The following is a 72,089-nucleotide window of genomic DNA, read 5'->3' as shown; positions in this document are numbered from 1 at the left end:
AGAATGACCTGCACGGAATTCAATTTCTTTCCCTTGAAAGGAGGCAGAATTGAGTCAACCCTGCCAGAATTTGAACCTGTGGCTCAAGGGAGTCTAAGTAATTCAACCCTTAGGCGTGACTTTTAAGCCATCACCCTTCAGCGTATGATAAAAGGTATTGTATAAAGAAAGGAAACAGAATTGTAATGAGGAAAGTTTTGGGTGAATCATAAAGTGAGATGGGTTTCAGATGTTTTTGGAGGGGGGCATAGAATCACATTTTTTTCAGGTTATGGAGATAAGAACAGGAAACAGCACTTGGGTTAAAAACATTTTCCAAATACCAAAGTGAATTCAAGATTTTATGCTATTTAAGAAAGTTTAAGAAAGTTTTTGGTGTGTGTGTTTTGTTTGCTGGTTACTTCTTCCTGACTTTCTGCTGTCATCTGCTCCTGAAAAAGAACTTGACAGGATGTAATGTTTGCAGCTATATTTCTAACACCTCTGAAACTGAAAATAATGGAAACCATATGAGAAAGTTCAATCTCTCTTTTTTCCTGTTGCAAAACAAAGAACTGAAAGTTTGAAAGAATGTTTGTGAAAATATTACTAGTAACAATTTTGTGGATATTTTGCTGCTAGGGCTTTCTCTCTCTCCCTCCATTTATATATAAAATTCGTAGTGAACATGACCTTAGTTGTTGTGTTGCTTTTGCTTTTGAAGTAAAATCAGGTTTGAAAAAGTCAATTTTACATTTTCTTGGAAATACTAAAACTTTGTCCCTGTGGGGGCAAGTTTCACTAATTTCAAACAGGTAGAGTTTGGATTTTGCTCAAAATCAAGATAACTCCTATATAATACTCTTTAATATAACTGCAGATATTTATATGACCCCTACAAAAATGTTTGCACCAAATTGTATCTGGTGGAAATGAGTTCCATATTTTTTTAAATGAGCTGCCTTTGAATTTTGCTGAATATTTCCATATGTTTCCATTAAAAGAAATCAAAATAAGAGCACTTTACTCATTTCTATACAACATTCCTTTAAAAATACACAGTTATTTTGGAGAGGAAAGCTTTTTTTATATTCCTTTAGTTTAAAGACATTTTCTTTCCACAATATCATGTGTTTGTCTCGCCGGGTAACCAAAATGGAATACATTACTCCAGGTGAAATTTTCTTTCCTGTTCTTGTATGGCTTCTACAGCTGAGGTCTTTCTGAGCACTTCTTTCTGTTGAGCCATTCACCCAAATAGGCAGGATTCTTCTCTTCTCCCATCTTTAGACCCTAGCAGAGTACAGGAACAATTCAGTTTGCTCCTTCCATTCTGCATTATTTCCTTTTTATCAAAAAATAACCATTAGTCCTTTCACCTAATTTTGTTAAATCACTTTGGGATTCTTTGTGTTATCTTATCATTCTAAATGAGCTGCACAATTTTTGGACACAGTTGATAATTTTTGTGCAGAACAGTTCCTTAACTAAAAAAAAATTTGGTTCATTCAAAACCAGAAATTTCCACGGGAAGATATTTTTAGGTATAAATAATTAAACAGTAATAGGTTTTATAAAGAAAAAAATATTTTTTTATTATTTGGATCAATAATTCAAACTGGAGTATCTATTTTTAAATATAAAATATGTTATTTGAGTTCAGGTAAAATTTATTCAGAAGATTCTTCTCAAAATAGAAATTCAAAAGAAAAAAAATTCTATAGAATTTCTTTGAAAATTGTTTCAAGAATGAAAGAACAAGAAAACATTCAGATTCAGAAAAAAAGATCCAAAAAAATTCCATTGTCTTTTAAAAGGAACCGTTTAAACTAAAAAAACCAACCAAACAAACTAAACCAAAACAAAATTCTATTCTCCTGTAGTTTTCACAGGCTACACAGGTTGTTAGTTTGCCTTTATATATTCTAGTTTTATCCTGGTGACTTAACTTAGATCACAGCATTAAATTCAATTCATACTGTGCTGTGAGCAAATACTGGGAGAAATCAAGATGTTACAAATATCTAAATGCTATGAAATATCAAGTAGTATGACCAGATGTTCTCAGTAGGTCATCATTGACCATAGCAAGGAGAAAAGCCAAAAACATCCCAATGTTTCTGTTGATCTGTCCAAGTCAGAGACAGGGACTGGGGTGCAGTACGAAGTTGAGCACATGAGCAAGTCCTGTAATAAAGGGATCTGATTGACACTGCACAGCGCAGGTGCCTGTCTTCTATATCATGGGCCATTTCTGATGCTTCAAAAAAATATATAGCAGAAAAACAACACTGATTTCCTTTCTTTTCAGGGGTGGAAGTACCCTAAAGATTCTCCTTTTAGAATTCCAGTTCATTTTTTTTAAATCTGGGACTTGATTTTCTTCTCACGTTCATGAAAGGGACTTGGCCATCACTGATAGAAATATAATAGTGGTAAACTAGAATGTTTTATGTTACCCCTCTAAAATCACCATGGTGTTATGGATTACCAGAGTAATCAATCCCAGTTCTGGGAATTTAGGAGAAGATGGGTTTGGGCTTTTTGTTTGTTTGGGGTTTTTTTTATTGCATTAAACCCACTGCAATTCTCCTACTATACATATACAAAATCTGTTATTCTCATGAGGATATATTAGAAATATTATATTATGTTAAATAAGGGCACTATTAAATACTCTTCCAATGAGTCTTCCTCTGGTTTAATAGAGAGTTGTTGTGAGTACGATAGAAAAGGCCTACTTGGTAGAGCTGAGAATGTACCTGTTCAACCCAGTTGTGACCCTCAAAACAATGGGGTTCACTCATCATTTTTTGCTACGGGTAACTAATTTGTTGCTGTGCCATGGCAGCTTGATTTAACTAGCACATACGAACAATGGCAACACAAGCCTGATTCCTGAACATTTAAAACTAGCTGTTGAAGGCAGATGGCATTCTCCAGTTCTCACACTGCTCTACTGCGGAGAACTAAAGTTTAAACTATCAGCTACCTGCCATTTTTGAAATTGCTGCAGATAAAAACTCTTTGATGATTTCAGATTTCTGCTGCTTGCTTGCAGGCTTACAGAGAATAATTGCTACCATAAGAAAACCACTGAAATAGACAATAAACTGATTTTGGCTGGAAGTACATTGTAATTCTGTTCTATATTGGTATGTGCTGCACCACAGAGACAAGTGTTTGTTTTAAACAACAACAAAAAAATAGCTAAACTGAGGTGGAAGAAAAACAACCCACCGGTTTAATAGTTCTGATATAATAATCTGTGAACCAGCTAAGATAGAAACTTAATTGTTACTGAAAAGATTAAATAGACTATGTCTGGTATAAAACACGTAGGGCCATATGCCATCCTGCAAGGCTGCAGAACAAAGGAATGAGGCACAACATAATCCAGAACAAAGACCCCATCTGTAAGGGGAAGCCATTAATGTGATGTGGCTCACTCATTCTTCTTCAAGGTCTTATCCTTATGGTTTGCTAAATGTGAAGATCATCTAACCCTTGTCCTCCTTCTCAAGATCTTCCTGTTTATCTGGGCTAGTTCTTATATTGGTTCTCTTTACCACTGGTCCCTACGATGGTACCGAGATTTATTTTCATTGTTTAGCCACCAGTACCCTCAAATTTTTTCAGAGTTATTTCTTTCTGAGACAGGGAATTATGACCTACTTTGCTTATCCTTTGATGCCAATTTTTGACTGAATATTAAAGCAATTATATTTATTTTTGCCTAGTTGATCAAGTTCTGTAGCACTGACTTATCTTTGTCTTATCATCAGACTTGATTAAGACTTTGCAGAATCACAAAATAGCTGAGGTTTGAAAGCATGTCTGGAGGTCACCTAGGCCAACCGCCCTGCTCGAAGCCTGGTCAAATAGAACAGGTTTCTCAGGACATTGTCCAGCTGGGTTTTTAATATTTCCAGCAATGGAGACTCCACACATTCTCTGGAAACCTGGGGAATCTGTTCCAGTGCTTGATTAACATAAAATCCGTATTTTTCTTATGTTTAAAGGAAATTTCTTGGTTTTTTTCACTTTGTGCCCAGTGGTTCCTGTCCTGTCACTGGGTACCACTGACCGGAGTTAGACTCTGTCTTCTTTATGCCCTTCCATCAGGTATTCATACACATGGATAAGATCACCCCTGAGCTTCTCAGCGCTACTTGAAGCTACTCAACTTTTCTCGAATTGAAGTCTCGAGGCTTCAGCTCTGTCACTCATGATAAACATTATCAATGGCATAGGATCTGACTGCAAACAAAACTATTTACAGTAAAATACATCTGTGCATTCTTTTAAACCTATTTATTGTATTGATTCTAACTGTTTAAATTATTTAATCAAATGTTGTATAGCCTCAAATCAAAAGCCTCACTGACATCTAAGATCACTGTACCAGCACTGCTGTATTTATTAATTTAACATATGCTCCTCTCAAATGAAGATGTTACGTTAGTTAGATGGAATCCACTTTACATAAAGTAAGTAAGAGTGAATCTTTCCTAAATATATAGAGTTATTCAGGTTTCCTGTTTACCATGGTGAAAACATCAGCACTTTTGTATCCAGTTTTCCGAATTATATCCAGTGTTCCAAAATGTTGTGAAAATTGACATAGAGAGCTCAGAGATGGTGTCAGACAGTTCTTTTAAAGTTCTTTGGTATAAACTATCAGTTATGTTAATGCAAATACATCAAACTTAGTAGCAGTGGTTTAACATGCTGCTTAGCCAACTCTTGGAGCTGAAAGCATATCATCATATGATGTGACTACATTTTTCAGCTTTTCCCAAACACAGAAGGGAAATATGCACTGAAAAGGTTTGCCTTTGTTGTATTATTTAGTGGACATGGTGTGTTGGGTTGACGGTTGGACATGATGATCTTAGAGGTCTTTTCCAACCTCTATGATTCTATGATTCTATGATTCTATGATTCTATGATTATTATTGACAATTCTACCATTCCTATCTCTTAAGTAATTGATACAATTTCTATTACTGTTACAAATGTTTTTGGTCAGTGAGAGATATCAGCTACCACTTCTTTTGTTTGATCTGCTAGACCATGAAGTTGAACTAGATTTACTTTAGAGGCCCCTTCCAACCTACATGCCTCTAACATCACACTCAGTGATTCAAAACAATTTTCTTCCAAAATGTTGATGATTCAGAAAAAAGTACACCTCTTCTCCCTTTTTGTCAACCGTGTTCTTCCTAAGTTTAGTTATAAACGTTGGTTTAAAATTCCAATTTTGCAATCTTGCAATCAGTTTTCATCAAGCAAAGCTAAGACAGAAAAATTCCAGTTTCTTGTGTTTCTTATGCAAGATCCTACCACTGCTGTGTCTTTTGCTGTCCTGATTAGAGAATCAAAAATCTTAGAATAATTAAATTGGAAAGGACCTCTGGATGTTTCCGGTCCAACCTCCCCACACCCCTAAAGCAGGTCCATCTAAATCAAGTTGCTGAGGGCCTTGTCCAGTTGAGTTCTGAATAACTCCAAAGATGGAAAATCCACAGCTTTTCTGTTCCTATGTTTGATCATCTTCACTATGACACTTTTCTCCTGATTTCTAACCAGAGTTTCCAATATTCCAACCTGAATTCAGTCCACTGAAATGTTCCCTCTCTTCCCATCCCAATGCAGACTGAGGTAGCAGAAGACAGCAATCAGGTTAATAATATTCCCTGTGTTCCCTCTATTTTGATTTTGTGCTAAATGGATAAGAATTTCTGGGTTCTTTGTTATTTACACTCCTCTTTTGCATTAGTACATTGATTCCTGAGTAATCTAGCTGACCTCTCTGACAACTTGCCAACTTTTAAAATGCCAGGACTTAACAGAGCTTCACAGATTCTCCTTCTCACCCACACCTACTCCCCAGGGCAAGTCACCAAACCTTTTACAAGTGCAGCATCCCAATCACTGTATCATACACAACTTACCAAACCAGAAGTTTATTTCTAAAATTTCCTTACATTATTTTCTTTCTTCACCTGATCATTTTTCTTCTGAATCATAACTTACTAAGGAACACATAGTACCATTTTTGACAGAGATTGCCAGTGTTTATTTTCTTTTGCTAAACTAGTCCTTTCTAAATGGTTCACACCTATGGATTTTAATATTTTAGCCTTACAAGTCTTCTACCCTTCTATCTACAGTGTTTATATTCCATAATTATTATGATTAACACTTTTAGATTAGGACTGTTTAGTGTTGGGGCCCAGCAGCCATCCAAAAGTGCATTCTAAACTAATTTTCCATTTGACCAGATGAGTCTGCAGAGATATCCTTCACATATTCCACCCTTAGTCTCTAGGAATAGCAGAAATTTCTATTTGCAGAATTCTTCAATTCCTTTCTCCCTTGTTGCTTACTACCCCCTTTTCCGTCTCCCTACTCATCTGTCACTAGCTGCTTGACCTGCTAATGCAACTTGGTTCTGAACCATTTGTTTTCCAGGTCCTTTTTGCTGTGTAAGTGGGTGTGATGCCATCTACCAAATTCAGTTGCTTAGAAACTCGACTTCTTCAAGCTCTGGAGTTACCCATTCAATCTAACAGTTGATACTTCTAGTCCATTTACCTAATGGTCTTTGTAGAAGTACTTGCACTCCTTTTATCCTTCCACAGGAGAAGCTAATAATAACAAAAACACATTTCCATGTCATATTGATCAATTATTGTTCATTATGGTACAGAGAAGGGTACTTCTTGCTAACAGAAAGTCCTCACACTAGCTCTCCAAATGTCCTACAAAGCTTAAGAGCCATTAAGCCACCCAACTCAATTCCGTCTCTTCACAAATACTCAAGAAACTTAAATATTGGCACTATTCAATGAACAGTGAATCACACTCCTTAGCTGAATAGAAACCAGGTCTATCCAACTGTTCCATTTAGTTGTTCGTGGTCAAATTATATAACTTCCACTTAGAATAAACAATCAACAAAAAAATTAAACAAAATGCTCATAAATTTTTTTACCTGTCCATAGCTTTCCACTTCAAAACTCTGATTTTATGGTCACATCCTCCTTTAATCAAAAGTTTCTAATATTCACCTTTCTCAAATTGGAATAAGATGTTAACACAGCTGAAAGACAATAAAAACAAGGCAGGAGGGAGGGGGAAGAGAGAAAAAGGAATGTAAAACCTCACGGAGTAAAAAACACAGGCAGGTGAAGAGACAGATATTTTCCTATTGTTTTAAAGTCAGCTTTGCTGCACATTTAAATACATGTTTATCTGATATATCCAGGTTCTCATAAAGCTGAGATTACTATGTTATGTGAGTATACGCACACACACACCCCCACACCCCTCTTGATATTTCCTTACTGAACAAGTATTGATTTCTTCCCTAGACCTCATTTCATATTGTGCCCTGAAAATTAAATGATCTATTTAGTTTCAATATGGCCCAGGATTCTAATTGGATTTTGAGGCAGTAATTTATGTAATATTAATGGATACTTTCAGAAAACCACTAATTAACAGCTGACCTTTATTTTTCCTGTGATGAAAGAAAGAAAGAAAGAGAGAGAGAGGGAAAGAAAGAAAGAGAGAAAGAGAAACAAAAAAATGAAGCATTAAAAAAGCACATCAGGCTCTTTTTCTTTTTTTTTTCTTTTTTTTTTCCTCCCCTCTAGAAGTGGCCTGAATTTAATTAGCAAAAGCCAGCACACATCAGGGACATTTTGGGGAGCATCAAAATACATTATGTATTTGATCACCTTATGCCTATAAAAATGGCTAAATAATTTAAATGCAATTCAATAAAATGTGTTTTCAATGAGAAGCTTCGGCTCTGGGTGATGGATTAAAAGCTTCACATAACCCAGAGATTTTATAAGCTACTGCCAAACAAATTCAAAGTAAAAGATTATATTTTGTTTCCTACTCTTATGTAGCAAGACTTCTTCATTTTCTGTTTTTTTTTTTTCTTAACAGCAGTGCAATAAATATATACAGCATCATTTAAATGCTTTATGAAAAGAAAAAGACGAAGATTCAGAGCTATCACCTCATCATTAAAAGAAGAAATCCACTTGCTTGTTCAGCAGGTGTTTTATTTCCTACTTATTGTCATATAGCCCCCTAAAAATCAAGGATTTAGGAAGATGTAACCTGGGACACCCAGAACAATACTGAACCTCACTGTAAATTGATACTTTCACTAGAGTTTCAAGATTTAAACATGTTAATCTTTTGAGAAAGTTTCTTTTAAAAAAATCTTTTATGTATTAACAGTTACAAATCTATTGAACAAATTATTATCATGTATAAAAGTGAGAATAATTGTAACAAATACATGCTTGATTCTCTGTTTATCACGGCTTTGTACTGCCTTTTACGCTCGTGTCATTGTTATTTAATGGTATGTTATGCTCTTGTACTTTAATGTAAGTTACTAGATGCAAAAGAAGATGAGTAATCACGGCCATAAATATACAGCCACATATACTCTACATCTAGGGATACATCAGCTCTAGGTCTGGTCTGTTCAGACTAGTTCAAATGACTGACATGTGAGTATTTACTAACAAAAGCTAAGCCTCTTGAAACCTGCTTAAAATCATTAAAAAATGAATAAATAAGTCTTTAAAAAGAAAAATTCCTGCTGTGAGTAAACCAGTCCAGTGCAGTTCTTAAGTGTTAATGCAAAATTGGATTTAGGGACTTCAAAGCTAAGCATTGCAACAGCCAATTATTTTTCAGTCCTTTACTCTTATCATGGGATCCATGATCTCCAATTAGGCAGTGGGGTGTCTGATGACTTACACAGAAAAAAATGGTCCTTTAGCATGAGATTCAGGAAAACTACAGAACAGAGATTTTCACAAAAGATGGCCGTATAATTTTTGGATGCTAATGGTAGTTAGACATGAGGTCTAAACAACTTCTTTCTGTCAGTATGGGAACAATAACAGACAGGTTTACATGAGGACCACAAGTGTCAGAATTACAGACGGGCATTTAGATGGGCATAAATTTCAATAAATGAAATTTAGGTTTGTACATGCCATATTTTCAACGCAAAGAAACAATTTCTAGTGCTTTTTTGGCTTTGGGCCCTTGTAGTAATTTGGACCTGACTTGACCAGTCTGTAAAAGATGGTTGCTCACTGAAAGCTGAACTGTCCTAATTTCTATCGTCTGTGTCAAAAATACCCTGCATGAGTCAAAGTATGTTAAAACCATCTCAGAGCGAAACTTTTTGAAACCTAAGAAGAAGTCTGACCTGACCCTTTAAAGTCTACCGTGACCCTCCTTTTGTTTTCAGCAGACACCACTGGCAGCTTTCAGGGAGGGGGAAGGAGCGGCATATATACAGCCCGGCACAGTAACTGGATGGTGTACAGACATAAGTGAGAACTTTTTGGCTCGGAAAGAATCCCACACTTCTAAACTGAAGTTTTTCTGAATTATCCTAATTGCTTGTTGTCTACTAGTTCACCTTACCACAAGGTTAGATTTTCTATGACATTCCTTGTGTATTTGTAGCAAGTCCCATTAGTCCCATTATTAAACAAATAGTTTAACATTGGTTTTTTGGTCCATAAAGAAGGATTTAATTCAGTAATGTCAATTTTTTTTTTTTTTTTTGCATACTCCCCTCCACCAGTGATAAAGTCCAGCTTACAGTAATTATATCTGCTTACACAACATCCTGGAGGCTGAGGAAAAATTCATCCTTTTCCATAAGAACAACTGATAGGAGAATGGATTCTTTAAAGCTTTCTAATCACAGAAGTATAGTTTTATTTTATTTTCAAGCACAGATGTGCTCGAAAGCATCAGCTGATACTGTCCCCAAATGCTTATTCCTGCTGCCTGAATACACTGGAAGCAACAATCAATGGTACCAAAACTTATTTTTCAATGAAATAAAAGATGAGTAGAAAACAGATGAACTGAGAAGTGAGGTTATTTGATCAATGTCAGATTGCAGGTCAGTGGTGAAGCCGGGAACAAGAGTTGTGTTTCACAGTTGCTGGTTAATGTCCTAATCGTTATTTAGCACCACCTTCCTTACCAAGAAACTATAGATTGGACTTACAATGTCTCATCAGGTTGTTAAGACAGGATTTTTCCTTATAGGTTCTGCAGTGACTTGCCGAATTTACATTTAAATGACTGAAGCCAGCCTGTTTACTTCCACTATTTCCATTAAAGATGGATGAGGGTTTACTTTTAGGAAGCAGTTCCAGATAGGCTTGCATTTTCCTTAACTTTTTCCCTTTCTTCTTTGAAGTTAAGCACTGACAGGAGTGAATTGAATCTCTCTGCCCGGTATTTTCGCCGGGTGCTTTCACATTTTCTTAACATCCCTTTGTTTATGGGCCAGTGACTGTTCAGGGAGCAGAAGCCACGTTCAGAAACCTCCGTATCAGTACATCAGAAATGTCACTTGAGGAACAGATCAACACAATTATCGCCATTATTCTTCTCTCCTCTAAGGACTGTTTCCAGGTCGTAGATACCTATTGTGGATGCTTTGGGAATAATGAAAACCATTAACAGATTGTTAATGTGACTTGGTAAGAGACCAAGCAGAGACTTATAAAACAATAAAGCTTTACAATCAATCTGATGTGTAACTAGGCACTGATGGAAGCAGGTATAACATCAGTTCGGGCCAAATTTTAACTCTTCTTAGCACCCCAGTGGTGCAGAGCCACTGGAAGCTATCTGGATCAGATGCTAAGTGTTTTGAGGCTCATAAACCTTGGGGAGTTTTTGTCAGATGACTGGCTGAAGCTGATATGGCACCACTGAACTAAGCCAATAAGCATCCTCTGGAACTGGGAGAGGAGTGTTTGCATCCCTCCAGGCAGCAGAACTGAGAGAGGTTTTAACTTTTTTCTTATCTTTTCCTTTTTTTTTTCATTTTATTCTTTCTTAAAGCTAACACAATAAAAGAGTAAGTAAGAGCTGCCATGCCACAACAGATCTGCAACTGTGTGCTGTGGAAATGGTCAGTAAGAGAAAGCAGAAAAATCAAATTACAAATTTATTTCAGAAACCAGATTTGCTTTACTCTAGTACGGATCTGTTCTGCTGCCTGGGCAAGTTACATTGTCTGTCTGGGACTGAGTTTCCTCACTTACCCCGTGTCTGACTTGACTTTATTGTAAACTCTGTGTATTTCATAGGAAATTTTTTCTCTTTCTTTCTTTCTTTCTCTTTCTTTCTTTCCTTCTTTCTTTCTTTCATTCTTCTCCTCTTCTCTTTTCTCTTCTCTTCTTCTCTTCTCTTCTCTTCTCTTCTCTTCTCTTCTCTTCTCTTCTCTTCTCTTCTCTTCTCTTCTCTTCTCTTCTCTTCTCTCTCTCTTTGTTTTCTTTCTGTCTCTATCTTTCCACCTTTTTCTCTCCTTCCTTAAAGATGCTGACCATCTTTATATTACCCTTTGTTTAACAATACTGACATTTTCTGTATCAATGTGTGGTTTTGGCATTCTCCATTTCTGGATCTTCAGGCTGAACTACATTTACAGTCTGCAAAAGCACAGCACTGACTATGTTAATCCAGGAGTTAAGGTTTAGAGCATCATAGCTGGTGATAACAAGATATTTACAGCCCAAGCAGACTCAGATTGAGCTGTGCGCTCTGTCATTTTCATTTTATGAGCCTGCTCTATAAAACTGTTCCCATATGGTTAAAGTTAGGGATAAACAAACAGGTTCTGATCAAATAAGAAACCACTCAAATCTTTGCCCAAGGTTCATAACGAACTTTTTTTTTTTAGTCTCTGAAAATATTGCTTATGTAAATTTTTAAATCTTCTCTTGTTTTTGTCTGCTGGATCTTTATTTTTTAATTTAACCTGAGACTTAAAACCAGAAGGAAACGCTGTTTTATATTAGTTCTGCTTTAATTGAAAGAAGTAGAAGTAGCAGTTTTACAAGCTGCTGTGGTGCAAAGCCAGAAAAGGTTAAATGAAGCCCCCAACCAGAGTCCAATACACCCTATTTACAGGGTTGATTTCGAGGAAGAAAAGGAGATAAAGCAAGCAACTCAGAATATCTCCATCTCACACAGTCCTGAGGTACAGACAACCTCAAACTGTCAAAATGAGCTAAATCATGCTGCCCCGTCATTTGAATGTACCAGTTCAGTTCCAGAAGCAAATTAGCCATGTTTGCATGACACTTAGCAGGGCTTGTTTATTTAGACACTTTGTGGTGCAAATATGACTGCACACTGATTGTGTGGCTGTACTTGTGTTTCTGTACTGCTATAATGCGCTTGTATTCCTAGAGCACTGGCTAAAAACAATTAACTTTTTTTCTGGTGTGTTAAAAAGGAGGAAAGATAATACATTTTCCCTTTTTTAGCTTAGCCCAGTCACGTTTCTGACAGGCAAACTGTCTTGTCTATTCATGTACAAACAATGCTGATCCCTGGGTATAAGAGAGCCAAGATGGGAAGAAGGGAAGAGACATCAGTTTTAGACTGACTGCTCTATCTGGAAAAACACATAAGCTTTGTGCTAGTTTTGGCTGGGATAGAGTTAATTTTCTTCACAGTAGCTAGCACGGGGATATGTTTTGGATTTGTGCTGGAATCAGTGTTGATAACACAGGGATGTTTTCATTATTGCTGAGCAGTGCTTACACAGAGTCAAGGCCTTTTCTGCTTCTCACCTCACCCCACCAGCGAGCAGGCTGGGGGTGCACAAGGTATTGGGAGGGGACACAGCTGGGACAGCTGACCCCAACTGACCAAAGGGATATTCCATACCATATGATGTCATGCTCAGCATATAAAGCTGGGGGAAGAAGAAGGAAGCAGAGAACGTTCGGAGTGATGGCGCTTGTCTTCCCAAGTCACCGTTGTGCGTGATGGAGCCCTGCTTTCCTGGAGATGGCTGAACACCTGCCTGCCGATGGGAAGTGTTGAATTCCTTGCTTTGCTTTGCTTGTGTGCGCAGCTTTTGCTTTACCTATTAACCTGTCTTTATCTCAACCCACGAGTTTTCTCACTTTTACTCTTCTGATTCTCTCCCTCTTTCCACCAGTGGGGAGTGAGCGAGCAGTTGTGTGGGGCTCAGTTGCTGGCTGGGGTTAAACCACGACAGTTCTTTGGGCACAGAAATAATTTTTCAAAGAGAAGCTTCTGTATTTGATAGCTTTTCCACTTCCTACTTGCCTTGCTTATATATTGCTGTGTGATACCATTCAAATCACTGGATCTAAATATAAAACCAGATGTAGTCTAACTTGTCTCGTGTTGCAGTACAATGAGCCTGGGATGTCTTAATTTAAATGCTGAGTCCTAAGAAATGTGTACGTACCTAAACAAACCCGTTCTGAGTTAACAATCCTGGAGCCGAAGGACTTTGAGGCAAGCAGAAGGAAGTCAGAGAAACTTTCTTATAAAGGAATTTGGGCTATTGTCTTCAAATAGGACACTGGAGTAGAGGAGATGAATATATGAGAGGTTTGACTAGTGTATTTGGATAGTATATAAACAAGAGCACTCCTGGGTGCCTGTCTGAAATACACTTCTGAATCTCTTGGGATTTGTGCATCCTTAATCACCCATTTAGCTTCTGGCTGCTGTAACAGAGATACTGGACAAAATGCACCTGCAGTGCTGCCAAATGTTCCTACTTCATAAAAAAAGAACTGCTGTATTTTCTGTGGAAGACTGCTAGGGGGAGATAAATAAAGAGCCCACATCATGCCTCAGTCTAGGAAGTGGAGTGTGAAGGCCCAGCAATTAGGGGTTTAAGAGCAGCTGAAACCTTGGCTGAGATGAAAGAAAGTCACTTTTCTCTGACCAGGCTTTTAATCTTGCTTGATGATCCATTTCTGCCTGCTGTAAAGAAGGTGCTTGTTTGAAAGGCATTATATAAGTATAGCTGGATCATGACAAGGAGAGGACACAGACCTGCTCAGTCTTTGGGCAGCTCCGCCCAGGTGACATAAAACTCAAAGATTTTATAAGCAAAGGCAGGAAGCGACGTGGTGTGCTTCTGCTTAAGTGGAAATTGCACATCACTTAAGGGGCTTGGATATCTAATGGACAGAGGATCTCTTCCCAGAACTCAAGAGGTGAAAATACTACGTTAGGTATCAACTTTGAATTACTCTTTGGAGGAACTTTGCATGGTAGACCTCTAAGTACAGGTCCCTCTGTGCTCCAGAGGTGAACACAGGCCATGCCTTGGCTCGTAATGAAGGCCTTGCTCTCCAGTAGGTCTGGGGTAGCCTTAACTCAAAACCTAGTCTTCTGCACTGAGTGTAGTTCCATGGTCTGTGGGACAACTCTGGCTTCATTCTAGCAGTTAATCAAAGTCTATCCTCAAACTGATGAGTTTGTTTCTTTTCTCTCCATTTCCCGTGCCCGTCCCCATCCCCCAATCTTTCCATATCATTAAATCAAAAGTAGAGAAGGTGAATCCCAAGAATAATGCCAGTGAAAAGGCACAGAGACCAATTACAGTACTGAAGGGAGAACAATTATTTGTGTTTTCTAACTCCTACTGGTATGATCCTGTCCCTTCTTTTGAGCTGTCTGGCATGTGCCTTACCTCTCCCAGCTCTTATGAGCCAATTCAGTTACCTAAGCAAGTAGAAAATTATCTGAATTTTTTTCAATTATTATTTTGATTCCTTCATTTTCTGCTGAGTTGGTGAGTTGAATTGTACCCCACAAACCAGTGCTGGAGCAGAGAAAAGTATAGGGCTGCATATCTGGGGCAGAGAAAGGGAGGCATCCCAGCAAGCTACTTAGGCAGGCACAGTCATCTTGGCTGCAAGGATATTTTTCCACATTAAACTAATAAGATTGAAAAAAGAAACAAAAAACCCTTAGTTTTTCTCCTCCCAGAGCCATCTTTGTGCACATAAACACCTGTGTTAGCACATGAGAAGGGGCAAGGACACAGCCAGAAGTCCCTGGCAGACTCCGATGAGCAGAAGCTGACATGCAGTAGCTATTCAAGCTGCTAAGATTCCTTTAAAGTGTGAGGTCTAGTATTTCTGTCCAGATCTAGTCTGAATTTGTTCTTGATCAACCTTGTGTAAAGATTGCATTCCTGGACGATCCTCATGTGGAAAGAGACGAAGCAAATATTAAAACCATTGTGATTTTCTTGCCCCTCAGTAGATATTTCATTAGGCTTTCATTGAGTTAATTGATCCTCCTAATTGCTTTTAGTCCTTAAACTGTTACAAAGTGTAGAGAGTACTTGGGCTGAGCCCTTTGTGATGCCACAAAATACATGTTTGCCCTATAGGCCAGAGAGCTGGTAGAAGGATTACACCTCATGAAGCTCAGTCTCTTCCAACTATTGCCCTGGGAGAGCTCCAGATTTGTCCTTCCCTTGACCCAGAGCCATGCACCATCTGGCTGGTTGTATTTTACTCATGACACGTTTCCTCTAACAATCTCTTCTTTTCCTTTGGAGAATTAGGTTTGTTCCTGAAAAGTGGGAATAAAGCATTTCAACCACACTAGGGCATGCACTAAAAATGATGAGGAGACCTGTTGAGCAGATCAGAGCAGACAGTGCATTGACCTGTCATAGAGTTCAGGTGTAATATTTTTCATGCCGTTTTGAGCTTGCATCCTATCCTTACACAAATTATGGGATTTTTTTTGGAGCTGAAATCTAGCTGCCTGTAGTGGACACCAGCAAGTGATTTGTTTCAATGCCAAAAGGAGGATTTTGGCTAAAGCTGTGATGTAATTGCTATTGTAATTGACCCCATGCTGGAAAGCCAAGAAACCTGTCCCACAAAAGCATCTGTAGCTTCTGTGCTCCAGGTTGCTGCTTTCAAGCCTGACTTGACTTATAGCTGTCTCCCAGGGTATAAATGAGATACCCTTCTGCCCTTCCTTCCCTAAAAGGAAGAGTAGCAGCACTGCTATGGCAGTGCATAAAGCATTGGGACTTACATAAAAAGCCACGAATGTAGCAAGTTATAATTATGAAACTCAGAGGCAGAACAAGAGCTCAGATTAACTTTAGTCTTCTCTGGAGACTTTTAATTACTAACACCAGTGGGAAATGTGGAGTAACATGAAAAAAAAAAAAAATCCCCAAGTCTAAAATGGACGTGTAAGGGTATTAGTAAAAGAATTTACAATGCAGAAGAGATGAGAAGTAGAATGGTATTGCCATCTGCAGTCATTAGAGTACAGATTTGTTCTTGCTTGCTTTCACTGTTAGCCTGAGTGATCACAGGAATATTTGCTTCTCAGTTAAGTAAACTAGCTAATTGCGGTACTAAAATGTCTGTTTCTCTGAAAAGGACAATTGGAAACGACTCCTTCTTGATTGAGCGTAGGAAATTTAGAATTTGTACTCTTTTAAATTCCTATGAATTTAAATTCTTCAAAGCCTGAAAATAAAATTCTTCACCAACACTCTGAAGTATAGCGAGTCCTTGGATACTTGTGCAACTAAAGTGTCACTAACAGAGTGAAGGTACTGTTTTGCCATCCATTTTTAATGTCGTGTTACAGAAGTCCTTTATCCTCTGTAATTATGGATATTAACGTTAAAACAAGAAAACATAGTTAAAAGGTGGTGGTTTTTTTTTTTTCTCTCTGATGACACTGATGAATGATTTTTTCGAAGAAAAGGTCAATCTTTTGAACTCAGGAGTGCACTAGAAGAAAAAAAAATTGTGTGCATAAGGTAAAGCATTTATTATTATATTTATCTTATAAATTCCCTGGATTTTTAATCACAGTTAAATGATGACATGATTTTCTCAAGAATCTTACTGCCATTCAAACTTGTTTTAAAAAATCAAGATACGCCTCTCTAAGACACACTTTTTTTTTTTTTTTAATAAATTTCTTACTTATTCTGTATGTCTGAACATTTATGTTTTATCTAAGGTTAAAAATAGAGCTGTGAAAAAGATTTCAGCCTGGTCTTCAATAATGAAACGATTTGGTGAAGTCTGAGGTGTTCATATTTGACCTTTCATAGTCACTAAAGAACCTCCTGGACATCACACACCTACATCAGATGTTCTTGTTACGGGGAACAAAGAATCTTTTGGAAACTTTGAGGGTAATTTCCAGCAAGAATTTCAGATAGTCTGCATGAATCACCTCTACAGATAACTTTCTATCTCTGATTATAATAAGTCACCAAAGTCTTTAGGGGATAAAAATAGCTTGTATGAATATCTTTCACCATTTATTATCTCCAAGCCTAAGTTCAGAACCGATAAAAGAATAATTCAGTGATTCTAATGGTGTTGTTAACATCATGACTCCAATGTTCATATTTACTGAAAACCACCAGACAATATTTTCCATTGATAAAACATGGGGAATACTAACTTTTCATTTCCTCACAGAAATTAGAACTGTGGAGGAGGACATTTTCTCCATGGGTCAGTTCTGCAATCAGATTGAGTGTTCATGTTATCTAGTTTACTACCAGTCTACATTAAACAGTCTCAGTCCTGGTAAGGATGAAGGCTCCACAGCCTTCCTAGGCAATCTATTCCAGTGCATCTTTGCTAGACCTCAAAGATTTTAAACTTAATTTTGCTATACTATTTCATCTCTTAGTGTAGCTTCTGTTGTGCACATAATTTTAGGCACTTTGACAAAAACGAAAGGATTGAAGACATGCAAATTTGCAGAAGCTGCAGGCTGATGAAAAGTATTTTTGTTTCATATTGAATAATGCCACTGGCTAGGTCATCTGTGAACATCTGTGATCCATCGATCTACTCACATAAATATCAATGTTTTGAGATAAAAGTCTAAGTCAATAAACTTTATGGCTGTGGCAAACTTGTTACACTGTGCATGTTATTCTGTCACAAGAAGTCACGAAAACAATATTGAAAAATTAAGAGCTAGACTTGAAGATGAGATTTAATCCTGAAGTCTTCCACAAAACAAATGGTTTCTGAGTGGCATTCTAGTTAAGATACCAGCTATTGTTTGAATTTTATCTTTAATGAATTAGAAAAAAAGAGAAGGAATGAGGTAGTCTTCATGTTTCATCTTAGATTAATATGAATTGCTGATGCCCAAAAGTGGGGCTCCTAAACCTTTCATAGAATGCAGAACAAATCAGAGTTGGGGGAAAACATAAATATACACAGGAGATAACATGGAAGTTTCAAAACTTGACTGGAATAAACTCTGCACAAACTGAGCTGACTTGCAGGTTGCCCCTGCTTTGAGGAGGAAGTTGTTCCAGATGAACTGCAGCGTTCCTTTTCAAACTTTTCTCTGATTTTCTGATTTTATAACAGCACCAAGTTAGAACTTTTGAAGCCTATATCTAACAGAAAAAAGAACAAAAAAAAGAAAAAGGAAAAAACCACATTCATAGTAATGGGATATTACACAACTGAACATCATTTCACAAAAGAAAGTATGAAAATGCCCATGTTTCTGTTATTTTTTACTGACCATGACCAAGAAACTGGAGAAGGCCAGTAAGGATGGACTAGGTCTCTGACTAGTCTCCTTCTCTAATTATTAATATGATCATGAAACAAAGTACAATACCTGTCTTTGAAAAGGGATTTCCTGAGACTTTGATTTACTAGAAGACATTGTATGTGATGAGAATGAGAGTTGGGTTTACTGCACACAGAGTTAGAGTTTCATGTTGGCCATAAATATGTATTTAACAACAGTAGGTGTTACCAAGCCAGCAAAGTTAGTTGTTTGCTTTAAATCATGTTACAAGGCAAATTTCACCTGCATTTCACAGAATTTAGGCACACCAAATTGTCCTTTGTGACACATATTTCTTCATTGCCCTTCATCAGGAAGGTGCAGTTATCTCATGTTCAGAGGTGCTAATGGACAGTCACTGAAGAGACCAGCTGCTGTCCAAAGGTAATAATACATAGGGAGACTGGTAAAATTAGATTAGGCCGGGACAGGTATAAGTAGAGTAATTCATTCTAGTTTAAAGTTAATGTAGCAAAAGGCCAATCTGACGTGACACATTTAAAACTGATTGCTTAAGATCTACTGCAGGAGGATTTGGATCTTTAACTGACTAAAACAGATTATGATTTTATAATGGCAGGGAAAAAAGGTGGTAGTGTCTCTGCCGTTAGTCTGGTTAAGACTGTATCATGTGGATTAACATTAGTAGCAAAGAGTACATTTCATAAAAGATTCAGTTGGAAATAAGAAAAGTTAAGGTTTTTTTTCTTTTCTTTCTTTTCCTTCATAGAGAGGCAGGTACTTCTAGCTAAAAAACCCAAACCAACCAAACAAAAGAACCACCTTGGCTATTTCTAGACAAAGAGTTTTACAAAGTTGCTGAACAATTTACTCAAACTTCTCATTTATGTGATAAGCCTGGTTCTAAGATCAGCATAAACACTTTGCTTTAAATACAGTTTAAAAGGAAATCGGAAATTGTTATTAAATTTGAAAACGAAAGAGATTCCTGTGCGTAATAGCTAATATCTTTAGGTGAAATTGTGCTCTAAATGTTTATGATCATCTACTAATCTACTAATCTATCTACTAATCTACTAAGAATCATAAAATGGACATAGCACAAAGGTTGTGGAATAATTGCACCAAATTGCTTTGGTTTAAAGGAAGACATTGAGTTCCTAACAGAAGAAGAATAAAGAAACTGAGTAAGCTCCAATGACGATTACAGACCTAAGAAGTTCAGATTGGGAGGAAGACATAGCAAGTCCTGAAAAAGCACGCTGAAAAAACCAGTTTGGCAGAAGAAATTGAGGAAGTGAAATTTAAGATGGCCAAGTGACTACTCAATTTCTCATTGTTGAAAAATTGATAAATATTTCTGGTAAAATTATTAAGAAAAAAAGATTCTTCTTTCAAAATGTCTTATCTTATTGATTTCTGAAAATAGGAAATTGCGTTTTTATTCGTTCTGTGTGTTTTTTACATGAGCTTGCTTGCCTTTCTTCCTCCATTTGTATAGTTTGTATGGTTCATTTTCAAAATTTCTATTTTATTACTCTGAGGCTTTGATAATGAGAAATTCCTGGTAAAACGACCTTTTATAGTGTCTCTTTGAGCTTCCTAAAAAAGTTCTTAAGCATTAGAGTAGGCTTTTGTTCTTCTCTTTGTGAATGGGACTCCAGAAGAGATTCTGAGAAAGGATTGTCCTTATGTCAAAATATCTTGACCTTAAAATACATATATACACACACATATATTTTTCTCCTATTGGTTGATAATGTGCTATTGAGAGTTCTTCACGTGCATTAGGCTGTATTGCTAGGGACCAGGGATTCAGTGATGCCAGTTCTTTCTTTTTTTTTGCTTGTCTGCAGAAAGTTCTGGGAAGAGATCTTTTCCTTTGCCCAGCAAGCCTGCAGCAGAGACCTGTAGGACGTATGAGCAAGTCTTGATCCCAGTCACACAGAGTGGAAATACATTTAAATACATATTTTTATCCCATTGACCTCAATAGCACCTAAGGGCTTTTTCCAGTGCTTTATCAAACAGTGACTGCTCAGAACATGACAAAGATGAAGGTTTGCATGTTCTTAGCCCATTAGCAGATATTAAAATCTGGATTTTTGGATTGCTGAAGGAAGAAAAATGATGTAGTGGGTGGCTGCCTAGATTCCCAGGTGAGTTCTTCTTCTTTTTTTTCCCCCTCTCTTACCATGCAAGAAAGATGATTTTTGAGTCTGAAGGATTGGATTAGCAACAGGAGCTGCATGCCAAACTCCTGTAAAAAGCTTTTCATTACAGATTAAAAACCCTGTTTAGAATGTATACAGGCAAACTCAGGTATAAGCAAAGGTGCCATCTGTAAGATAGATGTGCCAGGTCACAAGTCTGACTGTAAGGTATTAGTGCTCTGTGCCTGACAGGCACCATTAATGCAGAATGACAAAGGACACTCCCATGATATTACATACCACAGATGTGAAACACCAGAAAAACCTGTAACAAAGAGGGATTTTTCTCAAGTGACAGACTTTTGAAGTACTCAGCACCCATTGCCTGCTTTCAAAACACCTCATTTTCGATTTGGGTATGTAAAAGATCAGCTTCAGGATCAAATAACAACATCTGATGACATTAACATTTTTCACCCCAGCTTCAGATTGCATGAGTGCTCATAACCCTGTGCAGACACAAGGAAAAAAATATACTTTAACTTAAACTTATTCCATTGAGGAAAGTTTCTGGGTTTTTTTAGTTTTGTTTTGTGTTGGTTTGCTTTGTTTTGTTTTTCAAAAAACCCTAACATACCTGGCATGTTGTTTATAAAAGGCTAAGAGTGAGGCCCTTAGTGATGTTACCTCTGCTCTGTGATGAATGGTAACAAAGTGCAGCACTTCAGCTCTGTGTTTGATCTCTACCCACAGAGGCCAGATGGTAACATTTTCTTTCCCTAAAAAATGATAAGTATTTCTGAAAAATCTGAGCAGTTATGAATTTTTATGTTCTTCTCTTATCTGCATATTTCTGGTGGAAGCATAAACCATCCATTTTATGAAAAGGGTAATTATAGCTTTTGACGCTGACTTCCTAGGTACGGTGGGTCAGAGCTGAATATCAAGTAATTTGATTTTTTTAATAATTTATTACTCGTTCTTTAGTTATTTTGACCATTAATCATTTCATTGTGTCCCTCTGTAGAGAGCTACCTAAGATCTTGGACTTGCCAATCAATGACATGGAATGTTATAACTTACTTGATCAATATGGGTACAACAATCCTGGAACAGAGACAGTCAAAAAGTATGCTGACACTTCTTGTACCTAACCACCAGTTATCCAGTTCCCAGAACTAACTTTGCCATAAAAGTTGAATAAAAGAAGATAGTAAACTCTCCTGATACCTATAGAGCTTCCAACATATAGTGTTAATAATACTGTAAAATATGTTTCTGGATAAATCCTTTCTGTGCATTCCAGGAAAAAGAATTTGGAAGACTGTCTATAAATGCATCATCTGGTGACATTTACCCTAATAGTATAATTAAGACAGAACTAAATTAAGAGCACTCCTAATGGGCTTTTTCCATGTCACTTATTATTTATATATCACTGCCAGCTCCGTCTTTCTTCATATTTCATATTTATATTTTGGAAGCATTGAAACACACTCTGCAAGGCATTGTACACATATATCATGATAAAAATATCTTTCACAAGTAATTTGTAATCTAAAAGAAAACATTTTCTCTTACTCTCTCCTCACGGTCCCCAGATTAAGGACACAGTCCTGCTGCCCTTAAAAACGTGCTTGTGCCACTGACTTCACTGTATCAAAGGAAGAGTAGAATGTAGATACGTACTGATAAGGGACCTGGAAATGCTTCTGCAGATAAACAATGTCAGTAGTCCAAGCCTCAGCCAGCTCTGGTTAATCTCTCGTGATGCCAGATGAATTACAGATGGGAGTAAGGACTAGGGGAACCGAGACCTAAATAGTTCCAGGGTTTTTAATCTCTCCTCATCTGGAAACCTTAGTCATTTTCATTGCTTTTCTCAAGACTTTTCTATTCCTGCCATGTCGGGTTGACCAAAATGGAACATAGTATTCAAGGTGAGAGTGCACCATGCCACTGATTTATCATTCTTCCCGTTATGGTGCCTAGTGCAAATCAAAAAGTTACAATCATGAAGTAAAGTTGCAGCTTTCAGGTCCTGGACTACGCTCCCTACAAATACTGTCTGTGAGAATCCAAATAAGAAAAGAAAAAAAGAACACGATACATAATGGATATTTAGTAGATCGGGGGGTATTTTGAATTATCTTTGGACAGTTTCTTTCAGCAGGTAAATCAATATTCAGCCTCTTCTTTTGTCAGGTTGTGATGGTGGTATGAAAAAATAAGCTTTTGTTTACATCTGAAGATTAAAAGCGGCACAGTGTTAGAATATTCAGTGGAAGCACCGTGATAGATAAGATGTCAAGGAGAGCTCCAGGAACTATAACAATGCTTTAAAAAGATAAATACATATACAGTGTTATCTTCTAAGTTGAAGCCTCATACAACTGCACTTTTAAATATGTATGACCAGAACCTTTTTTGTTCTATCCACATCTTCACACATTTGTAAATGTTCTCTTACAAGGCAAACAAATAGACAATGGAATAGATTACCTACAGAAGTGGCCAACACACTACAGGGATATTCCAGAGCCAGGTGGCGAAAACAACCATGAGAATGGGCTGCAAAAAATAACTTTGTGGCAGTCAGGACTTGGTGAACTTCAGGTTTTCTGGCTTTGCTGTTTCCCAAATGACTCCTGATTCAGACTGCAAGAAAATTTTTACTAGATCTCATCAGCATCTGAGGAAAAAAATATCTTCTGCATGTTTGAGGAAGGTCTCATATTTCTTGCTGTCTGTCCAGTGTCATAAAATCATAGAATAGTTTGGATTGGAAGGGACCTTTAAAGGTCATCTAGTCCAACCCCCCTGCCATGGGCAGGGACATCTTCAGCTAGATCAGGTTGCTCAGAGCCCTGTCCAACCTGACCTTGGATGTTTCCAGGGATGGGGCATCTACCACCTCTCTGGGCAACCTGTCCCAGTGTTTCACCACCCTCATTGTAAAAAATTTCTCCCTTATATCTAGTCTAAACCTACCCTCTGTTAGTTTAAAACCCTTACTCCTTGTCCTGTAGCAACAGGCCCTGCTAAAAAGTTTGCTACCATCTTTCTTATAAGCCCCCTTTAAGTACTGAAAGGCTGCAATAAGGTCTCCCCAGAGCCTTCTCTTCTCCAGGCTGAATAACCCCAACTCTCTCAGCCTTTCCTCATAGGAGAGGTGTTCCATCCCCCTGACCATTTTGGTGGCCTCCTCTGGACCCGCTTCAATAGGTCCATGTCCTTCTGGTGCTGAGGACTCCAGAGCTGGAGGCAGTACTGCGGTGGGGTCTCACCAGAGCAGAGCCGAGGGGCAGAATCACCTCCCTCGACCCGCTGGCCACGCTTTTTTTGATGCAGCCCAGGATACGGTTGGTCTTCTGGGCTGCTGGGTGTCTTGGGAAGATGTTCAGTGCGTTTCATGTAGTTGGTCCCTAGACCTGGGTAGTCCAGCAGAGCTGGAGGCCATGCACTGCTTTTTGTGAACCAACAAACATGGACAAGAATTTGGCCTGGGAGAATATTGTAGGGATTATTTCTATACACACCCTATTCTTACTCCACACTTCTGCTTTTGGCTATTGTCAGATGAAACATGCTGGGCTAAATTAACTTAGGTCTAAATTAGCACAACTACATTTCTGTGTAGGCCTGGTCTGAAAACATGATGAAAAAACAGTGAATAAATTTCCAGTTCTTTCTTCTTGTGGGCATATTATGAGTAAATTCGAACATAGGCTGCATTCTCAGAACACCTTTCCGCGCCTCTCTCCTCCCCCCCCCCCCCCCCCAAAAAGAAAAAAAAACAACAAAAAACGCCTAAGGTGCTTAAGCACACAAATTCCATTGGAAAACTGATGTACTTTATGAACACCGTTATCTCTTATCTTGTAGGAATTAAAGATCTCGGCGGTATCACACTAGAGCAATTTCCCATGCATCAGTGACACACTAACATAATTCCTCTATATTGACAGGATATCTCAAACCTGAGACATGTCAAAGTGTTAGGCAGCCGATCAGTTTAAATACAGCTGCCATTAGAAAACATTTTCATATCATGCAAATTTACATAAACAGACTATCAGAGATGTGCACAGATTAATGAAATGGGGAAATGCTCTAACAAGCCACAGTGGACACGGAGGGAATCCTCCAGGACATGTTCATCCTTTTGCTGTGGATTGGGAGACCAAACAGCATTTAGCTCCTTCCTGCTTGTTGGGCTTGTTCTGAACCAGTCCTGTAGGATCCAGATCATTCTTTGGGACAGACCACTTCCACCAATGTGCTGATAATAAGAAGGTATAGCCATGTCTACTGGATCAAATTAAAAGTCACTCAAACCTTGCTTGACTTCTATACAGACAATAAAAAGCCAGTTCATGTCCCAAAGCATTTATAATATAAGTGGCATATGAGAGTCAGCAAACGTAATGCAAAGGGAAAACTGGGAAATGGTGCTGGTTACCATAGAGTCACAGGAGCTGCCTAACACTTTGCCATGTCTCAGGTTTTGAAAGTGGTAGTATTTTTATATCAAAATAAAGGAATTAAATAACTGTATCACGATGCAAAATCCTCTTACAGAGAAAATGCTGTGTTTCTCAGTGAAAAACAGATTTCCTCCACCCTCCTCTACATTTGCTTTAAAAGTATTCAAAGAAATCATGGTTAACACATCCTTATTATTTAATCAAAACTCCTTCCTATGATTTTTATTGAAATAAACAACTGATTTTGTTATCTATGTGACCTCCAAGACATATATTACAGCTTGCCCTATGCCCATGTTTATGGTATAAGCAGAAATGAATAATTCAGACATTTGTCCCAGCCACTGTATTTTTATCACCACTTAAGTCATCTTTGGCTATGTTTTCATCTCTGTCTCATTCAGAATCTTGTCCTTTCTTACTGGTTGCTTTCTATAGCCAGAAAGCAAATCATCCAAGAATAGAGTATTCAGAATTAGCATCAGTGTTAAACATTAGAATGTAGGCTCTCTTCTTTTTCTTTTCTTTTTTGTCCAAGCAAGTAATTGCTTCTTTGTCCATTTAAATGCAAAATTAGAAAAAAAAGACAAAGTGGATAATTTGGATAGTATAGCACGCAAAATACACGTTTATGGGAAGTATGTTGCATATATAAAAGTGTCAGACACATTTGACATTTGGCAATGTGAAAAGCACTATTAAATGTAACTGGCTTCAAACATATCACATTTATTTCTCAATCACCATAATGTTTATTTTACAAAGTGCTTAAGTATTTGGTCAAATCAGAGCACAGGAAGCTCTCTATGGGCACACAGCTAAGTCTGTACTTCAGTACAACATAGCAAAACACAGAGCCAGTCATTTGGGAAGGAAAAAAAAAAAAAAAGAAAAAGACTCTCACACCACACTGGGCTTACTCCCTAAAATATGTTTTGCACTCTGATCAAATTTAGAGGACTTGAGTCACTTGAACGGATGTATTTGTTTCTGGATGATTTGTTGTTGTTGTTTTTGTTCTTTCCATTGCACTCTGGATTTGGGAAGGGATAATAAGAAATGCTAGCTTACTCCATTCAGAGGAGTCACAGACTGAGTGGCCTTAGAAGGTCTTTGAAATCTGAGGCAAAAACTTTATATTGTGAAATTGTTCCCTGCATTTTTCAGCATGAATATATATGTGCATGGTAAGAAACATACATGTTTGGTTGACCATTCAAGTTTAACTGAACTCATTTAAGGTTTCAAAGTAAATCTATATTCATATTAGTAATAAGGAAATAAAATTATGCTTCAAATTGAAGAAACAACATCAAATGGTTCATTGCTAAAATGACTCTTTCCTCCTCTTTTTTTTTTACTTTTCTAAAAATTACAGAAAATCATACCTAAAATAAGTTCAAAGAAGAATAGAGACTGCACAAACCAGCACTGTTGCCCAGACTTTCAATAATTTAGTAACCCAGAAGAAATCTTATCTAAATCACATTCTCTCTTTTCGTTTCAGTTTGGTCAGTTGGCTCAAACAATTTGTGGACAAGTGAAACAGGAGAGAGATATGGGTGCTACCTCAATGCAACTGATCCTTATATGGTACACGAGGAGATAAAATATCTTTCCTGTTTTCTTTCCCTTCTAAGTTAAAACACAATAGAGATAAAGAGAGATATAACCCACATGCTTGAACCTTTGATAGAAACCACAAGGGAAGCAGAAAAAGACAAATATCCCCCTAATGACAGACTCCCTGATAGCACAAATCCAACTAATTTATTTTCCAATATACCCAGCAAAAAAGACTGAGTTTGTGGAGAGGCTGGAGGGAAGGAAAGGAGGCAGGCAGCAGAAAAGAAATTGGGAGAAGTAAAGAATACTTAATTATGGATTTTTTTCAAGGTCACTCTGTATTTTGACCTAATGATGTACTGGTTTCAGATATGCTTTGTACTTCACTACACAAACTTTTTCTTTACTGTCATGGTAGGACCAAGAAACTGGGCTTAGAGAATATTTTGGGTTCTTTTTATGAAACCTATGGAGTATTCTGGAGAGGTTATTTATGCATTTTATTTAGAAGCCTACTCAAATGTCTCATATTCAGCTCTCTAAATGAATATTTTGGTATCATATCCACTTGGACAACATATTAGTAATGCCATGAATCACCTGGGTACCTTCTTTATGTACTCTGTGAAAGGAACAAAGCAAGAAGCAAAGAAGCAGAGAGGAGGTTTCAAGCTTTGAAATGGTAAAACTCATACCTTAGTAACAAAACGTCACTTGATGAAAAAATATTCAGAACAGACACTATCTGTTTTCCAAATATATATGGGGCTGAGCTGGGCAGATTGTCCATCCAGCTGCTAGGAGTATCTAATGGCTGAGGGTTTGGTTTTATTTTCAGTTTAGCCCCTTTACAGCTGAATAATTCACTTAATGACTTTCCTGTAAAACAATATTATTGACTTCCACAGAAAAGTTCCGAGATCTCCTAATGAAACACACTTTATCAGAGATGAGTATTATCCCTTTTTGGTAAGTGAAACACAAAGGATCTCAGGCACCGTAGTGCTCATTATTGTAGCACCTATCATTTAAGCCCTGGGCCATCGCAGCCGTGCTGGGGCACCACTGTCATGGCATCTGGGGAGGAGTGTGGGCTTCAGGCAAGGAACAACAAAGTAGAGAAAAAGACGAGTGTCCTAGTGATGAGGCACTCATATGATACACAGATGGTCTTCATTCTAGTCCTGTCTCCTTTTAGAATTATGAGTTTAAAATAGAGGTAAAAACATTGCAATTTAGAGCTCTGCACCTTCGCTTAAATGCTCAAGTAATAAACTTCAGAATAACGTTCATACAATTTCTCTTAGCAATGGAATGCAAAATGGACAGTTTTAATATAGATAATTTAGACTACACCCATACCCACCTCCAGCATCAAAAAACCTGTAACAAAGAAGCAGGTTTTAAGCTGGAAAAAGGTGGAAATCAATCTCAAATCTCCTGTTTCCTGAACCAGTAGGCAAACTATGGATTCGAAAAGGATTCTCGTCAGCGTACTTCCCTTTAGTTAAGTCTTCTGAAGTGCCTGATCTGTCAGGCATACTCTGAACGTGTCCATCAGACCAAGTCCTGTAGTGACCTAGAATGAGGAATGTCTACTCTGTAAATCCCAGAAGAGTTTATAAGCGATAGAGAAGCCAAAAAGTTTAAATAGGACTGAAACAAGTTTGGGAATCATGTATGTGACTGGAGGAAGCTGAGAGTTAGGCAGCAACTGGAGTGGAGTACAAATATTTTTGTATATCTGGCATTGTGAAGAAAGTGACAATGTTCTGTAATATTTTACGTTCATTGTGTCTAAATCAGTTTCACCACCTCTCTGTGTGCTGTTTATATGCAGAGGAATGGGTGAAAGCCTTTTCCACAGAGAAGAAATGAGATGATATAAACAGTTGTCTGAATGGCCTATCAAAAATTGAATGGAACAACTATGTGAGTAAAAACTACTGGGTAAGACAGTTTAAAAGCAAGTTTTTAGGAACATTGGTGAACAGAAAATGTTAAAAAAAAAAATGAAAGCACATCAGAAGAAAGACAAGTCAGCAAAGGCTTCTTCTGCTGTGTGATTTAGGTTACTGGGTTAAAGGACTTATGCCTTCTGTTTTTTTCTGTATAAAAAGATTTAATGTGTTTTATATTCTCCTGACCCAAAAATGCTAGTTTGTTTTAGAGTTCCTGGCTGTTTCTTACCTGGACTGTTTTCAGCACAGAGTATGTTTCAAGCCCATTTAAGGAAGCCACACAGTTGAACAAGGGTGCTGTGACTTTACAGCTTCAAAGCTGAAGGAATCAGGGATGTTCTCCCCTGTGTAGTAGCTGTGCCAGAGGCAAGATTTGAGGAGTGCTTAAGGATGTAACAGAAAAGAAAAAAAAAAAAAAAAAGGACAAAAATAAAAGCCTTCAAAGAATTTTCAGGGAACGAGCTGATAAATATTTTGCTGTTTTCTCTTGCAAGCCCCTATTTGCTGCTGGTTTAGCTAGTTCTGAGTTCAAACCTTTTCAATACCAGTGACCCTGGATGTTGCCATAGGTGTCTTCCAAATGGAATTTCTCAACTGATTCTAGTGATAATCTACCATTGCGTAAATTCCTGCTAAGTGTGTGGCAAACTTTAGCTTCTGCACATTCCAGATTGATAATGTCACCCAACTTCTTGCTGAATAGCACTTATCTGGGAGTAGAACATAAGCAAAAAAAAAAAAAATAGTTCCCTGCTGCTCACAAAGCATGGTCTTGTGATTAAGACACTGCTTTCAGTCTTAGAAATTATACATTTAATTGCCAGATCTTCCACAAATTTACTTATATGCAAATCACTTCCCCTCTCTCTGCTGCACTTTCCTGGCTGTGAGTTCAGGATTTACAGCTACCTCTGCTGTAAGTAACGCTATTTAAATCAAAATCTGTGTAGTCAAGTACTGATCAGAACATTAGCCTGGGTTCATATCCTGGTCTGCCACAAAATACTGGTGAGACCCCGGGCATGTCACTTAGCCTGTATTTTAACTTGATTTTCATCTCCCTTATGTGAACCATAAGCCATATTGTCTCTCTGGGGTGTACGTTCAGTAATATTTTCAGTGAGCTTCTGTGATGGTTTTTCAAACCATATTATTACCCAGGTAGATTTTGGATGGAACTGGAGCAGCACAGGAGGTATCTCTATTGTTTAGAAAAGTTATCTTTGTCAAGATGAAAGAAAAGAAGACGACGAGAGAGAAAATGAAACCTGCACCTCACTAAATAACGGGCATTAAGGATTTTATAGTTTTGTGTTTCTTCTCTAAGAATGATTGGGATGTTGGTCTTATAATCCTTCACGTAATTTTCATGATAAGTGCTTGACTTTTCTAGTTAGCTTGAGTCTGCCTCGAGTGAGAGATGTGCATCATCTGGGGATTAATATCTTTTTGGTTTATGCATATTGCTGGTTGAATACTGGTGCTGAATGCTTCTCACATTTCCTGTATGATTTGAAGGCTCTATCTGAATCCTGACCTGCCATTGTTACTTTTGTCTTTTATTTCTCCTTTTAGTAGCATTCATTGTTTTTATTTAATTTTTTTGTTTGGCTGTTTTTTGTTTTCCTTTCTCTTTTTTTCCTGCTTTTATTACAGCTGTAAAAGTGAAAAATTATTTTATTGTATATATACACAATTTCTTTTGAAACTTTCTCACTCATGACTGACTAATCACTACTAGGGGATATGGGAACCACTCTCAATAATGTGGTTTAAGAAGGGTATAAAACTAGAGCAGAACAAAGAAAGAAATATTCACCACAGTACAATATGGTGCTAAGGTTTTTGTAGTATCTTAGTACTGGCAATATTTTCTTTGCTGGCATGCTTATAAGTGTATTACATGCACACACACACGCAAACGCAGTCACATTTTAGCACCTCATATTTCTCAGGAATATGATCCCACTAATCTTTAAGTATTTACCTATGTCAATGGAGGTAAGGCTTTTTAGCCAGTGGCTGTCCAAGCACCTCCATATCATATGCTTTTGGGGACCACCTCAGTGTGGTCCTACAGACTTTACACCTATGGGCATCTGGAGGGCATTGGTGGTCTTTGGGAGTGCATCATCTGATTTAAGTATACCTGGAACGGGAACATGAGAAGTTTCACTGGAAAGGTGCACTCCTAATCTGAACGGAAATGTTAATGTAGACAAGCCTTCAGTTCATCCTGGAATACATCTGTTTGCTTTTAGATAAGTAGTCTGGATTTACAATGGTATTTTAACGTTATACTTCTATTTGGATCCCAAATACCCATCAATTTCCATGGGAGTTAAACCAGGTTTTTAGTGGCTCTAAGATAAAGGCCATTATTTCCCCTTGCCTTATTTTCTTCTCCTTCTTGTCATGTTTAAGTTCAAATCCTCTCTTTTCTCCACAGGGATAAAGAATGTCCCTCCTCCTGGAAATTCTGACATTTTTGAAATTCAGTTTTCTGCCAAGCTTTGACTTGCACTTTGTTCACATACAGACATACAGAGAAATATGTTACACATTTTTTCTGGGAAAAAAAATGAAATCTGAATCCCCAACACTGCTTTATATTGTCACATTTCTTAATTTTGTTAAAGAGAAAGCTTTCTAACAGAAAATGTCCAATGTTAACCATTACATTATATCAAATTTATGTATGTATTGGCATTTAAATATATATTATAATGTACCCTAACAGCCAGAAAAACATGAATCAAAACAATAAAACTAAATGAATATTTTCTTTCCTTTTCAAGATGATATGATTAAATTTATCGAAAGAAAATGAGATTCTTTAGGTGCAAGGAGAGAGATGGGCATCTTCCAAGAGTGTCTCATCTTACCAATCTTAGACGTCAACCTAATATAAGAGCTCTGTGAACTGAATCCACCCACTTGTTTTGGACAGTGTCCTTTCTTGATGTCACATTGCTCCATACCCCTGAGAATGTAGATGCAATTCTATAACTAAGTTGTTGAGTGATTTTAAGAATTTTCTTACTTTTTTTAATCTTTTTTTTTTTTTTCTTTTCCAAGCACTTCAGTCTTAAAACTGCAACCTGTCAAGTGGCATCCTTTGAAGTCTCTGGACTACAAATCGGCAAGAACAGTCTTCCTATCTATGCTTTACCTGCTACTTCAACACTCAAACCCCTTGGTCTTGGCAATGGGCAACCCAGTGAAATGGAATCACATCTGCCCCTCACTTTGATGGCGTTGGAAAGCTCTCCGTGCAGGTGCCCGAGCAATAGAGGAGCATCTGAAACCCAAGGTCTGGCTTCCGTAATGACTGCTGCAGAAGGTATTTTTAACCTGCAGTTTTAGAAAAGCTCTTGGAGGTGCCAGCTAGCCCATCCTACGCCATTCAGCAGAGGCTCCCTCTGTATCTATTTCTCTATTGTTTTGTTTCTTTTTATGGTTGCCTGTTTCTCTGCAGGTAGCTCAGCGATTAGCGAAGCAACCGACTCTGCCTTTTTCAGCTCATCTCAGGGTTCCAGGCAAAACAAGCCCATTTGAAGCAGAGCCCGACGCTCGCAATAATTCCCCATATGTTGATTTTCACACCAGCCTTGGGTGGCTGCACCTCATTATTTGATTTTCTCTGCATCAGTTTTGTTTGTGTGTGTGTCTGTGTGTGTGTCTGTGTGTGTCTGTGCAATGTGTGGCTTTTTTCTTTCTAGTTTGAAGTGACTCTGACCTAAATAGAGGAAAGTGTGGGTGGCAGTTTAGTTGTAGGTGCCACTTCAAAGCCTCAGAATGCTACAATCTGCAAATAAGTACTTTAAGGGAGGAGACGGGGGGGAGAAGACATCAGTGTGTGTTCAGAGATGTCACTTGTGACAGGACTAACAACAGATGAACCCCAGAGGCTCTGATTTCTACATGTATTACACCCCACATATCTCTGGAGCTTAGGGGGTGGATTTTTAAAGGACTCATTTGCATATCACTAGATCTAATGCAGTTAAGTTTATGATTTAGCAAAACTGAGCTGAAAGGGAAATACCACAGCAAGAAAATGTATGATACTTCTTAATTAAATCAAGAAAAGATCCCAGCTTCCCAAAGACCTTTGGATTACACAGGAAAAAAAGAAAGAAGGAAAAAAAAGCATTCTTATGAACCATGATCAAATACATTTAAACCCAAAGGGTGAACTACTGGGAACAGCAGACAGTATAGATTTTACCATAAGATACAACTATACATGTAAAGACAAAGCACCCTTTAGATTTGCAGATATGTATGGTTAAGGATGACAGTTATTTATTTTAACCTGTTACTTCTGTTGTGTAAGTCTGTCAATCAGCCCACATCTGGTTACTGAACGTTGTAAGCATTGGGTTCTGACTTTCTGTAAGCTTAAAGCTAAACAGGCAAAATAGAAAACAAATATGCATGTGGGCAAGTTGTGGCTTAGGCTGGGCTGCAGAGCTCTCCACAGCTTGCTAGTTGTGAGTCCAATTTATCACAGCAAGTTAACTTTCACATTTCGACTTTCCCTACAAACTCCTTTGGGAACACGTGACAATACTTGTCTTTCCGTTCATGCTTTCCAGCCACTTTCTTCGAGAATCATTTTCACTCTGTAAATCATTTGATGAAAAATTATTCTTCAGGAAATTAATATTGAGAATGCGTTTTAGAAGCCAGAATTGTAAAACTAACACTGAGAAAGGTGCTGGCTTACTGGGAGAGAAAGGGAGCAGCAGCCTCCACAGCTGGGTAAAAGAGCCAAGCCCAAAGCCCACCCCGGCCACAGTGACCCGTGGGATGGTGTCCTTAAGGCACACCGCTTTGTACAGCCACCGACAGTGATGTCATGCGGCTGACCTCACATTTAGCTACATGTGAGCCCATTTCAAGGCCAAGGAGGTACCCCTTATAGATGAGTAAAGCTGTCTCCTGAGTATTCCTTCCAACCAACTTTATCAGTGAGCCTAGAAAATATAGCGCAACAGGTCCTACACTTGTGTTGCTAACTTTTCCCTCTACACCTTAACTGTGCAGGTCTAGGCCTTATTAACTCTCTTTTTATACTGAGATACTCAGTCTTGTGTCTTTTTATGTATATACAAGATGTGATAATATAAGCAAACTATCATTAAATAAGGTAGGGTTTGAATTTACAGTTTACCTGATGATAAGTGCTCGTGTATGATCTTTCAGTAATAAGGAGAAACTCTCTCACACTTAGGAGAGAAATATAAGTTATACGATGACTGTAACAGAATAAGAACATAAACTTGGTTGGATGCCCATCTACACTGTACTTTACCTTGTACTATCTCGTTTGTCTTTCGCTAAACATAAAAAAAAAGGAATAAACAAATTTAGGTAATTCAGGGGCCATAAAGACAGTAAAGCAGAATTATATTAAGGCTAACAGTTAAGGCACTCTCATGAGTTGTGGCAAGTGTAAGTTGGAGATGCCTGACATGAAGGAGGACATCTCTGTAAAACACAAAGTGAAAACTAGCTGCTGTCATCAGTGCTACGTACTCTCCTACTACGTTTCTGAACAGGAGCTGTTGCCTTTAGCACAAAATCCAACACTGTCCCCGCACGTTGGGCTCCCTGGGAGAGGCAGGTGAAAGGATGCCCAGAAATGGAATCCTAAGCAGACTTATGTGAAAACAGCTGCCGGGCTGCTTGCCTCTGTCAAGACGATGGCTTTGGGTATGTGCAGTAATGGAGTTTAAGGTGTTCTGTAAGTCTTGTGGCAAAAACCAGAGATACCTGTGAATACTGAGATGCCTCAGCAGTTAGGATAGGGGTTTGTGAGTCATTATGATAGAGCCAGGTGCTTAAACTGTGCCTAAAGTTAAATTTTTCAGTCTAGGTCATTACAGGAATGAGTCTTACTGGCTCTGCTCTTTTGCTGAACAAAAATTCTCAAATACCTATGCCTTTTTGATATTCTCTTATACATCTCTTACCCTTTATACAGTATCTCTTTAGGCTATGGAAAGAACAGAGGGAAGTACAACGGTAGTTCTCTGCATTTGAATTTTACAGGCAATGAAGAAGGCAACATTAATTTCCCTTCATATTCTTAATGGCTTCAGATTTGTTCGTTTCCTACTAAAACTACCAACTCTCCCACAACTGCCACTGACAGTGCAACCCACTGTTCATGCAAAAAGCAAAATGCTCATCAAGTGCATTGTTACTGAATTCCATTGTCCATCATAGATGCAAAGCTGACAGCAATAGTGGCTGTCTACAGAGCGAACTCAGCAGCCAACGGGGAGTGAGATTGATGTCTCTGCACCAGGAAGTTTTGGCCAGCCGAGTGCTTCTGCAATATGACAAGACCTCGGCAGCAGCTGCTCGAGTTACTCTGTACAAAGGCTCATGTTTAGCAAACAATTTTGGTGGCGTAATGGACTCCCTTTATTACCGTGATTAGACAGCAAATTATTCCATTAGATGGAATTAAATTATTATTATTGTTATTGTTATTTATTATTTACTAAGTGCCAACTGCACTCAGTAATGTTCATATCTATTAAGCTGAGGGAAAGGAGTTACTTTAGCATGCACACAGCCAGCGATGCAGGTGCACGCAGCCATTACAAGTACGTGGTCATTTTTTCATAAGGGAGAGGGTCATGATGCTCTTGCAGAGGTCACTGTAGAAATGTCTCCTAAACGTAAGTTTAAATAGAGAACACACTGAAAGAAGAAATACTGTCCTAATAGATAAAAAAGAAGGAAAAACTATATTGAAGCTTAAAAGAAGTAGGGAGGGGAAAAGGGTTCTTTGGGACATTTTCTGGAAAAACAAAGGGAACGAGGCAGAGGAACATGCACGTGGAAAGGATGGTTCTGCTGAGCTCCAGGGGTCTCACACAGAAACTGTGGTTCTGCTTGATATTGCTCATTTTGTGACCAGGCATCCTGGAGCATAGTGGGGGTAAAATTTCTACTGAATCTTAACATTCCCAGTTTGTGTTGGGGTGAAAGGCTGCACAAACTAAAGGGTCAGGCCCTATCTCTCCATAACAAAGCCCAGGAATATTTTACTGAGTCATTTTTCTCTCTGCTTTGTCTATTGATATTTTAAGTTCTTTGAAACTGGAACTGAATTTATGGAGGTAGAGTTTCTTAAGCCTCTCTTCCTGCTTTGAAAGTCTCAAAAATGCTGTAGTGCAAAGCGAGACAGTTAATTACCAAAAGCAGCATTTTTATGCTTTTAAGCAGCAAAAGGTTGAGATACAGAGAGAATTCCACAGATAGTATGAAAAAAAAATCTACTTATTGAAATAGTTTTATTAAGTCACTCCCCATCTTTTTATCTGATTTTTTTTCTGAGTTAATTATACAATGCTATATCTATCCATCCTTTCAGGATGGCTATATGTCCTCTGAGTCCATGTTTTCCATATGATACATTCCATATTCTGCATGGGTCACCTCTTCAAAAGTCCTTCCTGAACCTCTTCCCTTTCTTTACCCTGAACTTTTTTCTTTTTTTCCAGCTCCCAGCTTTCCAATTCCAGTTACTCACACAGTTTTAAGGATTACAGTCTCATTTTATTTAATGGAGTGTGCACAGCTATATTTCATTATTGCCAGAAAAATCCATATGCCACATTTTTAAAAATAAATCCCCACTAGAAATGTTGGAAACCTTACAGACTTTGATTGAGTTGCCCCAGGTCAAACTGAACATCTGGGAAAGAACTTCTGCCTAGGAAATGGTTGTGCATCCTTGAATACTCCAGTGGCCTCGCTCTTGGAATAGGCTTAGGTGAAGCTGTGTGTAAAATACAAGGATATCATTAAATATTTCCATATGTAGAGCACTACTTTTCTCCTACACTGTTCTGGCAGCCCAGTAGTGTACATATGCCATCGTGGTACTGGTTTAATATTAATACACGTATTAATAGAAGATGGTCAAATAGCGTTTGCCAGATATATAATTTTGTAAATGCTGGCTTTTTCCCCTTCCTTTTGGCATTGCAAACTATTCACAAATCAGTTGTTAATCTATTCAGTGTTTAAGGATAAGGGTCTGACCCAAAACCCCTTTGAAGTCAATGAAAAAATTTCCATGGACTTCAAAGGGCTCTGGATCAGCCCCTAACAAAATAAGATCACAAACAAACACTATCGAGTTACTCATAAAGCAGTTTGCATATCTTTAGACACAGTAAACACATTGCTGTCATAGCAATTAAAAGCTCGCATCCAAAATCTGAATCTTAAAATCATCAGCTAGAGAGATCATCTTATTTTCATTCTGGGGAAGAAATGTAAATCTAGATAGGGAACAAATGAATTGATAACACATACCAGACACTTTATGTGCTTTATATGGCTATATATGAAGGTTCTAATAAAAGGAAGACCTTGAATAATTACATTCCACTATGTCATGCAGGTTCATTTGGATGCTTCATCATGCTATAGGTTCTGAAATTATATTATAAAGTTTTGAAAACAATCTTGTATTTGCCATGTGTTCTTTTTTCTCTTTTGTTTAACATAATATATTTAACTCACCTTACTCTCGTTTTAATATCAAATCTCAAAATACTTCTTTTTATGTTTTACATTTAAAATGGATACTAATGTGGGTTCCACCTTTACTAGAAAGCCACTGGTAGGAAACCACTCCCTTTCCCTGTTCCAAGTGTTGGAAAACACTGCAGCTGTGCAAATGGAGGGACTAATCTTCCTTCCTTTTTGCTATCTAGAAGTTAGGCACATGCTTACCTATGGGAAAGTGAAGACAGAAGTGGGCACACAGACAGATGGGCAAGAGAGAAATATTCAAGCAGATATTTCCAGAAGATGATTTATCCCACCCAAAGCCAAGCGCCTTTTAGAAAAATGTGGCAAATTTTTGTCCAAACCTCAGTATTTGTCTAGCATGGCTCTCAACTGAGTGAAAACAATCAGCTTATTTTAGTCTTCTAGTTTCATAACAGTGTAAGTGAGTTGAAACTTACTGTCAGGTAGTACAGGATGAGAAAACTGGTAACATAGGAGGCATTTTCCCTTAGAATTAAGTGTCGAAAAATATTAACCAAGGGTATGCAAAATGAAACAAAACTCTTAGAAGAGACAGTCTGGAGCTCTTCAGCTTCTAATACGAACACTGCAGGCAGATGCCACATCACCAGCTGAGATGCACATATGTATCTGCATCTATACAGGTGCATATATATATTAATGTTTCTGCACATATACGTTCAATATTTTATGAGTTAAACGGCAATATTAAAACACATGAGAAATGAAGACATCTTCCCAAAGCGGACTTCTTCAGAACGTGGAAAGAGATGAGCTGATAAGAGAAAATGTCACAGCACTGCAAACACCTAAACTGTAATCTACCAGCTCATGTCTGATCACACATCTTTGAAAGGAGACTGATACGCAGGCATACATAAATCTCTGGGACAGGGTTCAGAGAGGGATGTTTTATATAACAGAGGTTTCAGCACAGAATGTTAAAGGGGTGAAGGGGTGCCTATGCACCGAAACACTTAAGTAGTGGCTTACTTAGAAATATATGTGCAAACGTTTTAAATCCAAAAGTTTCAAGGTCCTTTCTGTATGAACATGAATGTTTCATTGAGACTTCCTTAGGAGTATACGATTAAAGTTTAACATGTGCTTAACCTTTACTGAGCAACAATAGAGCTAACAGAAGTTCAAGTTCAAAATCCTTTCTATTAGAAAGTGGTTTCTTTCAATTTTTCACTCTTATTTTTTTCAAGCAAAGCTGGAAAAGAAAAAAAAAAAAAGAAGAAAGTGAAAGAATGGTGCTGTAAGGTTTCTTCTTCATTTAAACATTTTTCTCCCTTATTTTCCTTTTTTTTCTCCTTTTTTTCTTCTTCCTTATTCTGCCCCTTTCCCCCACCCCAGGAAGAAGGACTAAGTGGGAAAGAAAAAAGATAGAAGGGAAGGGGAAAGAAAGGGCTTAAAATTTTAAGGAAAAAAAGACAATTTTTACAAGTGAAGCTTGGTAATATATTTAAATGAAGAAACATAAAAATTTAGAAAAAAAAAATCTTTCTCTTTGGAAAATATTATATCTTATTTTCTCCATCTCTGTTCATTGCCTTCCCCTAATGCAACATCATTTTCAACTGCCACGGCATATTTTGTTCTGTCTATAATATTCAAGACTGTTTGAATCAGTGAACATTCAGGGAAATGCAGAGTGCGTTTTTGATACCAGGAAGCTGTGCTTAGAGCAAGCTTCTGTTAAAATGTTCTTAGTTTCTAGCACTCTGCTAATCATAGTCTTAGTCTGAGAGAGGGAAAACCTTTCCATTTGCTAAAATAAACATTGACTTAATTTCCCTTGTTAAATTTAGGCCATTCCCCACTTTAAAACTTCTCATTGATTTTACATTCACTCCTCTGATGTAAAATCATCAGCTACTGATTTTACATCTGTCTTTTAGCTGCTGCTGCTGAGCTAACCTCAGCTACTGGCATATTGTACCGAATTAGGATTTCTCCCGCTATGGCAGCTGCTGATAGAATTGAGACAGGCTGATACGACACCTCCAGCCTCCTCGCTACTGCAAACACTGCAAACGAGCAAATGTTGAACAACAGTTGCAAAACATTAGCACAAAACATCACTGTACCACAAGCAGGGGAAGATGATCTTTCTTTGACTGCGTTTTCTTGTGCGTCTTGTCTCTGGTACCTTAATGCAAAATCATTAAATAAAATGTAAACCTCCTGGGTGAGATTCATCTGCCCAAATGTAGCTGTTGACATCTGAGCTAGTCACTTGAGGCTCTGTAATCGATGGAGAATCAAGCACGTTTAAGGCACAATTCATCTAAACCTAAGGTGCAAGTCAAAAATAGGTCATTGAATTGTGCCCTAAACGTTCCTATTTCTCTTTATTAATGAAAAGAGAGACTGAAATATGGACTCCCTTCCATTTTACTCTACAGACACTTAACACAAGGTGAAATGATTCCCACCCCTAGGCCTGGCCCTGGAATGGGCTCAGCTGAAGTGAAAGCTGATGAATAATTAAAGCTCATTGCAAGACTAGATCCTCAGAGACAAAGTACTCTGAGCGAGAGAGGATGATCATCCCAAGCAACCACATAAGGCTCCCATGGATTCTGCTGTGGCGCTGTAAGTTATGAGGAATGATTTCCCACAGTAGGTTCCAGAGGTGGTAAATGAGCGTAGTGTTAGAGATATTGCCTGAGCATCCAGAGAAACTTGTTCACTTGAAGAGATCTGAAGCTCTTGAGCTTCTAAATGAACTCATGTATTTCTCATAGATTTTGGGAAGGTAGGTAGCTTGCCAAGACTGTCTACCATTTTTCTTTTTAATAGTTATATATTTACAAAGAGAATACTTTTTAATGTTCAAAGCAGATGCCTTAGAATTAATTGGAGAAAAATAAACCATGTGAATGTATCCATATTTTTCCTCGCTTTTTAACACATTCTGAATCATTGGCAAAACACTATAGATGATTTTGTCTACTCTCATGGTTGCCACAGACTCAAATAAAACAGAATATGACTCTTATTTTTCCTCTCTGTACCTCAAAGGGTAGAATAAATGTGGACATTTGACTGGGAGTATCATCTGGTGCAATTAATCTCCTTTCCTTCTTCTCTTTCCTCTGAAAAAATCTCTCTAAGAAATGGTGCTTTCTGAGATTAGAAGTAAAATTTATTATTTTAGCACACATATATATGTATTACAAATACTTATTTAAAATATTTTTTATATAAGAATCATTTCTTTGTTGTATGTGTGAATGAAACCCATCACAATTCAGCAGGCCAAATAAAGATTTATCTCCTTTCCGTGAAACTTTGATTTCTTATGCTTTCCATTATTTGGATTATTTTTCATAAAGAACAGAAAATGTTAAAATAGGAAGAAAGAGAAAAGAGAAGAAAATGGGTGAGATGCTTTCCATTCTGTTTAATGAAACAAGTTTTTAAAAAACCCTGTGAACACGTAAACTGCTTCTGTAGAGGGATGGAAAAAATACAGGGTAACATCAGCTGAATTCCCATATTAAGGAGGACGCATTTTCCTTTTTTCCAGTTCCGCTAACTCTTGCACAAGCTAACTGCAACTTATGCATCTGAGCTGAAAGAATATAATCAGTGGCATGTGCTAACCAACTCTGACACTAAGGTATTTAGGGCAGCTGTCAAGCAACACAACTTTCTTTTGTGCTTCTTTTCAGAATTAATTAGCAGAAGAAGAGCCTTTAATACACAAGTTCTTGCCAAGATGAACTTGGAAGGAATCTTACTCTACTCCCTACTACTGCCGGTTCCCAGCAAACCTCTAGAGGAGATAAATGAGCAAGTTCTTCTCAAGCTGTCCACCTCCTGTTATCAGTGGGTGTAAGTCAGGAATTACAAGAGGTAACACATATAGTAAGTCTGTGAGTGCAACAAAAGAAGTCGGCCAGTTTGGAAATAGCTGGCTTCAGAAATTCATGCAATTAGCCATTTCTGTTGATTGTACTGAAGATATAGCTACTTACTCTAAGTTTGAATTTCATTTCTTTTAGATGCACTCATGATGTGAAACTTAACCTCTGTCTTGTGGCAAATAGTTTTAGGAAGTACTGCAGACGTTCAGAAATCCACCTGTAACTCTGTGCTCAGAAGTGAAGACCACCTCGACTGCCACCAGTCTCCATTTGCTTGGGATGATGGGACCCCTTTGAGAATTTTCAAGACTTCCCCCTCTGACTTTGGCTAATCCTTGGAATATCAACAGTCTTTCTCAGTACTTCAGCAATCTCTTTTCTTTTATCTCATACTTCAAGCAATGGGCAGTGAAAAAGAAAAGGTGAAATCTAGCCAAGAAAGGTTGATAGAATTTACTGAAGTTCAGAGAAATTGAAACTTGAATCGAATTGAATCTGGTGCAGACATTCAGACCAATTTTCATTTTATCTGAACTGGTGACTAAACTGATTAAGTCTTGCTTTTACTGGAATTGCTTCACTGTTGTCTCATTTTATTTGAGTGGGTCACCACACGTCTTGGTTTTTTTCACACCCACTCAATCCCGTTTTAGTTCTATCTGTATTTTATCCCTCCTCCACTGGCTCAGTAGTAGTTCCGGCTTACTTTTTTCCCTGAATCCTTTATAGCTTTTTTTTTTTTTTCCTTAAGTTGAATGGACACATTTCAGGAAATGTTTCTGGACCTGAATAGTTAAAGAAATGGAAAAAAAACCCTTGCTTTCAGACAGATTCAGAAAGCAGTTGCTGTTGTAGACAAACATGACTTAAGACAGCTACAGTCAAACTCACTTCACTTAACTTTAGCTGTCTACAAGTTATATACTCCATCAAAGCTGGTCATCTAGGCTTCCTTGACAGTAAAAGGAGAGATATCAACATCTCCACATAGCACTTAATTTAATCTGTTTTAAAGAACTTTTTTAGGATTGGGTGAATCATCCAGCAGCAAACTTATTGCCCTTCCTTGACTGTAAAGGAAATTTGGACAAGACACTAGTTTAGACTAGGTATCTAACTCTTAGACAGACAACATTAAATGAAATTAATCCGATGCCACAGACAGGAAGACACACAGGAATTCCAATTCACTCCCCTCACTAAAAAAAAAAAATGCTTGCATTTGACTTGATTTATAATTCTAACAGCTCCGTTTTTCATATTTTTTTTTTTATTGTGTCCACCTGAGATTCCTCTTATAAAACCATATCACTCTTGATAAACTTTATTCTGAAGGTCTTGCAGTAGTTAATGATGTAGTTCTTACATTCCTGTTCTTTTGGCCTTGTTGCTTTAAAGCACAGTCCTCAATGCAATCATGTCAGAAGAAGGAAAACATATGATCAACTATCCATGACCCTTAGGATTTGACAATGTCAGAAATGTTGAGTTGCAGATTTTAACTGCCCTTCTCTCTCCCCCTCTCACCACACCCTTTCCCTAAATGTGTGGGTACTCGGTGTTACTTAGCTCCTGGTTTGGTTTTTGGTTTGTTTTTTTTTTTTTTCCCTCCTCAATTTCCATGCCTAATGAGCCTGAGCTGAGTTAATAATGGATGTAATAAGTAATGACTCATTGTTTTGGGGCCTGTGTGTCTCTGTGTGCAATGGAAGAGGAAGCCAGGGCTCCGATGCTATTTGTTCTGCCATGTCACTTGCCGCCAAGCAATGCCACTCATCAATAAAAGGCAAGATGACGGATGAGTTCATTTAATGGAATTCCTCCGAGTGAGCTGCAGCCACTGCTCTTCAGTAGGCTTGTTCTTTGAGTCTCTCTTTCTCTCTCTTTCAGTCCCTCTTCCCCCTCTCCTTTTTTTTTTTTCTTAATATTCAGGACAGTTGGAAAGCGCGGCTGGCTGAGAGGGTTGCCATTTGTGCCAGCAGCTCCTTCTGCTCTTAACAACTGCTATCCTAAATCAAATCAAGAGCTTTGAGCAGGGAGATTAAATCGGATCCACTTGATATTGACATCGCATGGCATTTGTGCGTCTCGCCTTCCCCTCTGTCCCTTCCCCTCTCTTCCCTCGCAGGTCGAAGTGGGTGTGGAGGGAGGCTGGTTAAGCATTTGAGGAGAATAGGGTTTTAAGTGTTCTCAATATGGCCCTGTGCATGCTGGATAGCTAAAACAATCTCGTTCCTTTGGAAAAGTATCAGGCTTTGTCTTCATGCATAATCTACAGCGCTGCACATTTCCAAGGCCAGATTAGCTAAACAGGTTATTATTTCAGTTTCCATACGCATGCATCTGCTCAGAAGAACGAATGAGGTTTCGTTCCCTCTGCCCGTTCCCAGCTTCTTCTTCTTCCACCTGCTTCTTCTGTTTTGCCCTCCCTTATTTATAACTCCAAAGGCCTGATTCTGGTATAATTTAACAGAATAATTTTCCAGTACAATTTATGCAGGTACAAAATACCATTGGACCAGATCCTCAGCTCAGGAGAACTAGGAGGAATTCACGTAGATCTACATGTTAATAAACCTGTAGATGTGCTTGTTAATGGATTTGTAGTCCCATTAAGTTCAGCAGGTTATGACCAAAACATGTCAGAGTAGAAGAAACATTAGGAAAATTTTACTTAAAACTCTCACAAAATACACATCTAACTTTATTTTCCAAGATTGCTTAGTGTAATATAAAACACTATTGAGCAAGAAGTGAAATTCCTTCCATTCTTAATGACATACATAGGGATGAAACCACCTGTTCTCACAAGTTTTTCCCTGTTTGCTGAAAACTAACCTTGTACTGGAATGAAGATTTTGCAAAGGCTAGAGTAAGAACTTTGTCCATTTACTTTAATGAGAGTTTAGGTTTCCCAACACCATGTTGTGTTGACTTTGCATCTTATATACGTATGTACATATGTATGATGGTGGGTGGCTGTGTATTTATATTAAATAAGCAATACCTCTTTAGTTATTTAAAATTCCTGGGCAGATACCCAGCTTGGGTGAGTATCAGCTCTTTGTTGAAAGCTATGGTATAGTTGTACTCTAGACAGAGGGACAGATTACAGATGTAAAATTGACTCTGTCACAGCTAAAAGTTTTCCAGGGTGGAAGAAAAAAAACATAACGGCACAATAACATGGTGTGCAAGTGCATATTACTTCTGATTAAAAAGATTATATTCAACTTCAAGAGATTCCTCTGTTCTTTGAACAATTAAACAACTGTAGATTCAACAACATTTTCATGTCAACTGTATTTTTTTTTCAGTGTCAAAAATCTAGGAATGAGAAATAATGTCTCAATGTCACAATTGGCTAAAGAGAAAGTGGTAGAAATCAGAAAGCTTTGTGTTTGTTTCCTTTTTTAAGTTGGCAGTGTACTGAGCATCACTGAGAATACATCATAGGTATGAACTATTATCTATCAGTGGGAAAAGGGATACTAGAGTGGATGATGTAAAAGAAAATTCTCATAGAAGGAAGCATTTTCTTCAGTCGGTAGCATATCTAAGAGTGCTAATTAATATCTGCTCTCTCAAAAAGGCAGCATGGGGAGTTTGCTTTATATTTCCTAGAGCGTGAGTGCACACTAGACTCAATCAAAATGCATTTGAAAAGACTGTGGGCTTTTTGAGAAGGGTATATATAGGTAGCTAAACAGGGAATAAAGGAGGATATTAAATAATCCATAGAGTAAAAGTGTATTAAATAACCTATATAGTAATATACAAAAAGTATATTAAAAAGCCTATGGAGTACAGACAGCCAAGAAACAGATTAACAGAGCATTACATTTTATTGTTGAGCACAAATGTTCCATTCCTTTCTCTGAGCTCCTAATCAGCATTTTTCATTATTTCCCTTCCCTTGTATTTGGCTCCTGTGCCTCAGTGCCCATAGCAACATTTCCAGTTGCGTTAAAAACTAGATACTGCAACCACATTCCCAGGCAGAGAGCTTTGCCAAGGCCTACATTTGATCCAGCTAGGAGCACATGCCCGCTCGGTGGTACAAGGTCATAATAATAATTCTCCCTTCAGGGGCAAACAGTCTTAGGAATGATCCCCCACTATTCTCCCCTACTATCTTGGCTCATTTTGATCTCAGTTGTTATTAAGCTCATTTTATGCTGCAGTTGGAGCAGCTTGTTTACTTACAGAAATGGTTATTCAGAAAGCGGATGCCTACAACGAGACCAGAAGCCTGTGTGAGTATGTGTGTGCAAGTGTGCGTGTGTGGTGCATGTAGGGAGAGAAAATTGGTTTGTTTTAGGGACACATCATTCCTTTGAACTCCAGAAAAAAATGAGTGTTTTCTTTGATGGGTTATGCTTTGCTTTTGTTTTGTTTCATTTTTGCCTTGCCCCAGTTTTCTCTCTGTAGTGTCTAATGTACATTTCAATGGATGGGAATGATGACAGAAGGCATTTGCAATCCCTTGAGGCATGGTAGCAGTCTCTGGAAATGTTTTCGGTACTGAAGTATTCTGAAGAGAATAAAAGAAATCCTTTCTTCTTCTTTTTTTGTTCTTTTTTTCCCCCCCCTTCTCCTAACATCAAGATTGGAATTTCAGTTGTCAGGGGGGAGGGTGGGTTTTTTGTTTTTAGATGGCAGCTTTTCTCCACCCCAGCTACTCTCCTGACTTAGTTTTTTCTCATTTCTCCCTTCCTACCCCACTCCCCAAATTTTGACCAGGCAGCGAGTCCCATTACCGAGCATCATGCTTATGAATGCTCAGATGCCTCTATAGGCAGCACTCCAGCCCTTTGGAATTTATTCACAACTGTTCATGACGGGGCTCTTTGTCCAATGGAGTCTGGAGAATATTTTCAGTTTGTTGCATGAAGAAACATTGTTAACAGGAAATACTCAAGGTCTTGTCAGGTTGAGTGGGGGAAATGGGAAGTTAGTGGAAACTGTCGGCAAGAAAATCAACAAAAGGGAAGTTGTTGCTTTTGTAGTTGACTAGAAGAAGGGGAGTGGATGATTCTGTTTGTCACTGACTCAAACTTGACCAAAATATTTGCATGGATGACAAAAGAAAGCAATCCACAGCAGGATATTCACATCATTTGGGCCAGAGGACTACAAAGATTTCCCAAAATCTGTAGGCAGCGACTGGTGATAGGAAGAGGATGGGAGCCTTTATGTATCAGAGCTAGGGGCAGAACGCAGTATTTTGACATCTGCAAAAATTCTAGTGCAATTTTAAATGATTAATTGCAAATTGACTTTACACTAGAGCAACTGCGTTGACTTCAGTGGTGTGGTTTACAATTGGCAGCCATGCAATGTTGACTTGTACGAGTCATATTCCTTATTGGTCTATGTTGCTGTGGCTGCACTGGAGTGATTGAAGCTATGCACATAGACCTCAGCTGATTATCACAGCCTATCCCCTGAAACTTCCTTTTCTACCTGTGCTATATGACTTTGGATGCTACCCCCTGAAATTTTTGAGGACTTAAAATATATTTTCAGGAGCTTAAAGAAAGAAAGAAAGAACAAATCTCCAAGATTTCAAGTGCCCTCTGGAATGAAAGGCAGTGAGTGCAAAAGAAAATGTAAATGATAAACAATATACCAGATTCCATGGTTGTCATGTTAATCATGTGTAAAGATGATTGTAGCAGAGAAACAGCAATGATAATATTACTTTCCGCTTCCCTTCAAAATAGAAATTTCAAGCAATACCAAAACTACCAAACACATTTCTGGTCTGCTTATCCTGCTATAAAGACACAGCACACATTATCTTTGCCTCCTTTCTCAACTTTCAAGTAGTACTTTCCTATTATAAGGGCATGAAAATACTATATTTAAGACTAAACATGATGTGGGTACTTGCACCTGAGGGAGGAAGTATTTTCCATCATTGAAATTGTACCCTAAAATTCAGGAAGAAACATGGATTATGTAGATTTTATGAAAGGAGGTGTACATTTCATCTTCTCAAATACCAGCTACATCACATTATGTTTATAATGCATATTTGACTTAAAGCTGTCTGTATTGTATCCTAAAGACATCCAAGACAAAGGTTACATCTCCCCTGTTGCCAAGATATTGGAAATCTCTAATGTGCCTTCTCTCAACTGTGAGGAAGTTTTAGAAGTTGGTCTTCAAAATTCTGAACGTTTCATCTTTGTTTCCTATTTGAAACCAGAGGCTGATCTCTCCAACGGTTTTTTTTTCCTTTTTTTCTATTCTGAGGATGAAGTGGCTAATAAAGTTGCTTCCAGTCCGATGTGGAAAATGGCAACTAATAACATTTTTACTGACTGTAACATTATTCCTTCCAAACTAGACACGTGGAAGGCAGGAGGCTTCCGGATTAGGCAAGAACCTGTGGTGTGCCTCCTTTTCCGATCTAATCTCTAACTCCACTCCTCCAAGCATCTGCTGTCGCACACAGATCCCAGCAAGAAGGGAAACCTGCATAGCTGGGCTGTGGTTCCAGATAGAGTGGTACTCCCAGCTGCTGCAATGGGACTTGTGCCAGTACCAGCAGAGACATTAAACTGTGAGAGGAGAGTGAAAACGCACAAGGAGGAAATAATTTCAGCTGAGAGGCACCAAGCCCCGGCAAGCAAGTCCTTACAGTTTAGACCTAGATTACTTTGGATTGTGTAACTGATGGTGGTGGTCTCAAAGTATATGAAAAGGAGGTCTAAATGTGTATGGATTTAGATATAACAACAGCCTATAGGTTTGTTCTCCTAGTCAGAATTCAGTATCAAATCCAGGTCAAATCTGCAACGCAGATGGTCAGTTGTTTCCCAGATCTGGGGGGGAGTGAGAAGTCAATCTCTTTCTGAATTTAAATTTCTGCTTGGCACTTTTCTGTAGAACAACTCATGAGCTCAGGAAGTTTTCTTGACTGTTGTGTTTTATCATACTAGATTGCATCCTTTCAATTATGACATAAATGTTTAATTTCAGCATAATAGCCACAAGAGGCCCTATATATACAACTGTAATATTTCACACACATCTGTATTTGCAGTTAAGCATGCAAAGTAGGCTAAAGCTATAAATCGTTTCTCAGCCTTTGAGCTGCATTGAGGCCAGGATGGACAGAGGTGGTGGGAGGAGGGCGGTGCTGCTCATTCTTGAAATGACTTCTGTATATTCTGGGTGCTCTTAAAGACACTGAGAAATCACAATCACATTAATGGATAATGACTGTGTATGACCAGGATAACTCTCTCCTTTTGTTCAGTTTGTTCTTTTATTTCAGCTCCTTTCCCACAAAGTTTTACGAAAGCAGGTTAGCCTGGGGTAGCACAGCATTTCTTCATCTTTATTCTTTTCTTAAGACAACCTCGACATTTTAAAAGTACATATATGATTTTGACCACTACATAACAGTTTATTCTTGTTCTTTTTCTGTATTAACACACATATGCAAACACAGTCATTATGACACTTACCACACTCTTGAACCACTTTGTTGTTTCATTGGAGACACAAGTCTCTGCACTTTTTGGCAAATATAATTCCAAATCTGCTTTCTGTGTCGGCAGAAAACCTATGCAGCATTTCCAATGTCTCTCAAATAGTTCTCATAATCAAGCACTGGACCTTACGTACCTCTGCCAATATTTCCCTTTTTTTTCTACCTTACTCTTGACAAGAAAGCATATTACTCGCTGATATGACAATATATCAACCTCAATTCCAATGTGTTACACTTTTGGTATTACATTTCTTAGTCATACTATGGTGTTTTTCAATTTACTCTAGATACACAGTTCATAACAGCTCTTTTATATTCTTAAGTCCATTTATAGTTTCCTATACGTTAAATATATAACTTATTCCTGACTACAGTTTCCCACTTAAACTTTTACTGGTTACCAGTGTGATCCAGAAGAAAATAAGATGTGATCTGAACAACTAAGAAGAGCGGAGGGTCATTACCTAGGTTATTGTTGACCTAAGGAGGCTGCATTTGAAAGCTAAGGATGTCCTCTACTACCACTTATATTGCTTCATTGACGTTTTTGGAGTCCCAAGTTTATTCTAGCTCTGTAATGTGCCTCCACATTCACAGATGAAAACCAACAGAGTGAATTTCCCCATCCTCACCATCACCTTGCTCTTCATAGCTGCATGACCAAATTGATACAAATGGTTGTATGACCAACTAAAGGAGTCCAGACATTCATCAAGCACATCAGGTTAATAAACACAGGAATATTACATGCAAGTAGATGGTCTCCTTTCAGATTTAGTTAGCCAAATGTTTGTAGGAAATATTAATTTAATCCCAGTGTGAATAAGGAAAAAAAAAAAAAAGAAAATTTTTATGCACAATTTATTTCTTACTTACCTTCCACCTCCCTGCTTCTGAAGAAAATAACAAAAAAAATCACAGCCCCCAATCTAAAAAAGATGGGGGTTTCATCTAAAAGATGAAATCTTTTAATCTGTCTGGAGTTTATTCCCACCTTTCCTCCTTCTTTGCTCTGCTTTATGTGATGTACTGTTCATTCCTATTACTTCTTTATAGCTGTTTTGTTAAAGTTCATACCACAAAGACCTGTAAAAGAAATTTATGACTCTTGGGGCTTCAGCAAATTCTAAATAACCATAACATGAACATGAAACATTAATTAAAGACACTGGAGTCTAAGTTATAACAGAGATGCTGACATTTAAGCCCCTTGCACCGTGTAAATTAAAAATGGTATGACAAACAGTGAGTAATTTGATGGTCAGGGGTTCATAATAGATACCTTAATATCTTTGTCATGAAAAACAGTCTGTCCTTGGCTTAACCCATACTGAACAGCCCAGGGGTCTGGTTCATAAAGCATGACACTACCTAAACATTTTTGCAGTAATTCATGTATCAGGCTGGGAATTGCATTGAATATCCTTGAGACTAAACAAATATACAGGAAATTTGTGAACTAAATGTATTAATGCAAAGATAAATTCACTGTGTCGTTCCTGCCTCTGGTTCAGCTACCCACTGCTGGATTTTAAGGCATTCTTGTCTAGATGATCCAATGTCATATATATAAAATACAATTCAAATTTATTTAATTGATTATTAGCTTTGTTAACATGAGTCTTTCACAAGATATCTGTACCATTGAAACCTCAAGTTACTGGGCATAGTAGAGAAGACACTGCCTGCCTTAATCAGCCTACACCAAAAAAGGCAACACATAATGTAGGCTTGTCTTCACTATACAGTTTTGCAGACTGAGGAACATGCATGTTTATATGTTCTTTATGTTCACACAAGCAGTGGCTCAGCATATCCAAAGAAATTGTTGCACTCCTGCTGCGTCATGGTATGAGACTCACCTATACCAGTGCTCTGTATCTGAGCTGGGCACACCAGGTTCCTTCTATAATCAATGGAAATGTACACTTCTGAAATGGGATTCACCATATCCTAAAGGAGATATCTAAAGCAGACCGGATGAATAGAATCACTGAACAATTTAGGTTGGAAGAGACCTCAGGAGGTCATCTAGTCCAATTTCCTACTAACTCCAAATTCAATTTGACTAGGTTGCTCAGGGCCTTCTCTGATTCCCTAGAAAATCCTAAAAATACTGAGTCCTTTTCCCTTGATATAAGGGGTAACTAAGGTAATGAGTCTGCATGAAAGTTGTCTGTTAAAGGAGACAGATTCTGCAGGTTACAGGCCATGTATATATTCCTTCTCTCTTGCAAATGACAGCTGAAACAGGACATATAAGGGAATCTAAGTTATCAGACTTTACTTCATATTTTCCGGGAGGTAGGAATCAGGTCCTGTGTGTTAACCAAGGAGCAGTAATTTTCTAAAATAACTGTCCCAGTTGCTTGCAATAGGGAAAACATGCTCTTAATCACATATCTAATTTTGACTCTACAGCTACTTAAGTTATAATTGTCTTCAAACACTTAATTAAATATTCTGTTATGATATAGTCAATAGAAAGCCTGAGACAAATGCAGCAGGAATACCCAGAAAACCCATGTGTCAGTTGAGAAAGAGAAGCACCAGCAGAGCGATTGTACTTTTCCAGGTTGGATCTTCTGCTAATGCTTCTGCTACAAGCTGCTGAGCTGGGTCGGTGTGCTACAAAGACTTTTCTAGTGAAAAACTTTAAGATAATATCTGGAAAACAAGGAGGTTGGCTTGCTAACTCGTTATGAGTTCTTCACCTTTACTTCAGATTTGTTCCTTGACTTTCCTTGCATACCCTTCGTGCTTTGTGCTGTTATTTAATATCCCACTAGTTGTGTAATTTCAGCTCCCAAATTGAATATGACGTTCCCTCCAGTGGAACCCTCACCTTGATAAATTGCCAAATAGTAATTATTATTCCTTCCAGAGTCTGAGATATGGAGTCATGGCTGTAATTTCCAAGGCTTGAGTGCCGAGAAATTTATGCTATACTTCTCTCTATCAGACTTTTCATCCGAGATCATATTTCAAGCCCTTTCCTTTGATGATATGATTAAGATAATTCCTTTATGAAGTTCGAGCTCTGTGAGATATTCAAGAATGAACCTGATAGTTCTTAAGCTTTGTTTACTTCCCCTATGAATATCAGCAATGTAGGAAGGGAAAAAGCACACAGACAGGATGCCTGACAGTTTCAAAAGCTCCTAATTTTTTAATGTTAATTATTATGGTAGCACCTGCTGGCCTCAAATATGGGACCTCTGTTCTTGTGAGTGCAATACAAAACTAAAGAAAGAGACAGTCTATGCCTCAGTAATCTTGTCCATACCAGGATTATTTTTTACTAGCTTGTTTGCTTGTTTCTTTTATTTCTTTTCTCTTTTTCTTTTTAAATTAAGTGCTGATATGAAACTTTTTAAGCCCCACTCATTGAGAAGATTATTCAAACTCTAACTGTGCCGAGTTCAAAAGTGGTTGTGCTTCACATTCTTCCTGAGAGAATGGAAGAATAATAGGATATATACTATAATACAGATAATCTGCATTTTCTCACAGGAATGCAGGGAGCATCACACACATCTAGATATGTATAGCAAAATTTACATGCTATTCAGATTGGGCAGTGGTGTATTATTTTGGTACTCCTGGTCTGAAGACATCAAGTAGTTTGGGAAAGAGAATATTGTTATCCCCATTTTACAGACCTCTGTCTAATGGTTGACATAGCCCATCTGTGTCGATCACTGGTGATTTCAGGAAAGCAAGATATTCTGTAGTAAGGGTTTGTGGAATAGTCAAACAACATAAACTCATTCTAACCCTTCCAGTTACTGACTACCTTATGCCCTGAACCTGAATGTTTATGTTCTGTTTTATAAGTGTTCTTATCCTTTATTCAGTACTTTTGAAATTCTCATTTTCAACAATATAATATGTTTGTTTCTTCAATATCCTCAAGCTATAACGTAGGGATTGATACTAAATCAGACAAGGTGTTACTGTCCTGCAGATACAAGCATGCCCCATACAGGTGTTTTCTCATGAATATAAAATATAATTGGATTTTAAAATTAACTGTTTCACTACTGAACTGTGTAGCCATTTCTATTACCTCCAAATACTTGTCCAAATATTCTTTCCACACAAGAACACTTAAAAACTCATTCCATCGGTGGTGAAGGAGATAAAACATCTCTGTTATATATGTAATGTTCAATTTAAGAAAAAAAGAAAAAAACAAAGAGCCTTACAGTGTTATATCCTAGTCTTAATAATATGTACATTAAAGCTTTCTTCCTGTTATGATCTTGTTTTATAGGCTCATTGTTGATGACGTGGCCTTATTGTTCATGTACATGACAGATGAATACCTTTCTACCACAGTCTCCACTATCTCCATAAATTGTGATTAGAGATTAAAATATTGTATGCCTCATTATTTATTTGTAGCTTTGAATTTTTCTCAAGGATATTTTTCCTTTCTTTTGTGTTTTTTTGTTTTAATGAAGGTGAAAAGCTGTAGAAAACTATGCAAGTAATTTGAAGTCCGTCCTTTCACCATGAAATGGCTTGAGGTGTACCATAGTGTCCCTTCTTCAATAAGCATTATTTCCTGGCACAGTGTAATCTCAGTAAGTCGTTACTTTGCTCATTGTTTAGGCTTCAAATCATCAAAGCATTTAAACACATACTTAACTTTAGTGCCTGATTAAGTGCCACTGAAATAGGATTTAAGCACTTGCTTAAAATTAAGTGGGTGTTTACATGCTTTGCTGAGTAAGGATGAAATGCTAAATTGAAATCATATTTGTGTCTGAGTGGAAATTGTTCCCAAGTTTACTAAGAAAAGAAAGCAGATTTGATCATATTGTCTGCATGTTTAACTGTTTCCTCTTCCTCTTCTGTCCTTCCCAAAAAAGCTTTTGGACCTGATAGCCAGCTGGCATTTATCGAATTAACTAATGCTTAAGTTGCTCTTTGCCTGATTAACAACCAGGAGGAAATAGGGGACTGGGTGGGAAGTAAGTGATATGGAAAAATGAGATTCTTTTGCTGAAGAGGCAAATCGTCACAGTGAACACTGTGATATACTGTGAGGGGACAAGAAGACATTGAGGAGAATAATATTGTGGTTCTGTCAGGAACAAGAGGAAGCCTTTTCATGTGTTGGGGAAGGAGACATGACGTGAAGGGACATGTGAGTGGCATAGAGACAGCACCTTTCCAAACTCAATCAGCTTGAAGGCATGTGCCCATTGGAAACCATTCTTCGTTGCTTCTGGTGAAGCAGAGATTCAGGACATGTTTATGTGGGTTTTTGCAGTCATGTAAATGGCCATGGCAAGACATAAGCCAACACTAAATCAGGCTCTAAATCTAGCTCTAGAGCGAGAAGGGGCAGTGCTTATGATAATGGAGAAGTTTTTTTAAAGGATGTAAAAAATCCTACCAGCAAAATAAAAACTCAATGGATTTTGTTCTTCATTGACATAATCTGTCACTTTTTGAAAATATTCAAACAAAAAGATCCTTTATTTTCTGCTAGATAATTGGTTATGAAGACAACTCAAGGTCAGCAAACCTCTTCTGCCCCTTTCCATATGGCCTCAAACAGTATTTCTTCAGGAATTGCCTTCCTAACTTGCCTTGGACTTCTTAAATGTTGAAACCCTTCAGTCACTTCTACTATTATCATCTGCACAGGTCTGGACACCCAACTCTTTCTTTGTCTGTTCATTTTTGGATCCCATCCCCCCACTTCCCCATTCCTCTGCCCGTCTGGATGTGGGTACAGGTAGCTGATCCACCATCCAAATGCCACCAAAGATAATCTTGCAGCAACTTCACTGAGGCTTGGGGCAAGCCCCGCTTCTGGACAACTGCTTGGTTCAGCCCCATCTTCTCAGACCGCCCAGCACACCCTTGCTCTCATTGTGTGTGAACTGCTGGAGATGGTGAGGTCACTGGCAAAATTCCTGCAAGATTCTGTAAGACCAGAGTTTGAGTTTAAGGTCTCTGTTACCTTAACACACTGCTGGGGTCGGGAGAAGGGGAAATGGAGTCTGCATTTTTCATCTTTGCTTCCCATTTCCTTTTTCAGTGTATTAGTTCATACATGGAAGGATTTCTAACTAATATTCTTAAAACATGTTTGATAAGCATCACAATTACTATTCATATAACACTGGTGGGACAGGAAAAAAACTAGTTATGATTCCTGATATTTTGGTTGTTGTCAGTATTGCCAGAAAGAGATAAAGCTTGCTTTCTCTCTCTTACTCTTACGCTTTTTTTTTTTCTCTCTCCTGTCCTTCAAGAAAATTGTCCTTTTATTTATTTTTGCTCTATCAAAGAGTGGCAGCTGATTTTGAAGTTTCAGACTATTATTTGGTTTTTTTGGACGTTACCATTTATTGCAAAGAGGATAAAATCAATGTGACATTTCCAGAACAATGATAGATGAAAATGATGAGTAGTCTTTAAATGCAGAAGGCTAATTTTTAAAAATGTCACAAGTGTACTATTTCAGAGTTTGTCAAAGATAAAACAATAAAAGTTATAGATATGAAAACTAATAATATTTCACTGGGTAAGCTATAGATAAGCAGACTGTACACTATACAAGTTCTATATGCTTCTAAATATAATATGATAGAAATGCTGCAAAAAGGACAGCATTAGATATAGTTACTTTGGCTTATTTGATTAGATGTTCGTTTGTGAAGACCTTGATTTCTAAGGCTATGACCTTGCAATCAGTTGTTCTAGCAAGGACTCATAGGCTGGCATTTTATACTATGGAGAATTCACATGGACTCAAGGGATGGTGATTTGATGGCCAGGTTTTATGAGTCGCCTGAACAATATAGTCATTGTGCTTTTAAAGCTATTAGTCTGTCATACTGTGAGTGCAAACCTTGCTTCAGAATGGTGCTAAAATCTGTGCCTTGCTCTGAAAGGGTACTGTTTCCGATATACACCCTCCCTTCGTGGATTGTTGACTACAGTAACCTGTAAAGCATAGGGGACTCACGATTCCCTGCAGCTCAGACAGACTTTAACAACAACTTGTGTGTGTGTGTGTGTGTGTGTGTGCGTTATTACTATTTCAATCGTTCCTGGCTATTTCATTTACAAGTCATGGATGAAAATCTATTCCTGAAGGCAGAGACCTTCACCATTTAATATCATTGGTAAAGCTATGTGAAATTAGTCAACAATATCTGCTCTGTTCCTAGGGTTTACAGGCAGGAAGAGCTGGTGTGACTCAGTTTTGCTAATCTGGCATGAACCCTTTGATTAATAGGGGGAAAACAGAGAAGCAAGAAATGATCATCATTAGTGGGGCCCTTAAATGAGAGTGCTTGACCCAAGCATGTGATTAACACACATTTGATAAATCAGGAGGTAAGAATATCTAAAAATTGATATATTGTGTATTGACAGAAGGGAACAGATACTAGCACACATTTGCCAGCTATTGGACATGAAAAGACTGTGGCCTCTAGTGATCTTGGCTGGATTATAATGGGTAATTTACATCTTGCATGGCAAAAGGTATTCTATTATCAAATACGAGAAGTCCGTGAAATGTCAGTAAATAAAATTTCAAAAAGATCTCTAAGAAATTTAACTTATATTTGAACATCTCTCTGTCTGTCTGAATAGTATATTTACACAGTTCTAGTTCAACTGGTGTAGTTTCCAAGTAGCTGCAAACCAGATGTCAGTATTTTCCATGCTCAAATAGATGCCTTGTTTTGCAGTTGTGAAATACTGAAGTTAAAAAAAAAAGGAAGAAAAAAATCACACATAGCAGTTTAAGCTTGATGTTGGTTTTACAACCTCATTTGGGGGGAAAAATAACTTCACAGTTTAACTGCAGATTAAATCTGATCTGATTCAGCTCTAATCATCTCATTAGAGGCAAATGAACATAAATTGTGAATCAACTTGGAAAGAAGGGTGTGGGAAGATTTATGATAACTCCTCCCATCACTACACTACAGGCACAAACATTAACCAAAATATGGGAAAAAAGGAAGCAGTAAGCACCTGTTTAAGGCTTTGTTTAACCTTTTTCAGATCTATGAAGAGACACAGTTTGATCTGAGAGCTGGTGAATAGATCAGTCTTTGAATTAAAGAATTGTAAAATGGCAAACTAAAGAGGTAGGTCTCTAGTTTCCAAGTGTCATGTTCAAAACCAGGTGTGATAAGTTATAAGGCTAAGCTTGGGTAGCTATTTGTTGGGACTAAATCTAATTTTGTACAATATTTGCACCTAGTTCCAGACCACTGCAATTAATCTGAAACGTTTCTAAATACTTAACTATAAAATGTATGTGTTTCACATATTCTGCATTTGGTCTGCCAGAGGACAGCTCATCTTCAACCTCAGGGGTTTATCTCCAAGTATTTCAAAGCAACATGCGATTGTTATAAGAAAATACATTTCCTTCCTCTAGCTTCATTTCTATGCTTTGAAAAAAAAATTGATAAGTATATGTTACCTGATGTACAGGTTTCTGTTGGTCCATTATAAACATTTACCCCAGCTTACACATGACAATATGCATTTAGAAATATTTTCAAGGAATGTTAAAAAAAAAAAAAAAAAACTTAGTGGAGTTATTAACTGACTACTCTTTTACTGCTTCATAAATGTGCAATATATCACATGTACTTATTATACGAAGATGTGCCTTTTCACAAACATTTGTTCATGTCAGATATTTTGCTTACTTTTAGTCCTGCCAGAACTGTTACAGAAGGCCAAGGAGAACAATGGCATAGCAAGTCCTGCTTAATCTTTGCAGGCCTAATATGAAAATCTTCAGGAACGTGATGCATCAGACAGTTGGCACGGGGGAGTTGTAAGGGGTGGAGTATACAGGGGACAGACAAAAACTTCAGAAGATAATTGCTAACAATTGCTGTCAGTATGTATGGACCATGTGGGAAATGAAAAGCCTGTGCATCAATCACCTTTGGGGGAATATGAAAAGAGGAATCTTGACACAATCATAGTTATACTGTTAAATGTAGTACTGTACTACAAACTGTAGAGGGGCCAAGGCTTCCCAAATACACACTTACTAAATTAATATTATTATGTTGTTGTTTTCAATTTTTTTAATATGGACAAGAGCAGCCTAATTTTTTCTCTTTTACCTTGTTAATAGACATGGCTAAATCATTTTACCTGAAATTTCACATAACATAAATAAAATAAAATGAATAATAACTCAGACACAGATAGCCACCAAGGAACAAAAACAAACGGAGAAAATTTGAATTGGTGAAAAATAACATATTACTGATACTACCGAAACCAGGAAAACAGAACTTTCTCATAATAAAAAGTGATGGAAAACCTCATTTAGTGCTAATGTCACCTACACTGTCTATAATTTGATATCAAGGTTCTATTCATATGACATGAATGATTTCCGAAATCTCTAGAAACGCACCAGAGATACTGTATCTTGGACTGTAGCCCTTTGAAATATTTAAAAAGTATTTGGCTTTGAAAAGGGCATTTAGTTTCATTTTCAAGTATAGACCATAGGATAAACACATATAATTTATATTTCATATCAAATAGGAAAACCCAACAACCTATAACTCATTGGATTTTAGTATGTGAATTATCATTTTGATTATAATTTTACAGTTTACATCATCTTTCCAATAAAAGTAAGCCTGCCTTAGGAAACAGCCTTCATGTTCAAGTATCTGCCCAAGGAAAAAATGCCTACATACTTTGATCAATAAAAAGCAGGGTCCCAAGGGTCAGGAAGAACCATTGTGTTCCAAAATTAATAAGAAAGACATTCATTTCAGCAGGACTGGCCATCTTAAAAGATTGTCTCCAGTGCACTTTAGAGACCTCAGTTTCAGGCTGGCTTGATGTCCTAATTGAATTGCCTTTGCTGTAGAGCGTAGAAAACAAAGCCTCAGAGAGTTTCTCAGACAGAGAGAAAGAGGTGGGTGAAGGGAATCCATGATATCTGTTCAATAAACAGTGATAATTTTGCTCCAATCCGAGAAATAAAAAAAAAAAAAAAAGGAGGAATTTATTGACCTCTGGTGATAGATTTCTCAGAAATGTGTTATTTTTTTGTGTATTATATATAACACCTAATAGCATGTAATAACAACAGTTATTATATGACCTTATTCTTACCTAGCTCTTCTCATTACTATGTCTCAAAGCAGCTTCCAGATAAAGTTTCCCTCACTACCCCTGTTATGCAGAGAAGTGACTTGATCAGGGTAACCCATCAGCTAGTGGCAGAGCAGAAATTAGACTCTAGAGCCTCTTCACCTTATACAGGTTCTTCCAGGCTACAGCATTATGTGTAGACACGTGTATGTATAATCTAGATATGTGCACTGTATCTTGACATTACATATGTACAGTGAATCAAGGAAGTGATCTTTTTTTATAATTGTTCTGCCTGCCACCCCCTATCCTACTGGTGTACTCTTACATAGTTTAATACCTTGCTCCTTAATTTTGCCCTCAACTACTTTAAGGATAGTTTCAAAGATGAAAGAACCAAAATCTTCTCAATAGTGGTAGGTGATAGAGTGAAGGGCAGTGGGGAAACATTGTGTTTTGGGAGGTTCAGGCTGGGTATTAGGAAAAGCTCTTTCCATAGGAGGGTAGTGCAGCACTGAGACAGGTTGCACAGGGAAGTTATGAAATCTCCATCTTTGGAGGTTTCTAGCACTTGGCTAGACAAAGCTATGTCTGACCTCATCTAGTGTTGATTTGAAGCAGAAGGTTAGAAGAGATGACCTCCAGAGGTCCCTTTTAATTAACCCTTCTATGATTCTACATTCTTCTCGGATGGCCTCTCATTTTATCTCATGATTTTTCTCCATCACCGGTAGCCTTATCACTTCTGCTGTGGTGCTAATCCATTCTCCTGTGTGCCTGTTTCAGCCATCTATATGATGAAATGGAGTTAGCATCTCCAAACACTGAGCTACTGCATCTACAATATGCACCACAGTGTGCTACAACCATACTGGCTTTCAGTATAGATGCGTTAGCAACAGCACCAATCCTGCCCATTGCTGAGGCAAACGTTGAGAGTGTCCCTCTGTATCTAACAAGTAAAACATAGCCACTGACAGGTAAGTGGAAGAGGACACCGAGATGTGAATGAGGGGTAAAAAATGGGTCAGTACCCTAGAACTGTATCTTGTCATGACAGGGCAATGCCTGTTAACCAAAATACCTGGAGCTCTTCTGCAAGGCAAACAGGTTTGCATGGGTTTGGAAACTGAATTAGAACATTTTATAGAATGCAAATAATCAGGTAATTTACTCTGTAGCTGTACAGTAATTGCAGTGTAATTAGAATAATTGCATTTTACCTGCAGGACATGCACTTATGGCATGCTGTATTTGCATTAAATATTCAACATATACATCCCAAACCAATTCATCTTTGCTGTAGCTCTATGCTGAAGTTAGTGGATGCACTACAGGGATGAATTTGGCTCTCAGTATTTTAACTTGTGAAAGTTACAATCCTGTTGGAGATTCCCATTTTGCAGAAAAAGATTTTTTTAGGAGAGTTTGATGGATTTGGTGGTGAAAATTTGCATAGCCTGGGAGTAGTTTGTCCAGTCAAAGCTTAACTTCAACTCATTTGAATAACAGGCAAACAAAAACGTACAACAACCAGGTAATCATTCACTGCAGTGAGCAATCAAGCAGTTCACTTCTGGCGGTAGTCTCACACAGACCATACTTTGGGGTCAAGCCAAGGCCTCAACTCCAGCTGCTTTGTGCTAATGAGGCAAGGAAAAGCAACCAAAAATCTGCCTGAAAGACGTAGCTGTAAATGTCCGCCCGTTGCAAGAGTGTTTTTGAGTGGCATGGGTCTGATATGCTTGGCTCTCCTCCATGTGCCCTCTTCCCTTGGCATAAGGACAGGAAGAAGCCATGCCAAGAGCAGCAAGGGGTAAGGGATAGAGCGTGGGAGGAAGGATGAGTCAGTGGTTTGGGCAGAAATTTGGGATGCCGCAGTCCTGAGTTCAGGTCCTTGCTCTGCACCAGCTTTTCCATATGACTTTAACCAAATCATTTATAATTAAATCCACAAAAAGACCTAGAAGAGGTAACATCTAACTTCAGGTAGATAAGAAATACTCAGACCTATTAAGAGTCTAAAATTTCTGGATTATATATAATGAGCTTGAAGTCTGAGAAAAAGAACCAGCAGCCCAAGCATAGAGCTAATCAGTAAGAGAAAGGCATAATTTGACCAACATACCTCCAGACATATAAGGTGTTTAAAGACAGATAGGGTTCTCCCAGGTGTAGAAACTGTTCTACTTTTAACAAAATACCAGCCTGTTCTTTAGAGTAAGGAATAACACCAATACTTTTCCACTTTCAACTTGTCTATCCTCGTTGCTCAATTAAAACATTTGGGGGGAAAAAAAGAAACCACAACCCTGGAAACTCACTCTGAGGTTAGCAGCTCTGAGATTAGGACAAAGTACAGCAAAGCCCATGGCCCACATGCTTCCTATCTGCACGATTAGCCTAGCTACAGGTAAGACTCAAACAAACTGCACTGTGCTAAAAGAAGCCAGGTAGTGATATTTAATGGTAGACTAGGCCACGTTATATTTGCCCTCCTAATCATATGACCTAAGCTGCATAAAAATCATTTTTGGCTATCGCTAAGATACACGTCATAGAAGCCTCCAAAGTTCAGCCTATAGTGGAGATACAGGAGGGAAGTATGGCCAAATCTGAGAACACTTATGGTCCTGGGCTTAACCACCAGGAGCCTATAGTCTCTCTCTTTCTGGCTGGTCCAGTGGCTGGACAGCCCACATATTTCCAAATAGACTGGAAACATATGCAGTAGATATTGACCAGTCTTTGTCTCACAGCTCCCTTAAAATTGCTGAGCTCTACTTCAGAGCTGACTCTGCAGCTGCAACAACTACTAATTTCAAGAATAAAAGGGAGACAGTTCTTAACAGGACAAGGTCCTCCTTGGCCTTGATGTGATGCTTGTCTGATGACAAGTGCACAAGTTAGCCTGGAAACTTTTGCTGTGAGATGCTGGACCGTGACATTATTCTGTTTTTCTTTCTCTCCCCTTACAATTCTTTTAGTCCTCTATTCAGTTTATGCCTCAGGTTTTTCAAAATGTGTTCCCTGCTCCAGTCTCCATTGTTGCTGTCTTTGGAGGTGTCCATTCAACATACTAATTGCCCTGTGTGTTTGCTGAAGGAGTTCCTCCAGAGCCCCTTAGATCCTAGTCCTTTCTTAGCTAATTACCATGTGCCATACACTGGAGCTATGGGGGCCTCAGGGTGATCATTTTGTTGACAATGTGCAGCAATAACCATATAATCACAGCACAATTATGGAGCATTTATGGAGTTATTTGTGCCGTGTCATAGATGAAGTTAGCAAATGTAATTTACCTCTCACTACTAAAGAGGACAGAGTCTTAAGGTCAAAGGCTGAGCTCTCATTAGAAACTCCATTTTTTAAAACTGCTTTTATAACAGAGAGTTCTGTCAAATCAACTGAAATGATGTTTGTTGGGCTTCTTTTTAATTTCTGTTTTTATCAACTCTAAAACTCTAGCCCAAATTTGCTGACAGGAAATTAACTTTCATAAGCTGAAAGAATAACAATAAAAAAACCCTCCAAAAAACTCCCCACAAAACCCGTCTCACCCAAATATTCTAAATAAATAAATAAATGCGTTCATACATAAAAATGTTCCCCATTAACTTCTATCTGTCTCTTGATACTACTTATCTGTTCATATAAAACTCCTACCAGGTGCAGAGTGATTAAGAAGACCAAAAATAAAACTATTATCTATCAAGCTAACATTTCCTCACATCATCTGTAGCAGTACATTGGCTGCCGCCTGGATGCTCAATCATGTCTAGTGGTGTAAGGTGACATTTGGATGGGAGCCATCCTGCCACAGATTAGGAGAGGAACCAGGGTTTAGCAGAGTGGATATGATCAGTTGAGAAACCTGATGGATAGAGGAAGGGGGAAAGGAGACTGACATTTATGAAAGATGCCGTCCAGAATAGGTCATATTGAGCAGAAGAGGGCAGGCTTTGGAAGGTTTATGAGAAAGAAGATAAAACAATTCTTAGTATCACCAGGTCTTTTTCAAAGATCGGTGTGTATATATATGGTAATGGGATACACAATAAACGCATATGCATATTACCATATTACCATATATACATATGCATATATGTTCATATGCATACAAACACACAAAACCTCCCATAGACCGTTCCATAAATATATACATATATAAATATATAAATGTATAAATGTATAAATACATAAATATATAAATATACAATGTATTTCCCTTTTCCAATAAAAGAGGATATAGACTCTCAGACCAACTTTCATATATGGCAGCTTAGAGCAAAAATGTTTTATTCATGAATGATGTCTTTTTTTTTTTTTTTATAAACACATAAAAATGTGAAACAATAAAAGTGATATATACCTAATAATGAGTGAGCCAATAAACCCCACTAGGCAACTTAACTTTAGAAGTGGAAAAATTGACTTTGTATAACAAATTGCAGAATTATTAATCCTGTTTGAAACCCTTTTTATATCAGACCATTTACTTTAATTCTTGCTACTTTCAACATTATCATACATTATGCATTTTTCTTTGTAATTTTTTTTTTTTGCTTTCTGCAAGTACAGTGTGCTCCCAAACTTTAAAGGGCTGGAAGCATTTTAAAGAGAAGCCTACTGGGTAAAAGAAAAAGCCAAGGATAAATTATTTAGGCCATTCTGAGGTACTCATCCCTGCAAAAACTCCCTCACAGTGGTCCCTCACAGACCACTGATGAATTAAGCTTTGTGAAACCCCTGCAAGGGAAGGAAGTATCATCTCCTCGTTATGTGAGCAGAGAAGTGAAAGCATAGAGTTATTGCTGTGTCTACAGTAGGCTGAGAAAGAAGCCTCCAGAGGGGCCCTAAGCTCACCGTACTCACTCTTCCTCGTATCTTCTGTCCACACAGCTGCCTGGTGAACATCCTCTGGGCTTCCTGCAAATGGTGGATGGGGAGGAGATATGGGGAGACCTTGCCTTAAGGTGTCTTTCTTAAGGGACATAAGCAGGGACAAATATACTTAAACTAAAGCTGGCACTCTAACTTAAGAATGCAGGTTGGTCTTCAGACTCATCTGCAAAGAAGCAGAGAAAGACATGTGAGCTGAGTCAAAGGGTGGCTGAGGAGAGACATGGTAGCTTTGTGTAGGAAAGCCCACTTTGTTATGCCATGACTGATCCATTAAGAGCCTCGGCCGTGTACCTGGTGATATGAATACGCTGTAAGTAGGCTTGGGCATGGGGGAATTTGTATGGGTGGGAGGTACATAAGCTTCACGATATGTCTACAATACAAGGGGAAGACAAATCTGGTCTTGAAGGTGCTCTTAATGCCTACCCTTACTGGGAAGTATCAATATAACAAGTATTTTCCTAAAAGGCAAATTTTGGATGCACAGTGTAAAAGTTGATCCACTTAAAATAATCTAGAACTTGAAGTCTGAGGTCACTGAAGATCTACAGCTTCATCTGAGGTCTATGAAAGTCCTATGTGACCCGAAGTTGAATAAGAATTCAACAGTAAGGCTGTCCAGTTTACAGACTATAATCAACCAACTGGCAAAAATTAGACTAATATTTATTCTTAGGCTATGCTGGTCAGAATCATGGCTAGCAACAGGCCAAAGGCACAAACGTGATGAGTATATAGATATATCCAGCACACGTCCTCTTTTCTCAGGAGAAAACTCCAAACCTTTGCACTGCCCAAAACTAAGTCTTAAAATAAAAAACAAGAAGGAATGTGTTTCCAGCTGTAATTTACTGTTAATTCCTGGATACTTTTCTATTCAATACCATTACATCTCTCACATAGTCCTGTATTTGTTCTTTTTAATGCATAAGGTGCTTGCTACGACAGTGACAGTGATAACATAGAGTTTTTTGCTTTTTAGTCATTTTAAACCTAGAGATCTTATGATCTCAAAAAACCCCATCCAATCACAAAATAGGCAATCACAAAATTCCCACTGAGTTCAGTAGGACTGAGTTTGAACTATAGCCCCTTTGTGTTGAGGTAAAAGAATTGACTGGTTAGGTTTTATAATTCAATATAGCAGTATGCCAAGCCTAGCCAAGGCTAGAATAGTAATAATTTTTTTGGTCATTAGCAGAGATTTTCAGTAAGAAAATATGCTGTCAACTGGCAAGCAGCTGTCCCAACTAGGCAATCAGAGTGAGGTCTTTTTTCTATAGTGGGCCTTAAAGAATGAAATCCCTTAAATTCAGCTACAGCAATGCCCATCTTCCAGGTGTGTTTAATCCCTATTTTTTTTCTTCTAATTTACAAGCCATGCAGTTCAGGAACAATAACACCAGCAGCAGCTGGTTAACTTTGATTACTTTTTTTGGTTAACATGTTAGAGGTCATGTTTATAGAGAAGTCTATTCTTGAGAAATCATTTTGTGTATTACAAATTCTACCTCTGGGCAAGCCTTCCTCTAATCTTTCTCTAAACAGGTTAGATAATCATCTTGAAGAGTCCTTAAAGATACCAACCATTTATTGTCACCCTCCTTCCTTTGCCAAGATTGACAATTTCAAACTTTCATATTTGCTAATATGCATAATGCATTTCTAGATGTGAACACTTGCTTAATCCAGTGAATTCTCTTCCAAAGTAAAATTTCCACTTAAAGAAACCTGGAGTTCCAAAAACCTAAACTCCCAAGCTTTTCTCTAGTACTTTGCCACCAGTTACCACCTCGCTGTCAATCTGTTACAAAAAGCCTGTTACAATGTGAGTTACCACCTTGGAAAATAGGGATTCCAGTATCCTCTTCTCAGTTTCTCTAGTAACTTGTATGTCTGTGAAAAATATTTCTTCTTCCTTATTTTCTAACTGTTGGCATCCTCACTGAGGCATCTTTTAAAATTAATAGTCAGCTCTGTATTAAACTGAATATTAATTTACCTCTGTAGGAAGGGAAGAAGAGGTACCTCTTGGATCACTCTAGCAGCACCTATTTTTCTTTTTACTGATAATAGAGTGTGTAAAATTATAGTCTTATCTCCTGTATCTCATGTAGCGAACACTTCATGTGTGGTGAATCCGTGAAGTTTTAACTGTCTGTAAACAGTGTCTCTCATTTTTTATGTAAAGAAATTAGTCCAAAAGAGGACCTAAGAGCATATGGATTTTGGAAGTATGACCAAAATACCTATCATTCATAACAATAAAATAATAATTTTGTGCATTTACCTCATTGATACTCTGTCTCTTTCCTGTCCTCCAAAATCCCCATTATTCTCTGCTCATGCATCTCCCCATACTCCTTTCTTCTATTACTTTTTGGTAATCTATGTAATACTGATTCTGAACCTCTGAACACAAATCCCCCACAGGATGCTATTGCAAAGAAAGTTGTATGGTGTTATAATACAAAGCATGTGAAAAACAGATTTTTACGGAGTGATTTAAAGTTTCCATTTCCAGACATGGAGGGAGACAGGAAGAGAGTAATAGGGGACTGGGATGGAGGGAGGCTTGCTTTAATTTATGGTTCGAAAGCATTTCTATTTAAACTTTTCCACACAGAGGGTCAGTTGCATAGAAAGAGGTTCATTTGCATGAAGTGCTAAAGGTGTGAGCCCCTGAGCAAGTCAGCTCTTGGTGTTCAGGCGCTAACGATACCGTCCATCACGGCACAGCCTTAAGTAGGAAGGTACTGAGGCCTAAATGAAGCTGAGTATTTATTGTCGTGACCCCAGCACCGGGCAAATATTGTACAACATCTTGTGCCAGCAGCTAAAGTGATTTACATATATTTTTTTTTCTTCTCTCTGAATAGAGTGGACAGCTGGTGAATCCTTACGCCTATTAATCTTTCAGCGCACAATCATCTCTTGGTATGTAACAACTATTTTTCAATCTTTGGGGCATCAAGTGAAGTAATGACTAATTCTGTTATCTTCTTATGGAACTGATGGGCATTACTGAATGACACATTAAGTTTGAGGGTGAAGAGAAGGAGGGAGAGGGGAAACGCTGGCATAAGGCAAACAGCCTATTATTGCCTTTTCATTGCGGCAAACAAAAAGAATTCTTTTTAATCTGCTCCTCAGGGGATCACCATAAAACTCTGACCATCTATATATATTTTGTGTGTGTGTGCATGCATGTGAGTATCTGTGTTAAACTTTCTTGCTGTCAGGTAGGATTTTTAGTACTTCAAATCTCTTGGTGTCTCTAGTCTTAAACTAAATTGGTGAAGCTATAAAAGTTTTAATCTCTTTTGGCCCAGAAACTGAAATTTCTGTGCCAGCTGCACAGAACAAGTCATGGCAGTATGTAGCACCGAATATAAGACACTATGTGTGGTTGAACGATGAACTCAGGCACCCAGTTTTATACAAAAGGGAAAGAAGATGAGCCAATACTATGATAATTTAATCAGCTCTAAATTGAAAGGACAATACATATTCGATGGAGAATGGGGCAGTGAAATTTATGGGATTAGATTCTGATGTGAGATTTTAGAAATTTCTTATTAATATGTTTAAAACTAGAATTTTGATAATTATTCATAACAAATCACATCGGCCTGGAATGTAGCAATAGCAGGATGAGAAAAAGGCTGGATAATTTTTGCTGTGTGAAACAGGGATCCTTATTCCAAAAGTTTCTTCTTTCCCTTAATTTTGAGGAATATTTAGAGAGTTTAAGTAACTTTTCTTGGTCCCTCCCAATGATAGGTCCCAGGTGCAATCCGAATGTGCAGTCTCTAAATACAGTGAGTGGAGGATTGTGGTCCCTCCCAAATGCGGTATTAGAGGAGCACCAGTACCCTTGAGATCCCTCTTCTAACTCTGATGGGTTATGATGGGCAAATACTTTAGGTCAAGGTAAAGCAGACTGGAGCAAAATTTGTAGACTACACACTGATCTGGCTTAACACCCTTTTGAGGTACACTTCTCGGCTCTGCTGTCTGTCTCTCTCCTCCTTTGCATTTTCTTTTACTGCCTTTTCTTATTGCAATGTGCATAATTCACCTTTGAGTGGAAGCCTTTGAGTCTGTGACAACCAAACATTGAAAGATTGAAAGAAAGGACCCACTTCGTGTTAACAAAAAAAAAAATTAGTCACTGCACAAGGAATAAGGCTGTAGTCTTAATGGAGACAGGAAGTTTTTTCTGAGCAATAAGTATATTAAACAGTGTTCTTTGCTGTGTGTTGCAGAAAAGAAGAGAGAAAAAAAAATCCAGTGTTCAAAGAAAACTGTTGTTAAAGTTCACAAATGTGTTAACAATTTGATTCAGGTTTTATAATAGCTGAATAATGATAATAATAATAATTATTATTATATATGATGATGATGATGATGATGATAATAATAATAATAATTATCATCATCATCATCTTCTAGCCTAGAAAATTTGGCAGCCTAGAAAAGAGGCGCACAAGCAGTATAAATCATTTATTCCATTGCAAAAGAGAGGTGCTTCTGCAGAATGAGTTGCTGAGAACATTTCAGGGAGTTACCCCATAGAATGCTGATTGACTCCTCCTCAGATCCCCATTTAAAGACACACAAAAAACTAGCATATAATTTAATATGTGATCTTTGATTATTAGTCAAAGAATCATTGCAAATGGTATCAGCCCCTTTGGAAAGCACCCAGCCCACTTTCAATTAAAAACTACCTGACCATAAATAATAAAAGCATATTACATACACAGTAAAGAATAGTTCTTAAAATAATATATTTCAGGAGCTATATTTTAAGGACACCATATGTGTTCCCTCTATCAGTATAACCAGCAGCCTCTCAAATCTAGAGAGCTAAAAAGATTAATTTGCTGGGTTATGTTTTTTCTAAACATTAACCAGTTGTTTTTCTTTCTCCATCTTTAAAATTAAATTCCCTGTTTTCTACACTCCCATTCTCCTTCACAGTAGAGAACAACCTGAAATTTAAAAGTAAATTTTCAGAAAAGAAAGAAAGAAGATTCTCAGTTTTGGAGATGTAATCTTAATGCATGTACGAGGATGCTTATATGGAATATATATATGTCTGTGTGATGTATGTGTGTTTGGTATTATGTTTATATATATGTATGTATTTGTATATATATACATATATATGTTATGTAGATTAACACTAACATCAGCTGCATTAGATGATAATGAAATTCTGGATAACAAATATTTTATGATAACTTTTTTTTTAAAGATAGTGTTGAACTTTTTTTTTAAAGATAGTGTTGATTATTCAAATAAAAGACATTATGCGGTTCATTATTTACTAATTTAAAAAGAAAAAAAAAAGTGTGAAATTATTGGTAAAAACAGGAATGGGATTCTTCCATACCCTAGAATATACAAGAACCTTGAAGGACACTTTCTCACTGTGAGTTTGAGGTGACCACATATCTGAATGCGTGTGTATTCAGCTATTTTAAAGAGGTGAAATTATCTTTTTCCCATCTGAAAAGTCTCATCTCAGAAGCAGGAAAGACTTTTTCCATACTGGCTACAGTCAAACTCCTGCTGCATAATGAGACAAACCACTGGTTTCATAGGAAAACTTCTTACATTTCAGAATTTTTTATTGCTTAGACCTTTCCCCACAGAGATGTCTATATCTAGATACACACAAACATACATAAATACACATTATACCTTCCATATTCAAAGCCCTCAAAATGTTTTACAAATTATGTAGAAAAGAAAACAAGGATTGTCTCATACCATATATATCATCCAGAATTGAAATTTGTTTTAAACAGAAAACTGAAAGAATATAGTTGCCATTCCCAGTTTGAAAAGGAAAATGAAAAGCATTCAAAGTACACTTTTGACCAGATAACAGCGTTTATATTTCCAATCTTGAAAAATATCATAACTTATCTATGTTTTCAAAGTGTCAGGATCAGGACTTTAGTTAGGAAGAAATTACACCAAGGTTATTCCATAATTGGCTATTTCATAGGTTTTGTAGCTTTCTGTGTTACAAAAGCACAAAACAATTGAAAACAAATTATTAAGATAAATGTACCAAAAGTTAAGAACAATATCACAAAGGGAAGACAGTGAGGATTCATCAATGACAGTCACAAGTACTGGAGCTAAAGCAATCTGGTTTCCAATAGATTTGTGAGTTTTTTGTTGTTTAACTTTTTACTGAGTTATGTTAGAATTTTCAGTTATCTCCACATTTACTGATAATATTATTTTTTTCTTCTCCTCCTATTAAATGACCTGTAGTGGTTTATGCTTATTAGAAACAATATCAATATAAGTAGCCATTGATCTGTTTGCACTGGTGAAACAGAGACAGTTTGTGCATTCTTGCCATTAAATGTTAGTATTTGCAAAGCCAGGAAGTTCTGCTACTTTTTTTTCAGCTGATGTTGAAGCCATCTGCCTTGATGGTTTATTGGCATTTCAGAAGACTAAGACTTTGAATTGCTTTGATTGTGAGAAGAGTTGTATTTGGCTTCCACAATGAAGACCTCACAAGATAAAAATATTCTTGTGTTCTATCTGTCTACTGCAAATACCTCATTTGCTTTCTCTATTATTACTATTTTTCAAATCTGTGAGTACCTAATTATCTTGAGACCATCACTCCTCAGCCCCACTGGGTTTAAAACAGTCAAGAAGTTCAGAAAGATATTATGGGAGACCCAGATATATCTACAAACCAACGGATCATGTTGCCTCATTCCCACAGGAAAGCAGCCTACACATAATGAAAATTTATTGCAAAAGAGACTGGAACCCCCATGTCCCACAGATAAGTATCTAGGCCATGGAAATGTGCCTCTGTGCCTGCCTGCATCTTCTGACCATCTGCCTTTGTTTCTCTATTTCTCTTGCTCTCCAGCTCCCACATAAACTAGAATAATTCCAACAACAAACACTAAAAAAGAAAACAGTTTCATAACATTACACGTTCTTTTCTTAATGGTGGCAGTTTTAGGTCCCAGTATACCCTAAGGAAGAGGAGGAATTTGATACTAAATCTTTTGTAAATGTGTAACCTCACTGTATAAGAAGGAGCATCAACTGTGTAACTGCCTGTAAACATTTCTTTTTATTTCTGTTCTTTAAAAACTCTGGAGGGATGTTTCCCGGAAGTGAAGTAGGTAGCATGGGGATTAGACCTCAAAATAGACTGAGGTGTTGTCGTGGTTTAACCCCAGCTAGCAACTGAGCACCACACAGCCGCTCGCTCACTCCCCCGTGGGATGGGGGAGAGAATCAGAAGGGTAAAAGTGAGAAAACTCATGGGTTTAGATAAAGACAGGTTAATAGATAAAGCAAAAGCCGCACACGCAAGCAAAGCAAAGCAAGGAATTCCTTCACTATTTCCCATGGGCAGGCAGGTGTTCAGCCATCTTCAGGAAAGCAGGGCTCCATCACGCACAACGGTGACTTGGGAAGACAAACGCCATCACTCCGAACATCCCCCCTTCCTTCTTCTTCCCCCAGCTTTATATGATGAGCATGACGTCATATGGTATGGAACATCCCTTTGGTCAGTTGGGGTCAGCTGTCCCAGCTGTGTCCCCTCCCAACTTCTTGTGCACCCCCAGCCTACTCGCTGGTGGGGTGAGGTGAGAAGCAGAAAAGGCCTTGACTCTGTGTAAGCACTGCTCAGCGGTAACGAAAACATCCCTGTGTTATCAACACTGATTCCAGCACAAATCCAAAACATAGCCCCATCCTAGCTATTATGAAGAAAATTAAATCTATCATCTCAGCCAAAACCAGCACACAGTGGTTAAAAGGCGAAGTGGTATTGGGATAGCTCTCCAGCTAATCTTCCACCCGACTCACCTGGAAAGCAACAGTAGAAGAACTTGTGCTGTAGCTGTGAATGTTCAACCGATTGAGCGATACAGTGAAGAGACTATGTTTCTATCCAGGTGCAAAAACTGCTCCCATATGGGCTCAAGACCAAAGTAATTTTTCTTTACATTACTTCCATTTAGTTTATGAAACTGATTAAGAATAAGTCTGAAGAGAGCAACTCCATATATATCCTCTGATCTGAAGGGCATCTGAGGGCTTTCTTAGCTGGGATTTGCTTTTGCTTTGGTGCCCAGCTGCACTTCACTTCATCACCGCAGTGGAGACACGTGTCACCACAGAGTAGGAGAGCTGGACCAGGATTCTCCATGAAGAACTTGCAGGGTGCTCTCTAAAACTGACATTGCAATATAGGAAAACATGTGGTTTGAAAGTAATATGAATTTAAATTCCTGCTTGAAGATTCCTCATAATAAAGACCTTGAGTGCACCAAAGACTCTGCAACATTTTTTTCCAACATATCCTCTTAGGAGTCTGGCGGCATATGCTTAAGATCAGCTCTTGATGCAGTCATGTAACCTTGGATCAGACTGCTGGGAAAAGAGCTGTAAGAAGCAGCTATGAGAAGACTCATGTGGGGCCTCTGTCTCCTGGCTCAGGAGCTACTGTTGTTGCCTGA

This window comes from Calonectris borealis, chromosome W (genome assembly GCF_964195595.1).
Source record: "Calonectris borealis chromosome W, bCalBor7.hap1.2, whole genome shotgun sequence".
Lineage (NCBI taxonomy): Eukaryota > Metazoa > Chordata > Aves > Procellariiformes > Procellariidae > Calonectris > Calonectris borealis.
The sequence above is the reverse complement of the archived record's forward strand: the minus strand, read 5'-3'. Positions refer to the sequence as shown.